Below are 64,916 nucleotides of genomic sequence, written 5' to 3'. Positions count from 1 at the left end.
AAACCCTCTTAAGGAATACTAGCAATGGTTTAACCGAGTAGCCATGGATGCTCCCTCAATTACTCCAGAAGTGTAAGTTAGTATTTTTTTCCTCAAGGTTTGGTTGATGAATATTTAGGTCCCGGTAGGCCGGCTAGAGGGAGAAGAATAGCATGTAATTACAGTTAGCACATTCTCTTGCTATTTGAATTTATCAAGGACAAAAACACAGTTAAATGAAAATAAATAACATAAAAAGAAATTAATAGACTTGAAATATTTGTTTGGTTATAATTAGGGAGGTTGTTAAATCAAGATAGTTAAAAAGCTCCACTAGAAGATATCCTTTGAAGAAGGTGGACTATCCTTTTACAAACATTGAAAGCATAGACTTAAAAACATAAAAGAATTCGAGTACATAGTGTGTTGTGCTAAACTTCAAGGACCAGAGCTTTATTTATAGCTCACTGGTCAAAGTTAGCCATTGGCTCATGTGATACCTCCTTAGCGGCTGGATTTGGTTCGGGTGCCTGGACTCGGTCAACTTAATCTACTCCGAAACGGCTCTTCTTCAAAGATTATCGGCTCCCAGGTGCTTAGACCCAATCCAGACGTCTAGAGTCGACTAACGTGGATTCCATCCTAATCTCTTTAGCAACGACTTGCTGATGTGGCCCAGACAGCTCTGGGCGCTTGGACCTGGTCCGGGCGCCTGACATCCTCCACAAGCTTGTCTTTGATTAGGGGTGTCAAAAATGAACCCAACCCGACGACCCAACCCGAATCGACCTGAAAAAAATCAGGTTCGGGTTGGGCATTTTCGGGTTCCGGTTGGAGGGTTGGAGAGCAAAAAAATTTCGGGTTGGGTCGGGTCGGGTTCGGGTTGACCCGGGTTGACCTGGGTTGGCTTAAATATAGGGTTTTGTGGGTTTTTTGGGGTTAAATCAAATTTTATTTTAAAAATTTAGATGTTTTAATCTATATTAATATCATGTTTGTATGATAATGATGGAGTATGGAGATAAAAGTGAAGAATTATAGGGAAAATAGCCCAAAAAAGTCATTTTGAATCGGATTTTCGGGTTATATGGGTCGGGTTCGGGTTGATCGGGTTGGTCGGGTTCGGGTTCGGGTTGAGGTGTTTTGGGTTGAATTCGGGTTCGGGTTCGGGTTGGGTTAAAAAAAAAAAAAAAAACTCAACCCGACCCGACCCACCCGAATTGACACCCCTATCTTTGATAATGGTCTACACTTTTAAGGTCGACAACTAAAAGAATGGTGTGAAAGATTTGAAATACAACAAACATTCACTTCAGTAACCTACCCACATAGCAATGGCCAAACTAAGATGGTTAATTAAGAAATAGTTCGAGAACTTAAGATTAAACTGGATCATTTTAAATGCAGCTAGGTAGATGAATTGCTAAACACCCTTTATGCTTACCAAACCACGCCACGAGAAAACACCTAAATGACTTCTTTTCATCTCATTTATGGAGGAGATTATGGAGGAGAGGCAATTGTCCTAATAGAGATCGGAAAAGAGTCAATATGAAATGTCATTATGGATAAGATAATTCTGAACAACAACTCCTAGATCTTGATTTAATCGTTGAGACCCGAGAAGGAGTGACTTCTCAGCTCAAAGCATACCAACAACAGATGTCCATCAGGTATAACAAGCGAGTCATTTCTCATACTTTTTAAGTTAGAGATCTAATTTACTAAAAGGTTAAACCGATGGAAAACATAAGCAAATTAGAGCAATAGTGGGGAGGACCCTTTCGGATAACTAGCAAGAAGAGCTCAAGGTCTTTTTACCTAGAAGGTGCAGATTGTAAAAAAGCTTGATCGACCATGGTGCGTCAACCACCTTAAACCTTACTTTACTTAAAAAAATATTTTGCAACTTTAAGATTATCTCTCTAAGACTTATTTATGTTTAGTACATCTCTCATTAAATAAATGACTACTTCTCTTTTAGAACTCGTATATTGCTCTAACTTCCACCGGATTTGGACATAGTTGGGGTCGATATCATCCAGGCTGCAATAGCGGACTCCCTTCGTACAAGGATCGAGCAAGCTAAGGATCTTATCATCTTGTCCTTGTTAGGGCTCAAAATCCCCTAAACTTGGATATAGTCGGGATCGAGATCCTCCAAGCTGTGATAGCAGATTCTCTTTCACACAAGGGTCGAGCGAATATTGTATCTCCTTATCTTTTTTAGGGCATAAACTCCCCCGGACTTGAATGTAGTCAGGGTCGAGATTCTCTAAGTTATGGTAGCAGACTCCCCTTCTCACGAGGGTTGAGGGAGTGTCATATCGCCTTATCCTTTTTAGGACCCAAACTCCCCTGGACTTGGACGTAGTCGAGGTCTACATCCTCCAGGTTGTGGTAGCAAACTCCCCTTCGTACATAGGTTGCACAAGTACTGTATCGTCTTATCATTTTCAAGGCTCAAACTCCCCCAAACTTGAACATAGTTAGGATCAAGATCTTCTAGGCTGGCATAGTTGACTCCCCTTTGTACAATGGTCGAGTGAGTATCATATCGCCTTGTCTATTTGAAGGCCCAAACCCCCCATACTTAGACGTAGTCAGGGTCGAGATCCTCCAAACTATAGTAACGGACTCTCCTTTAAACAAGGGTTGAATGAGTATTGTATCACCTTATATTTTTCAAGGCCCAAACTTTCTCGGACTTGGTCGTAGTCACGGTCGAGATCCTCCATGCTACGGTAGTGGACTCCCCTTCGTACAAGGGTCGAATGAGTACCATATCATCTTATTCTTTTTAGGGCCAAAACTGTTGGAACCCCAAGTTATTTTGATGTGATCAAACAAGCTAAGTTAGGTCCTGCGTTTGTTTAACCCTTGTGTCTAAGTGTGCAGGAGTTTAGGAACACAGGAAGTCGAGCGGAAGACGCGGCTAACGAGAAGGAAGGCACGGGGAGAGAGCCGACGGGCTCGGTGCGTCCGAGGGACGAGGTGACCGCGGAAGAGTACACCGGCGGACGAGAAGAACGTGCGCGGCGTTCGAGGGACGAGAACCCGGGAAGGAAGGCTGCTCGAGGAGAAGGCCGGAACATGGGTTCGGGTGAGCCCTATTCCGGAAGGTCGAGATCACCCAAGCAAACGGAGCCGGAGCGAACAGACCCGGACCGAGATGAGCTAGATGGAGACGAGCTGAACCGAAGTTGAAAAGTCAACTTATGTTGACCTTAGGGCTCCGGGCGCCCGGAACCGACCGGGGCTCCGGGCGCCCGGAATCGACCGGGGCTCCGGGCGCCCGGAACCGACCGGGGCGCCCGGAACCCTTCCGGGCGCCCGGAATCAACTTTTCAACAGGATCGAGTTTTGACTCGATCCGACCGTTGGGGGATAAAATTTATCCCCCCCAGGGCGCCCGGAACCCTTCCAGGCGCCCGGACCAAGACTATAAATATAGCCTTGGTCCAGAAGCTTAATTGTAACTACTTATAATCCAGTGCTTTCATTTGTGTTATTTCTTTCTGTGTTTTCAACGCTGTAAGAGGCTACTCCGCCCAGAGGAGAATCAATTAGTGCGCCTTCTTTGCCTTGGATTAGCAATTCTCTGATTGCAAACCAAGTAATTCCTCTGTGTCTACTTTCTGTTTTAATTAGTCTCTGCCTTTTTAATTACAAGTTCTTTTAAGTTAGTTGAATATCCGAGAAGGGTTTTTTTTTGTAGGGCAATTCACCCCTCCCCTCTTGCCGGCCTCCAAAGGGACCTACAAGTGGTATCAGAGCCAGGCGCTTCAGGAGGACTAACCGCCGATCGAAGCAACAAGATGGCCGGACTAAGCATCGTTCCACCAAAATTCGAGGGGAACTTTGTAGACTGGAAGCGTCGTATGGAGGTATTCCTAAAAACATATTTTGAAATTCGGTTTATTATGAAATATGGTTTTGTAGCTCCAATAGATAAAGATGGAAAAGAAAAAGAAGAGAGCGATTGGACAAAGAAGGAGCAGAATGAGTCGGTAGTAAACAGTCGTGCGGAACATCACCTGCTGAGCGTGTTACTGCCTCAAGAGGTCAATCGCATTGGAAACTATGCATCTGCTAAAGAACTTTGGGAGAAGTTCTTGGAACTCCACGAAGGAACGTCTGAAGCAAAGCTCGCTAGAAGGGACATCCTCCGCAACAAACTGATGAACATCCGTCTGGAGAAAGGTGAGAAAGTAGCCGGTCTACATGCAAAGGTGAAAGAACTAGTTACTGGTCTCGAAAACCTTGGTGAAACGGTAACAAACCGGGACACTATACGCTACGCGCTCAACGCGTTTCCAAGAACTCCGGAGTGGATATCAATCGTCGATGCTTACTACATCTCAAAAGACCTGGAGGTAAGTACTTTAGAAGAGTTGTTTTCTACCCTTGAATTACACGAAGCTAGATGTGCAGAGATATCAAAGGACACAACCCAGACTATGGCGCTGAACGCAACCAATAAGGATGAACCCGAGTCAGACTCTGAAGGCGATCAAGAAGCGTACATGGTAAGAAACTTTAAAAAGTTTTTTAGATCTAATAAATTTAAAATGCAGAATAAAAAGAATAAAAAAGGTAGAAAAAAGGTGCGGTGCTACCAGTGTCAGAAGGAGGGACACCTAAGGGAAGACTGCCCAGAACTCAAGAAAGTCAAAATGAAGACACCCAAGAAACACAACCTAAAAGCAACTTGGGATGACATTTCTTCATCTGAATCAGAAGCTCAAGAATATGCGGAGATTGCACTGATGGCAAGCCACGAAGGACAAAGTACATCAGAACCCAGCATCGATGAAGGGGGAGCGACCTCAGATGGAAGTAGTGAAGCAGGGGGAGATTCAGGCTTCAAGTCTGATATGGTAAGTGAGGTATGCCTCTTACCCCCTGATGAACTTTACTTTGGTATCAAAGCTATGACTAAATCCATGTATAAATTAGAAAATAAAAATGCCAAATTAGAAAATGAAATTTTAGAAACAAAGAGAATTTTGGTAAAATCATGTCTTATAGAGGATTTTGAAAAATTAAAAATTGAAAATAAAAAACTAAAAGAAGAAATAGAAAGATTGAAAAAATCTAATGGTTCAAATATTTATACTTTTAGAAATTATAGAGGTTTAAATTGGTATTATATATTTCATCAAAGTCAAACTAGAAATATATCAAAAATCTATATACCTAGGAAATACTTGGTTAATCCTGTAGGTAGGAACCTCTATTGGGTTCCAAAAACCTATTTAATTTAAAATTAAAATCAGACTTAGCATTTTCAGCAAGGAAATTAGACAACTAATTTCTTTATGAGGCTTTGTCTAAGGAAGTGGTTGTTGTTCCAATAACCAAGAAGGCCTAGTGTCTCGTCACGACCTAGGAGCTAAGTATCGAAATAAAGAGGTTAATTGACTAACTGAAAAAGCATTAATTTAAATTACTTAATGCTTTAAAAGAGTTATTCAATTTATGTTAGAAAAATAAAAAATTTTAATTTTTTTTTAACTTAGAAATTTTTTTTATCTTAGAAATTTTTATTTAAATTAACTTAGAATTTTTTAAATTAGAAAATTTTGTTTGAATGTTGAGATAAGTTTCAAAACTTAAAATATTTTTTAACACTTATGACTGTTTTATCTGAAAAATGTTTTACTTAAATGTTTCTCTTTCGAAAGAAAAATTCTGAAGAGTGTCTTTACATGTTTTATATTAACCCCAATTTTTATGTGATCAAAGGGGGAGAAGTATGTTAAGTCTAGGGGGAGGTACTATAATTTTTCAATTGAAAAATATTTGGACTTATTGGAATATAAATCGTTTTTATTGCATATGGTTACCCTAACTTAACTTGGGTTGCTCACATCAAAAAGGGGGAGATTGTTGGAACCCCAAGGTGTTTTGATGTGATCAAACAAGCTAAGTTAGGTCCTGCGTTTGTTTAACCCTTGTGTCTAAGTGTGCAGGAGCTTAGGAACACAGGAAGTCAAGCGGAAGACGCGGCTAACGAGAAGGACGGCACGGGGAGAGAGCCGACGGGCTTGGTGCGTCCGAGGGACGAGGTGACTGCGGAAGAGTACACCGGTGGACGAGAAGAACGTGCGCGGCGTTCGAGGGACGAGAAACCGGGAAGGAAGGCTGCTCGAGGAGAAGGCCGGAACATGGGTTCGGGTGAGCCCTATTCCAGAAAGCCGAGATCACCCAAGCAAACGGAGCCGGAGCGAACAGACCCGGACCGAGATGAGCTGGATCGAGACGAGTTGAACCGGAGTCGAAAAGTCAACTTATGTTGACCTTAGGGCTCCGGGCGCCCGGAACCGACCGGGGCGCCCGGAACCCTTCCGGGCACCCAGAATCGACTTTTCAACAGGATTGAGTTTTGACTCGATCCGACCGTTGGGGGATAAAATTTATCCCCCCCCTAGGGCGCCCGGAACCCTTCCAGGCGCCCGGACCAAGACTATAAATATAGCCTTGGTCCAGAAGCTTAATTGTAACTACTTGTAATCCAGTGCTTTCATTTGTGTTATTTCTTTCTGTGTTTTCAACGCTGTAAGAGGCTACTCCGCCCAGAGGAGAATCAATTAGTGCGCCTTCTTTGCCTTGGATTAGCAATTCTCTGATTGCAAACCAAGTAATTCCTCTGTGTCTACTTTCTGTTTTAATTAGTCTCTGCCTTTTTAATTACAAGTTCTTTTAAGTTAGTTGAATATCCGAGAAGGGTTTTTTTTTGTAGGGCAATTCACCCCTCCCCTCTTGCCGACCTCCAAATGGACCTACAAAAACTCCCTCAGACTTGGACATAGTCGGATCGAGATAATCCAGGATGCAGTAGTGGACTCCCCTTTATACAAGGGTTGAGTGAATATTATATCATTTTATTCTTTTTAGAACCAAAATTTCCCTGGAATTAGCTGTAGTCAGGGTCAAGATCCTCTAGACTGCAGTAGCGGATTCCTTTTTATACAAAGGTCGAGTGAGTACTATATCATCTTATCATTTTTAGACCCAAACTCTTTCGGACTTAGACGTAGTCAGGGTCGAGACCCTCCAGACTATGATAGCGAACTTCCCTTCGTATAAGGGTTGAGCTAGTACATCACCTCACATTCCATCGGATTCCTCCGAATTTGAATGTAGTCAGGGCAAGATCCTCACCTCCATAATCATAGCAGAGAACATCACAATGTCAAAACTTCCGTTAATATGAAAAAGACTTACACAAAGGAAGATACATTTTGAAGTTTAAAAGTAAGTAGTATTTTCATCAAGGATACTCTCATTAATCTTCAAAATATCAATGACTAGGAGTGGGAAGTCAACCGGGAGCTTTCCGTTCTTTAGTCTCTACTAGTTACTTCAAGATGTCATTGATGTCATGCCACACTATTCAAATGAATCAGGTGCTGATTATATCATAAAATTCCTTCGACTGAAGGAATTTTTTTTTTCTGATGGCACAACGCTCATCTTCTCCTACCCGGTGCTCCTTAAGCTCAAGCATCTGGCCCTCCAATTGACCCTTCTAGGTTTCCAGCTCCTCTATAGAAGTTTGCAACTCTATTAGGGAGACCTCCTAGCTCCACACCTCAGCTCGGGCATCTTCAATAATGATAAGGGCAGCCTCTAGGTCGAAGGATGGGTTTGCGCTAAATCTTTTTGACGAATTAGTCTCCCCTCGAGTAACTCCCAGCTCCACCTTTACAATTCCCAACTTTTGTCAATTGACATCCAAAATATCCTAAATAATTGCTTCTTTAGCTACAGAAACTTCCAATTTCATTTGGTGATCAACTGCAGCAGTCGTTAGCGTATCTATTTCCACCTACAGCTAACTCACGTTATGTGCCAGGCTGATTCTCTCAGCTATCACTTGAGTTATTTCCCTTCTTAGATGGGTGATCATCACCTAATCAGGAGTAGGGTTAGATTGTAGTTGCTTTAAGCAATCAATCTCCGAATGTGCAACGATTATCTCCTATTGAGCAACAGTCAAATCTCTTGGAAATGAGTTGCAACTAGTTGAGCCTCTAATTCGGTTATGCGGGCCTTCAAATCTCGACAATCTTGATGGATCTCAGGATATCGCTCATTGAATACCATCAGCTAGGATATGTGATTGGCCCTATCACGTAAAAGTTATTCTGCTAAGGTTCGGATGAGCATATCTTTGGCCATTGCTTTTCCATCCTTCTAAGCAAGAGCTGTTGACCGCAAATAAAAAGGTCAATCCTGTGCTCTACTTGGACTAGGTCTTCGACAATCGTCATACGAGGAATATCTTCATCTGGCAAAACCTTGGGGACATGTGAAGAGCTCACTCCCACGAGAGGAGTTCTTGCTTCAACAAAATGATGGGAAGTTGGAGTCCTGGGAGAAGGAGAGAGGTACACCAAAGGGAGGTTGGTGGAGATACGGTGACCTCCTGATCTAGTGTGTATAGGTGATCTAATAGAGATTTGTACAGAAGCGGAGGGGCCTGCTTGTTCAGTCGAGGGACCAGACGGACAGTGTCTTTTTCTTAAAATTCTAAGGGGAGCCTTTGATTCCACGGATGAAGTTGGTATCGGTGAATCAAGTCGACTAGCACGAGATCTCGGTTCTCTTATTAGGCTTGGCGCTTCTACTACAAATTGAGAAGTCCCCTCCATTGGGGCTATATCTGGAGCTGGTGACACTCTTTTCCTAGGGGTCACGTCAGTGAGGAGAACGATTTTTATTCGGCGCATTTCTAGTTCTACCGTCGTAAGCTTCATCACTTTGTTTAGAGATGCTCCTATCATCATGTCAGCTGCAAAAGGTAACATACCTTCACCTTCAGTTAGATATCAAAACCTGTGAGAATAAGAATTCTTACCAAATTAAACAATAAGAGGAGCTGGTCTAGGGCTAAACCTAAACATGTATAGTAATCCTTCTTCATGTAGGATATCGTTGTTGAATTATGAATCGAGTAGTTTCTGGGATGCACTATAGTAGCCTCGCTCCAGGTGGTAATTTTTCAAAGTTGAAGGAGGAGGTAATTCCGGCTACCAATGAATTAACCAAGAGATGGATCTAGGAGGTTTAACAAAGAAAAATTAGGGTTTCCATCCCTTATGAGATGAAGAGAGTCCTTGATCAAATTAATCCCAGAACAGGAAGAAAAGAAGAAGATTCCGTCCTCCATCTTCTTTGGGTAAAAGAAAAAATGTAAAAAACGAGGAGATAATGGAATATGATGCAAGTGAAATAGAATCATGATCTCAATCAAAATATGGAAGGAATTAGAACCTACCTGTGATAATGAGATGTGAAAATATCACAACACTTCTATGAAGAAAATAGGGATAGGAAAACCTAGATTGCTCAGCATATGACTTCAGAAGGAGGTTACAAAACCTCGAGGAGGACGGGATGGCCGATCATTGCCATTCTGAAGCCTTAGTAGATAATCGGCTGGGACTCCATAAGCCATCCTCAGCTAGGGATGTAAATGAGCTGAACCAAGCCGAACAGTATTCGAAGGTGGGTACTACCAAGGGGTTGATGAAAAGAACGGTTCTAAAAGTGAACTAAAATTACTTTCTAGGTAAAGAAGATGAAGAAGTGTCGATGAGAGAAACAGCAAGGGCATACAAGTCCATTCTTATATATCTGACTTATTATAGCCTAACTCATTCAAGAGGAATAGCTGGATTTCTACTATTAAAAGGTAGGATCGATTTTCTACTGTAGGATTGAGCACATAGAATAAATAAAAACTCAAGATAATTATTTCCTATTAAAAGATGTTTAGTGTTCTTGGTCATGAGTCCCATCACATTATTATGATATAGCCTCGGAGGTACGTTATTGCATTATGGCTTCAGGAATCAAGGCAAATTACGTAGATAGCGTGCTTAAAAGGAGTCATTATATTAAAGGACATGATTACTAAGGTATGCAAGCATTTAATACATAATTTCTTCATAAATATACAATAGATTTTGCTACAGGGCTTAAGCATTAGAGGCAAAGGGGGTTATTCTTGTTACACTATAGTATAGTCAATCGGACTTTCGTCTCTTTTGACTAGACTTGAAAAGGAGACTTGTAATCCAAGAAGTGATTAGTAGTCGACACGTAAATAAGAGAGGGTTGCTAAAAACTGCTGAAGTGGTTCCAAACAGAAAATTTTCGGACCTCCTAACTCCAAGCCTTCTCGGGCCTCTTGGCTCCACAACCTTCTCAGGCCTCCTATCTCCACAGTCTCCCGCCCAAGGCTAGATCTCCTGGTCCACAAAAAAGTGGATCTGGGGATGAACCACTTACAATTACGGTTGGATATGGCTGCGATTTGATCGCAATTGGTTGTGATCCCTCTTTGAGTTCACTGTTCCCCCGAATTATAATTTGGGTCGGGGCGAATGACTAGAGGCTGCCACCCGCTCGGTGCTCGGCAACCTGGCCACTTGCCCACCCCCAACGGTCTTCTATTGGCCTCTAGCCACCCGCCCCGACCCAAGCTATAACCTGGGGGGACGATGAACCCAGGGAAGAATCGCAACCAATTGCAGCCGGAGAGCGACCACGACCTAGCCACAATTACAAGTGATTTATCCCCTGATCCACTTTTTTGTGGACCAGAGGATCTGGTCTCCTCTCGACCACTCGAACTTCCCGACTTTATAATCTCCTAGCCTCTCAACGCTCCCGGTTCCACAACCTCTCGGCCACTCAAGTCTCCCGGCTCTATAGTATTGGCCTCTCGAGCCTCTCGACCACTCAGGCCTCCAGGCTGCATAGTCTCTTGGTTCTCTTGGCTCCTAAACAATGCAAGATGAAGGACCATTTCAAAAAAAAAAAATATATATCATTGCATTAATCTTGGATTATTATGGGGAGAAGGCAGCGAGGGGAATAAATCCTATATTATTTAAAGAATTAATAACGATGGCGTAAGGTCGGAATAGAAGGAAAATATATATTAATCCCGATTATTATAGGAAAAAGTCCGCGGGGAGAATAATTTTACATTATTTAAGAAATTAAATAATGACGGCATGAGGATCGGAATAGAAGGAAAAAAATTACTTTCTCTCTATAAAAGGTAGTACCTTTTTCGGCATCGAAGATAGTATACTCACACCTATGTACATTAAAATCCCATGGCTCATTTTTTTTTTCCTCCTCTTTTAACTTGAACGTCGTAGTGGCTACGCCAGAACTATCAATCAACTATCTTCTCAATCAACTATCTTCTCTTTCTTGTTTGTCTCTGTGGAGGCTCCCAATCCCAACCATCATCATCCTTGTTGTCATTCGGCGATTGATGATTAAATTGATAACAGAGTCAATTCACCAATAATTAGCGATGTTCACGGGCATATGACTAATAATTATCTAATTTAGAAATAAACATCCCGAATACAGACAACTTTTAATCAAAATTTGAGAGTTTTAAATACGCACAGTCTTGAAAGTAAATCAATCTTCAAAGAATATTAAATTAAATGATTCATTTAGAGATAAACATAGCCAATTGAACTAATCAAATCATAATTAAACCACACTTTCCCCAACCGATGAAGCAATCGATGAATGATTTCCCTTTTAAACTTCACTTTTCTTTTGCCTCATGAATCCTTAATCATTTTAATTGCTTCAAAATCACTAAACTATTCGAGTCCCCGACCATCACATTATTTTAACCTTGATTTTGGTTGAGACGTGGCTTTCAAGAAATAAACATAAATAAAATATGGAGCAGTGAACCTAGCTACAAACATTGTCATTTTCCAACATGATCAAGAAAACTACATGATGACGATACGGCACAAAGAAAATTGATAGACTTAACTTAAGTACTTAGTGGATAAGAACACTTTTGATCCATGTGGGTCATGCACAAATCTTGTCAAGTTCTCACGATAAGGACACGAGTAGCAATTGCCCCCACTCGAGTGTGTGGTCCTAGCTAGTGCAATGGATAAAGAGAGTGCTTTGTTGCTTTCCTCATCACTTAATGGAATAACGATCCTTAATTATTTGATCATACCAAACACAAATGCTTAGTAGCTCCACCTTTGTGTCGGCATCCCTAATCATTATTAATTTGATTGGTTAATTTGATTTAATTTGATCTATATTAGAGAGTGCTTTGTTTCACAATGCTGTTTAATTGTAAGTATCATTAAATATATTTCTCGTCCAGTCTATTTTCAGGTGAGGGACGAATAATTAAATTATAAAAATAAAAATAACATAATTTTCGCACGGCTTTTAAGGGGAATTGTTAGCGGTTGAATGGTGGGAAAGGGGGCGATAAGGCCGCCGACAGCGACGCGCTCGAAATCTAGCCGGGAAAGCGACGCCAGCGCGCGCGCTGCATTGCTATTGGCTCCGCCCTTGACTCTCCAACCGCTATTTAATATCTTTTTCCACGGCTAAGTAGCGGGCCCCACGCCCACCGAATGCTCCGCGGCCCCACCGACCAGATCCCTCCCCTCTTTCCGACGGATGCGATGATGCACGCGGGCGACGTGTGTCGATCGCGTAGGCGATGGGGGGAGGCGGAGTGGGCGTCGGCCGCTGGAGGGGATCCGATCGCGGAGCGGGAGGCGGGAGCGAGCGATACGTGCCCCGGTGTGGGTCCGAGTTGGGCGAGGGCAGGTGGCGCATGGCCCATCGGGGGGGGCCCCACTGGAAGACGACGCGGGCGCGGGTGGGCCCCTCCTCCGTCGCGTACGTACCGTTTGGTGGCCTGTGAGTACGAGGCTCCCCTCCCCTCGGGCAGGGCAGGGCTCTCTCTCTTTCGCTCTCGTCTTCGATTGTCTGTTGGATCGCCTCCTGATGCTTTCAGAGTTCACGACCAATGGATTTTGTTGCAGAAAAATAGGAAATAGGAAATAGGAAATAGGAAGGAAATAGGAAATAGGAAATAGGAAATAGGAAATAGGACGAGGGAGAGAGAGAGATGGGGTTGTGCGAGAGAGAATATAGAGCCGATGATGCTTGTACGTAAGAGCTACAGTCAGTGGAGCGGCACCGTATGGAAGGGGACCAGTAGAAGAGAGACAGCGAGGGCAATCACGTGGAGGTGGGCCGGGAACTAGCTGGTTCATATCTCGCCTTTTTGAAGACTAATTATTTGGTGGGGACTCTGCTGTCACTGCGCTTGGTCGGTAAGGAATAAAATTTGAAGGATCGGGTTATTGTTTTTTTTTTAAATTTTTTTTACCAAATAAGATTAATATCCTAAGCCATATATAATTAAATGTCTTTAATTTGGATCGAAGGTTCTTTGTTAGGTGCAGTTACGTTGCTGGTAATATAATTAAACAAGTACAAGTCTAATCTAATTGAGCACATTTATCACAAGCCTAGCCTAGCTAGCTAGCTAGAGATCGAGTTAAAGGAGAGTAAAAAGGAGAGCTAGCTAGGGTGAGAAGAAGACAAAGCTAAGCAGAGGTAGGAAACTGATCAAAAGGTTTAATTGGTGATCGATGAACACATGCGATATTGCAAGGGGGGGCAGTGCAATGAAGGTGCAAGTTGGAAAGCACTATGTTCATGTTGTGTGGCTGCTGAAGGGCGAGGAGAAATATCTGTGCCCATAAGATTGCGTCTTAAGTTCAACTTCTTAATTAATTTTATATATATATTGTCATGCAAAGGAAGGACATATCGTTTAAACACACACAGACCTTCTTGCCAGCCAAGAGAAAGGCCCCACACTTGTCTTAATTCATTATATAATTTTCAGCCTTATAAATGGAATCGATATTGACATCGATCGAGCACATTAGTCATAGTTACCTTGTTCAATCATTGACAGAGAAAAATAACGACTGCTATGCAACTAACTAAATTAATCCTCCTACTCCAAGAACAGCTCGAGAAACACCTTTCTTTCCATCTTTATCTAACTACTAATACTCTATTCAGATGCATATGAAATTTGATCGGGATGCATGGGGAGATCTTTGCTCACATGACGTAGCTATTTTTTGTTTCCTTTCCTTTTGGTCCTGACATGAATATATATTATATAAGTGTGTTTGTGTATATATATATATATCTATATACATGGACTCTGAACTCAAAGATTGAGCATTCTATCTATGTCTTTGGTCCCTTTCTTGAAAGAAAGAAAAGTGACCAGCAACTTCAATAATAATTAAAGAATATATATAGAATGATAGGACACGGTCGAGAAGGAAGAAAACTATTGACGTTAGTGTTAGTCTGTTATTATTCAGTTTGGCCAAAAGCTAGCTCTTGCATGCTTGATATAATATTACTTACTTCATTAGGCTGTTAAATTGCTTCATTTATTGGAGAAAGTGGAAGAATATTCTGGCTTTAATTTGCTGGTTCAATAGTGGTCGCTGGTTGGCTGGCTTGGCTTTCAATTGCTTTATCTTCAGCCCCAGGCATATGTCCAACCACATTATACAAAAGAATATGAGAATTATTAGGAAGAGATGAGGGCCAGAATATAAAGCAATTGAAAAACTAAGTAGAGACAAAGGAGATGATGAAGAAATGGTTAATTAACTTCACTCACCTTCGAGTGATTAAAGAGCGAAGTCGACGTTTCCTCGTTCTCAAGGTAATAACTAATAAATACTATAATTAAGTGTGTATATATATTTATTTATAGCTATTTTTTAATCCCTTGCTACGGCTAATGACGAGGAAAAGAGTACAGTGCGTCAAATCACTCATCGGTACCAAAAAGTTCTGGTATTGTCATTTTAAATAAGTATATATATATATATATAGATAAAAAGGAGGAAAATTGAAGGGCGTGATGAACGAGTTATGAGGATGGATAATGCTATAGGTAGTGAAAGGTGGTATCTCCATCTTCCCTTTATTAATGTATTTATTTATTTAATGTTTGTTTGTTTTTTTCTTTCCTCCTTTTACATTTCTTTCCTGTGGTCATTGAAGCTGCGGGAATAAGACTTTCACTATAAATATATTTCCTGTTTTATTATTTTATTTGCTATACCTCTCATCTCTCTCTTCTGAGTAGGAGATGTTTGATGTAGGAGCTGAGGTCTTTCTGAAAGTTCCATTCTTATATCATCCTCATCTATCAGGTATATATATTTTGCCTAAAAATATTCATTTAATTGTCTCAGTAAATTAAGTTTTGTCTCTCTCTGAATCTTTCCTCTTCTTTCCATCCAAAATTTTGGCCTTGAAGCTGCATGCCATGTTCTTGTAGAATATATGACTTCTTTATGAATGAATTATACATCCTCTTCTTCTAATCTTAATCTGATCGATGATCGGTTGATATGTAGCAATTTCTTTATCAAAGTTTTTTAGTATTCATGGTGGAAAGATATATTGTTAGGTAATTGGATGCATGAGCTTATAGTTTTTTTATGCTGAGATTAATTTTTCTGTTTATGATTTATTCACTGATCATCCAGTCTCTTTTCTTAATTTTTATTTCAGGAGCATCTCGAGAGGAGAAGCATCCCGTACGATCTTGTTTGCTGCATCGCCATATCTGATCAAAAGATCGAAGCTTGGTTTTTATTTCTCCTTGATTTAGAGATTTAGAGAGAGAGAGAGAGAAAAAAAAATCATTTTCTTTTATGGCTACTTATTTCCACGGAGCGCCGGAGATGACGCCGGACGGCGGCCTGCAGACGCTGTATCTCATGAATCCGAGCTACGTCGGTGGCTACGCCGACGTGGTGGCCTCGCCGGCGAGCATGGTCCTACTGAACTCCACCATCAACAACAATTCAGTGAACTCTATCAACCTGCAACAGCAGCAGCAGCAGCACTTCGTCGGCATCCCGCTTCATCAGCCCTCAGCTCCGGCGAGCCAGCACGAATCCAACCGCAGTGGGCAGATCCATGAAGACGTGTCGTCGGCAGTCCAGGGCCTGCTGCCCCGACTACAGCATAGCTTTTGGGGAGCGGCCCCGACGACGTCGACCCGCGACCCGGCTGTCGGCGCAGCCCGGAAAGGGCTGTCTCTCAGCCTCTCCCCGCACGAGATGGCTCCGACGGAGATGCCTCCGGAGAGAGCCGACGAGGCGAAGATCAACGGCGTATCGGGCTTGCTGACGGGGTTCAAGTACTTGAAGGCCGCTCAGCAGCTTCTCGACGAGGTGGTGAACGTCGGGAAGGAGATCAAAGATGAGTCCACAAAGAAGGCTACTTCCAAGAATCCCGCCGCCGCCGCCGACAGCAACATCAAAAGTACGGACGCCGGCGGAGAGGATAACGACGTCGCCAAGCGAGCTGCGGATCTCACTTCCGCCGAGAAGCAAGAGCTCCAAATGAAGAAGGCTAAGCTCATTAACATGCTCGAGGAGGTAATTAATTAACGATATCTTTCTTCACTCATTCAGAACTAAATATTCGGTCAATTTGAAAACAGAGGTCTCATCGATTCGATCGTTTCTTGGGCTGCAGGTGGAACAGAGGTACAGGCAGTACCGGCACCAAATGCACGCCGTGGTATCCTCCTTCGAGTCCGTCGCCGGCAACGGATCGGCGAGGACGTACACGTCTCTGGCTCTCCGGACGATATCGAAGCAATTCCGGTGCCTCCGGGACACCATCGCCTGCCAAATCCAGGCCACGAGCCGGAGCTTGGGGGAGGAAGAGGCGAAGTCGGTCGGATCCAGGCTCCGGTTCATCGACCACCATTTGAAGCAGCAGCGCGCGCTGCAGCAGCTGGGGATGATCCAGCACAACGCCTGGAGGCCACAAAGAGGCCTCCCCGAACGCTCTGTTTCCATCCTCCGCGCTTGGCTCTTCGAGCACTTCCTCCACCCGTAAGCTCCTTCTCTCAGATTAATTAATATATTAATTAATTAATTTGCCATAATTTTGTCTATTTATGGATGCAGATATCCGAAGGATTCGGACAAGCTCATGCTCGCTAAACAGACCGGACTCACAAGGAGCCAGGTTGTTGTTGTCGCAGTTAGTTAACTAATTTATCGATGTGGGATTTTAATTAAATTCGACTGGCACTGCAGGTCTCGAATTGGTTCATCAACGCGAGAGTGCGACTGTGGAAGCCGATGGTGGAGGAAATGTACATGGACGAGGTTAAAGACCAAGAACAAAACACGTCGGAGGACATGGCGAGCAAGAGCGACGCTCGTGGAAGCTCCACGTCCAAGTCCAACGCGCTAGTACAGAAGCAAGAAAACAGCGCGCCAGTTCAGCCTTCCTACTACGAGCAGGACGACGAGATGGCGCTGCCGTCGGCGGCGGCAATCAAGAAGGCGAGGAGAAGCGAGGAGGAGTTCGTCGCCGGCCCGACGACGACGACGACGAGCAACCAGGAGTTGCTTATGAAGCTCATGGATGGAAGGCCGAGAGTCGGGGATCAGCAACAGGGCTTCAACCCCTCCTTGATCCCGGGGCATGGCAGCTACGGAGGCTACTCGATTGAGCAATTGGCTCCGAGGTTCTCGGGCAATGGGGTGTCCCTCACGCTGGGCCTGCAACACAACGGGAACCACTCCCTTTCCGTGGTGCATCCATCAAGCTTCCTCACCAGTCAAGGCAGCGACTACAGCACAGCAGTGGCACATCCATCGCATGCAACGGCATTCATGGCTGATAGAGGCCTTCTGCTCAATTACTACCACACCTCGTAGGTTAATTAAATATCTTCCTATATTGGATTTCGATCGATATATCAGTAATCAACTATATATATAGATATATATATATGGCTGAGTACTAGTACGTAGTAGTAGTAGTAGTGTATATAATACACAGTATTATACGTGCTGTAGACTAGAATTATATTATCGGGTCTATATATATATTATATAGCGTTTGGTGCAAGAAGCTAGCTTATGTCTATCAAATTTAGAGATCAATGTGCAATTTACACTCTCATTTGAGGCTTAATTATGATGCAAACATGCATATGGATTTGTGTATTATTTGAATTGCTTAATCGTATGCAATAGATATCGTAGCATAAATGAATCAAGATCGGGTTGATATATATAATATAATATACTGGTAGGGGAATGCCATGGTTTGAATGCGAGAGGTTGCATGATAGTTATAGATGATTGAATAAGGGGCAAAGTTCTGCAATAATTCAGATGGAAAGTTATGGATGTGGGCAGCATGGGGACATGGCTACAGAGCAGGCCAGTAGGGCCTTTTTGATTGATCCGGAAAGGGGGAAAAGGTGAGAGTTTGGCGAGTTGCTAGATTTGGAGTCAGGGAAGATTATTGCATGCTGTGGTGAAAGTTAGGATTGTGAATAAAATCAAACATTTTTGGTGAGTTTGGTGTTTCTACTCAGTAAAAGTTTATTTATTTGAATAAATGATTAATTAACAAATTTAAATATATATGGGTTCAATTTGTTAATAATGTTTATGAATACATTAAGGATTATGAATGGTCAAAATCCCTTATGTTGGATTTGATATTAAGAAAGTCGATTGATGTGATGGTCAAAATCAAGAAGGGGTCAACTCTCGGGTAATATTAATATCATACCGAAATAAGTTTAATGTTGCCGCCAAATGCTCTAGTTGATCGGACCAAAAGATCGATCGGATACGCTAGACACATCGCTCGATTGGACCGAACTCTATATTCAAATTTAGTGGCCAAATGCAAAATAAACTCCTGATATATAGTCCGACTAGACATATTGTCTTAACAAATTTTGAATCCTCAACATAAACCCGGTTGGCTCAAAGGTCAACCGGACCTTAGGGACTCAGCTCCCCACTTCTCCAAATCTAAGACTCTCAGTTTATATCTGCCCCGCCCCAGCGTCAGTCAGACTTACGTGGCTCAGCTCTCGCTTATGGGCATTACCCTGAGTTTACATCCACCCGGCCCCAGTGGACAGCTGGGGCTAGTTCCCCACATAAGCATGACTCGCAATATAGTCATACTCTCTCTAAAAGATAGCATTGTTAGAGAATCGTAACAATATGTTAGGAAATATGTCATTACTCTGACATATGCATGCAATAGATCATTCCTCCGCCTATAGGAAGACTATCATACATACTCCACCACCCGATATACTCTAACATCAAACATCCTATGCCACCTCACTATGCGGAAGTTATGAGAGATAGTATAAAAGGGAGTCCTCTCCATTTGCGAGGTACGCGCATGAATGCGTATGCATCCGCACACTCATGTATTTACATTGTTGTTCTACTGCTCATCGTCTTCTCCATTTCGCTCGGCTACAGTCCTGACTTGAGCGCCGAAGTGCTTGCGCCAGAAACTCCTTCCCTGGCCCAATGACTAACCTTGCATTCTCTCCATTTCTGATTTTGTTGAGCAAGTTCGCTCGATATCACTTTACTTCAGCTCACAGTCTTCACATGGTCAACGTCTACGCCACCTCAATGCTGCCCATAGCCGGTGCATCATCTCCTCACTTTCAGACAAGATCAATAAATAATATTCATGAAAAAAGTTTATAACCTATTTTATCAATAAAATTCTCATCAATAATAGAGTGAATAAATAAAGAAAATTTTAAAATGAATAAATTAGCTTATATTATCAGACTTAATAACTAATTGAATAAATTTAAAATTATAAAAAATTTAAACAATTAAATAAATATGAATTAAAAGTTCGATGGCATCTTTAAAAAAAATCTAAGTTAAATTTGAACAATTATATTAATAACTTTTCTATTCATTTTGGACTCAAATTTGACTTGTTTTAATTATTTTATTAAACAAGTTTGAACACTATAACTCATTTACAATCCTACTGAAAGTGAAAGTGAAAGTTAAGGTCAGAGAAAAGATGGAAGGGTGCGTGCAAGGGTCTACCATTGGCGGGCACATGCTCGATTGTGGGGGTTTAGGGTTTAGGGCGATCACTTGCCTTCTAGGAAGCTATTTCCTTCTCCAATAAAGAATAATGATGTGATAAAGCTAACTAAGATACGGTCAAGATTTCTGTTTAGTTTATGAAAAATCAAGATGTAGAAAGAATTATTATGGAAAAGAAAGACAGAATATGAGCTCTTATTAAGTTATGCTCTTAATTATTTTTGTTAAACCCTTATCACCTTAGGGATTTAGATTAATAAACTTTTATGTTGCTCGCACTAAACATGGTGTTACAACTTTGCCTCCCTAGCTTTATCAATGTGGATAGATAGAAAGAAGACTCGTCTATATATATATATATATAAAATCGGATCGCTGCTAACATATCGAGTCATTCACTTGTGAGTCATCTATGTCAATACCATTAAGTTTCATCAACCTCTATCTCGAATCAATCATTATAAAGAAATATATATGCGTCTACATAAATAGAATCGATGTTGTTTTTGACATTAATTTGCTAGTCAATTGCATGCATCTTCTCAAAGTTTTTTTTAGTTAACTTAATTTAATTTAATTTAAAGAGCGTTTAAATGAGTCCAAGTTTGTATCTATTGTGAAAGAAACTCCCTTTTGCATCTCTTACTGCAGTCGTGATGCCTTCTTTGCAGAAAGAGATCGAACGAGAGAAGAGCCGATCTCTTGGCATATATTCATATAGGATATATGGAAATACTGTCTATATATTCAGATAAGATATAAAGAAATCTTGTGCGTACTCATCGTATCTTACTCAATCTTTTAAAGTTTATATATATATATATATATATTCTTGGGTGAACCTCACAGGTTCGGACATGCACCCGGATGTTATCCCAATGCTCCGATTCTCAAAAGTGAATAGGGATGCTTGGGCAGACATCCGAACGCTCAGACTTGTGAGAGTCACCTAGGAATATGCAGGATATCATCTCTCTATATAATAGAATAATACCTTGTATAATTTATTCTACACAACTGTGGGCAACATCCAACTAAGCCTTTACTTTTTTTAAAAAAAAATTTCTCTCCTATTTATACGTAATTCTTTTATCTCTCCTGTATGTAAATATGTCTTCTATATATAAAGTGCACTAAGATGGTGTTGGTTTCTATAAACCAGCACCAGCGTTGGTGTTGATTTATACAAAATAACATCAACCAATATCATGTTACTGCTGGTCTTTAAAGACCAATATAGTTGGTGTTGGTTTCAAATCAGCGCTAGTACTAATCTTGAAGACCAGCACCAACTGGTACTGGTCTTGAAGAACATCACCAAATGGTGTTGGTCTTTCAAAGATCGACAGCTGGTGCTGATCTTCAGGATCAGCTGGTTATGGTCTTGAAAGACCCTGGTGTTAATTTTTAAAGACCAACGCCAATGTGATGCTGGCTAGTGCTGGTCTTTAAAGACTAACATGGTGCATACTGATGCTAGTTTCAAACCAGCGTTGGTGTTGGTCTTTAAAGATCAACATCAGCGTGATGCTGATTTTCTATGCGTGGGCAACACGTGTGCCCCCGCGATGCTCACGCACATCGCCCACATAGTCCGTGCAGACTAACAAATGCTTATATATACCCTACACACTCTTGGACGACCCTCACAGGTCTGGGCACCCGGAAAAGTGAATTAGAGCACTCAGGCTGGCACCCGAACCTATGAGGGTCACCCAGAAAGGTGCAGGCTAAAAATTTTATATATATAAAGAGAGAGAGGATAGCCTGCACATCCTTATCTTGCACACTCATAGATGACCCTCACAAGAGTGCGTCTGGACCTGTGAGGGCCGTCCATAAATATTTAGCCTGCACATTCATTCTGTGCACACTCTTGCACGACCCTCATAGGTCCAAGTGCTCAAAGTTCGTCCCAAGCGTCTCGATTCACTTTTGAAAATCGAGATGCCCGGGATGACATCTGGGGGTCTGGACATGTGAAGGGAAGTGCATCGAACTAGTGTGCAAACTATCAAACTAGTGTGCAAATTGTCCGAAAGCGTGAAGTTGGAAAGCAGGGGAGGTGGCGGTTCTGCTGACTGGACGAAGACCTCGCTCCTCTCTGCAAAATAAAATCAAACCAGGGAAAAGGTCCTTGGCGTTGACCCTCCGACACTCAAGTTAGAAACAGAAGAAAAGAAAGTGAAAGCACTAGGGGCCGAGATCAATCTTTCCTTTTTTTCATACCTATCACACTCTTTTATACATTGATCCTGTCCGGAATCTAAGTCAGACGGACCGCCAGGTGAGGTGGATGGAATGTTGACCAAGTCGCGATGTCCCGGAAGGGGGGATGTGCTGAGATGGCTCCTGTGTTGACCAAGTCTTCAGAAGTCCTCTGATCAACGCTACCTGCAGCCAGCGACCGGGTCCCCCCCGGTCCCTGGTACCCCGAGGCTCGAGGCGGATCCAACGAACATATAAATAACAAACTAATACTGAAATACTAAAATAAATGGAGAGTGAGTACAGAGAACGTACCCTGGCCCAGGGGGCACCCTCAGATGGGACGCTGCTCGAGTTGTCGGGACCCGGAAGAGTAGACGACGCCCGATCAAGATAGAGAACTGGATCTGACGACGTAGAGCCGGACGCAGCACGGAGCCGGATGTGACCTCAGCACGCAAGCCAATCTGTGAGATCGGCACGTAGGCCCGGATGGAACATCGACACACAAGCCGGGATAAAACATCGGCATGCAGGCCAGGATAAAACATCGACGCGCAGGCCGGGATAGAACATCGGTACGCAGGCCGGGATAAAACATCGGCACCCAGGCCGGGATAGAATAATAACTGCACGAAGGCCAAAACATGAAGCACAAGCCAGATCAGTGAAAGACAACATACAAGCCAAATGGGCACGAAGGCCGGAACACAATGGAAGTGGAGACAGTCATGTCGGTGATAGCAGGGCCTATGATCGCGAGGGCTTAGAGGCCAGATCAGTGCCGAGGGCTGTGAAGCGGTACTAGGGTTACTGTCGGAGCCACGGTGGATGGCTGGAGTGCAGCGGGGACGGAGGGAGAGCGAAGGCACGTGACGGTCGTGGCCGGTCATGGTCGACGGCGTTAGCGGGAGGGAGAAGCAAGGCTGGCAGCAGCGTGGAGAAGAGAAAGGGGAGGAGGTTACGAAGTCAAGAGAGGAATTGGTGTCGGTGTTCGCGACGGGGGTCGTGATGCGCACAAGGGGGCAGAGAGGAGGCATCAACGGGGAAGTGAGCGTGAGAGGGAGGAGGCGGTGGCCGGAAGCGACGAGGGCGGCATGGCCAAACCCCTGGAAGCAACGGAGAAGGACCTGCGGAAGACCTCTTGTGCACAAGGCGGGGAGAAGAGGGAGAGCAGAGGGAGAGAAGCGGTGCCGAGTCCGTTCGATGGCGCGCATTGCGAGGAGGAGAAGAAGAGGAGCAGTAGCTGGTCCGGCGGCGACGTCGTGAGGAGGAGAAGGATAGCAGAACAACGGCCGGCTCCGGTGAGGAGTTGAGCACGAGGGAGAGAAGTTGACTCCCTCCTTCTTTGGCGGCGGAAGTAGGAAGAAAAATGAAGGAGAAAACTGATCACCCCCACCCCCCCTTCTTTTTCTGCATGCTATAGTGCCTCCTCTTTTTTTCCCTAAAGACCTAACTAACAAAAAGACTCAAATGCCCTCCTTCCTCCCCCTAATTTCTTCTCTACCCCTTAACTTATATCCACATCATACATGTTTTAGTGACCCTTCATATGCCCAGTTTAATGATATTAATTGCAGACAGAAGACATTTTTGTCTTGACTTCTCCGCATTCAATGATAGATGAGTGTTTTCTTTTGTTTTCTCTTTCCCTTATTAAGTATCCCTTTTGAGACAAATCATTTGCAATTTGCACATAAGTGGTTCACAAAAGTGATTGGCACAGAAGGTGGATAGTCTTTGGGAAGCGTCAGGTATGAGCATGCACACTACGAGCTATGGAATTCTACTATGGTGAAGGCAATAACTAACTGCTAATAACAATATTGGGTCACAGAAAAAAAGTAGAGAATGTAGATCATAGAAAGGCTCACCTATGGTACATCATAACCAGGAAATTTTAGTTGCCTGATATTATAAGGTATGTTGGACAAAGTATTGTACGTAACAAAAATATTGAGAACTGAAAAGCTAAAATTTAAATATTGGTCTTTCTTCAGAGTCAATGAACAACCATATAGAAGCATCCCACCATGCTGATAGAGTTAAGCTAGGTTGGGCAAAACACAATAATTAGAATCAAGAAGCATGAATGGAATAAATATTCACAGAAAATTAAGATATTAGACGTAACAATTACTAATAACAACTTACCACACTGTCAACTGACACACCTATGACTTCAGTATTTATCTTTTCAAATTCCGAGTGGCGGTCGCTGAAAGCAGTAATTTCTGTTGCATCAGAAAGAAATTCAGTCCCATTGATCCTGTTACAATGTAAAGTGTCAACTCAGAAATAACTTTGAACTTACCTGTAGGGCAGACAAATGTGAAGTCCAGTGGGTAGAAAAACAGAATCACATACTTATTCCCAATATAATCAGAAAGTTTGACCTGCCAAAGGAGTCTATGAGAAAGACCAACAGTTGTCGTCATATAACGCAAAAAGAGATAGTTGATGACAGATATACTCAAATAGATACCAAAGACTACAGATAAACATGAAATGATGAGAGACGGGTTTATAGTAATGGGTGCTTCAAGTGTAATCCTCAAAGTTCATTGCTCAAAGTCAGTTTTTGTGAATTAAAGAGAATATTCTTATTTGGACAGCCTTGGGAATAAAATTGTTTAATCGAAAGGAAAAGAAGAGAGAAAAATATTTTAGTTACATTCTCTTCTATTCTTCTTGTGTCCTTTAGATGGAAATTTAAGGAAGAAATAATAATAATCACTTGTTTGTATTTATTAGATGCTTAAACTTTATTTCTGTCTATCTCCGCCCAATTCGAGTGGAAATAAAATAAAGGAAAAATACAGATTCAAATTCCTTCTCTATTTCTTTCTAAGTAAATTAGAGAATTAACAATTTTATTTCTTAGGAATAAGCAAAATCATGTGAGACTAATGACTTTTTGACGATTTAATTCTTAAGAATCATTACTTCCAGAACAGATATTTTAGATTTTTCATGAAATTAGACAGAACAGATCTAGGCTTTGTATTGCACTATGAAGATCCAGCTTATAATCTGGATACTGCTGGTATTGTTTTCAGTCTAGACTCTAGATCTTCATATAAATGACTAGATAAAAGGATTATTATATAAAATGAAATCCTACTCAACAACATGGATATAACAAACAATAAAACTTAATGTACAGCTCAATGACAGAATAAAAGCCAATTAACCATCCACAAATAGTTAGTATACATCAGTATTATCATTTTTATTTGATTCTGTAACAAATTTGGGGCATTTATGGAATGAGATGGATGTATTGTCCAAATGATTATTAACAAACACAAGTTACACAATACAGCGAACTAGCGAAGCATTTGGATAGAGTTTGCGAAAAAATGCCACAAATGGGATCAGTAAATTCTATTAACTTTGGATTCCCTAATTTATAAGATTGCAACAGCATTCATCAGTCATCACTTGCTACTTCCTGGCACTACCAACGAGGAAACTAAAAACCGAACCTACATTAATGAACTCCTGATCGAAAACAGCTTCGGCCTCAAAGTCCGGTGCTGTATTCCCAACTAGAGGCTGGTAGCTCTGCAGAACATCAATTTCACTTTTAATCAAGAGATAAACACCCAAAATAATTCGAAGAAAAAACATCTGAAAGAAGGAAGAAGTATATAAATGGAAGGTATTTCGGTAGAAGTATCCAATGTCCAATATACACATACAAACTGTTTATTGCCTAGAAACTTCATTTTTTTTAAATCGACGAGAACGACCAAGATTACAAGGTATACGATTACCTCGGCCGAGGCCTTGACAACGAAACTTCTTGGGGAAGATCTTGGGGCGGAGAACATCCGGGCAGGACAAGGTTGGAAGCTCCGCCTCAGACCGTGGAAGCCCTTCGGAATTGCTTGTACTCTCGGTGAAGAGCCGGATGCAGGCGCCAAGAAGGCCATCGGTGCTGTGAGCTTCGACGCGACGACGGAAGGAACGGAGCAAGCCATGGCGGCGGCGCCCACACGCTGTCTCGCTCCCTTGCTTCGCTCCTGTGAGAGCAGATGAAGGATAAGAGGCAATCCCAAATCGGTTCGGTCCGTTTTATAGTGGGAACCGGATCCAATGGATCTCCGGACCGACCGGAGATCAAGGATTTCGAACCTTGGGAACTCGTTCATCAATCACGGACGCCAATCTTAAAGTTTATGCACACCGGCGACGCCGGTCCACACTGCACTCATGATTCATCCAGGCCGTCCGTCCATTCACATCGGACCGTCAGCCATGTAGCGGTGGCTGCCAGCCTCTTAAAGTGAAAAATATCGAGTTGACTAACAACGCATAATCGAAATTACAGAGGAGATTTCATCTAGATCGTCCATTGTTGGAAGTACGGTGAGATGAGGCCCCACGAGACGAGGCGATAAAACTGTAAAAACAAAATCATTAATTAATTAATAAAAGAGGAGTAAATAAATAGAGACGATCTCATGCCTTCCCTCCCTCCACACCGTCTCGTTCCACGCTGCACTATAATTTCCCTCCCTCCCGATTCTTTTAACCCACAACCCCCGCGCAAGCCCTCTTTGATCCGGCGACCCAGATCTCCGAAAGGACCCCCGATTCCGGTCGCCTCTCCGGCTGCCGTCTTCCGCCGCTACTGGATCCGCTCTTCCTCCCGGAATCCCAACAGGTACAAGGGCTTTTTTCCGTCAGGATTATTCCTCGATAACGACGACCTCTTTTGGGCTCGAGATCGGGGAATTCGAGCGGGTTCCTTTACGCCCTTCGGAGCTTTATATAGTAGGCGGGCGATGTCCGGCAGTCGAACTTCTGGGGACCGCCTGGCGCAGCCGTGCGGGCAGATCCCGCAACCGCTGAAGCATCAGCACCTACTGTTGTCCTCGCCGAGGCCGTCCTCGCGGGCGGATAACCACTGCTTTACTGTCGCTGATGGACAGGCATCAGGCGCCGAGGTGGCTGATTCCTTGATCGTTAACTCGCCTGTGAGCTCTAACCTCGCTGCTTGCTTTGGTTTTTTCAATTACAGTGGGAGATTTGATCTGATAGTTGCGAATCTTCCGGATGTTCTGTGTTTCTTGGTGTTGTGCGAGTTGGGTTTATAGTTTAACCATGTTAGGTGGATTTCTATTTTTTTATGGAAGTCGTAGATATCACATTCGGGCACTAAATTACTAGTGGAAGAACTAGGTTAGGCATGGATGGGAGGGATATGCCGTTTAAACTGGTGTTCCTGTGTATTCATGCTTATCTTTAGGATCCGTGGTATTCCCAATTTTGGATGTGTTACGTACTATCTTTGATACGCATATTTTTTTTTCCTGGCTTATTTTTAATAGAACTAAAGTCGTAATTTGGTTGAGTTTGTAAAGGTTGAAGCTGCCAAGGAAAACAACAGGAAATATCAATGTTTCCCTCAATTCCCAACGAATGGCAAAGTGAATGTGTCTCAAGACCTTTCACAAAATTATGATAAATTGTCAGGGGTTGAACTGGACCGATAGGGAATTTCTCTGATTCCTAAACCAGCTCTTATTGAGTGCTTATTGGGTCATGATGAAATGTAGAAGTATATATTACTCGTTTTGCTAAATATTTGTCATATATGTGTTTGTAGACTTGCGCTCCATATTGGCTCATGGCTTTCGTAATATAGTTGAATTGAGAGCATTAAGTTAGTTAATCATCAAACATGGATCTACAATGACAGTATACGAAAGCTGGACATAAAAATGAGTCAAAAAATCTTAACAACAACATGCATATACATGAATACTGTGTAGTCATTAACAACTCGTCTTGTGGAGATTGCCTTATGTACAAAGTTTAGCAACATATGGGCAATCAGATGTTTAAAGTAAAATATCTTAAATATGACCGTAGGTGCTAAAATTACAAATAACATGTAAAGTTGTTTCTGGCTTTTCATGATTTTGCAATTTATTATTTTGATTCTTTATGCTGCCTTTTTCTATCTCAGTTTGGTCAAGAGATTGAAAATCTGCATATCTTTTGTCAGTCAGTTGAGATATGGATCCAACTTTAAGCACCCTCATGATCTACCTATCATAATTGAATTTGTTTTGTCAGCATTTGTACTTTTTCATGAATGTGATGTTACTTGACAACTATGAATGATCACATGAATAATATTCACAAACTGATTGTTTATGAACTATTTTCAAGGTAAAAATCTTAGTACTCTTAAATGTTACATGGTTTATGTTGGATAAATTGCTGCCTCCTAAAACCAGTTCTAGTTAAGTTAGGAAAGGGCAAATTATGCCCTAACTAATTTCTAATGGTTAGTGCATGATTTTCGGAAGTTAAATGTGGAAGTGTTTTTGCTATTGTATCAAGTCAAAGTTTTATTAGTCTTTATAGCCTGATTTTAATTATCTGATTTTGAAGAGTTTTAATAAGCTCATATATGGGAAAGGAAAGTTATTAACTATTAGGAGATATTAGTAGAATCATTTATCTCGATTGAATTTTTGTATGATTAGATTTATAAAAGAAAAGGAAATCTCTCTGATTAAGCATGGATATGTTTGGAAGATCTTGAGGTTGTCTAGATTTTGATAATTGCTTTATGCAGTAAAGTTAGGTATTTTTAAAAACCTAACTTTTGCTTTGTTAGAATGCTTTAGCATGAAATATTCTTGAAAAGTAAAACTTGCCATAGCATTAGGTATTCTCCAAAACAGGGATGAGAAAAGAATCTACTGATTCAAGACAAGGTTGAAGTGAACTTGTTGATTTTATTGCATAAGTAAATAACGTGAAGCATGACATGTAGTTACTTAATTGCTAATTTTTTTTCTCTTTTAAATAAACATTTAATGCATTCTCTCTATGCTGCGTTAACCCAATCACTTGCAATATAATTTCATTACCTGATTAGTAAATATTCCTTATGAGTTGATAGCAATAATTCAACTGAAGTGATATACCATATCTTAGTTAAAGCGAAAGCCTGAACAAGGAGATAACGAGGCTTCTAAGTTGAGTGAGTGGAAGACTACTTCTGGCTCTCCTGAAGTAGTGATCAATCCTCTTGTTAAAATGACCAAGAAAACATATAGCAGATCCAAGGTATCCAAGAGCAGTAAGTCAGATATCAAAGACTCTCTGCCAAATGCAGGTGTGTATTGTCATCCTTCCAATACTAAAACAATGTTAATCTTCCAGTTGAAAAGTAGATTATTGTACGCATCTACACAGCAAACTGTAACTAGCTAAAAGGTTGATGGATTTTTCTCAGTATTCTGGACAGTGAACTGTAATAATGTTTTTTTTTTCAATTGGAAGTCTCAACTCATTAACTAGATTTTGTTTCCAGCAGGTTCACCTTCATGCAATGCTCTCTCTCTTGTTGGTACTTGCCGTTATGATAGCTCTTTAGGTGATTGATTTATCTCACTTTCATAAGAAAAAAATTCAAGTTTTCTTTATCACTGAGAATTCTTTTTCATCATCATCTAACTTCACTATCAGGACTCTTGACCAAACGATTTATCAATCTACTTAAACATGCACAAGATGGCACTCTTGACTTGAATAAAGCTGCAGAAACACTTGAGGTGAAGTAAATGTTGTCTAATTTGAATAATTCTTCTTCTTTTATACATAATTAGAATTTTACATGTAGGTGCAAAAGAGGCGGATTTATGACATTACTAATGTGCTTGAAGGGATAGGATTGATAGAAAAGAATCTCAAAAACAAGATTCATTGGACGTAAATTATATTTTCCTCTATAATCTTAATATTTTCTGTGCTCAAAATATTTGTTATTTCAATATGAAGAAATTTTCATTAGATGCATTACAGGGGCTTAGATGATGCAATGCCAGGAGAGGTTGAAAATGATATGCCAATGCTGCAGGTATGACTCATTGCTTTCTTGGCAGAATCAAATAAACCCATTTTAAATCTTCATGTTTCGAGTAAGTTGCTGTTAAATTTTTCGCTGATGCACAAGATCATCAAAGTTTGCCTAATATTTTCATCCCTTCAGACAGAAGTTGAAAACCTAGTCTCGCAAGAACGTCAGTTGGATGAGTGCATCAGGTTTGGTTCCATTACTAAATGTAGCTTCTATCTACTGATGCCTAACATGCTACAATATGCATAGTATGCTGAAACGTTCTAGTTTTTATAGCAAAATGCAAGAAAGCATGAGTGTGTTCACTGAAGAAGAAAGTAATCAAAAGTATGCTATTTTTTTCTTGCATTTGCCCACATATGTTGCTACATTTACAAATTAAAATAATGTTCTGTTGCTTGTAAAATTTCAGGCTGCTTTACCTGACCGAAGATGACATCAAAAGACTACCCTGCTTTCAGGTTTTCTTACATGTTTCCCTTGTTTATTTGAAAATAAAAATTAAATTTTGGCTGTTAGTAATCGCTGAAGATTATCCTTGATATTCATGCTTTGTAGAATCAGACACTTATAGCTATAAAAGCACCTCATGGTACCACCCTGGAGGTTCCAGATCCTGATGAGGTAAAAAGAGTCAGTGAGCCAATATTATTTATTTATTTATTGATCCAGATGTTAACCAGAAGTTCTCCTTCTACATGAAGGCTTTTGAATATCCACATCAGAGATACCGAATTGTCGTACGAAGCACAATGGGTCCTATTGATATTTACCTTGTAAGGTAGTCATTCCTTTTTATAAGCATAGTATTTGTAAACCAGCATTTTAATTAGATTTTATTTGTCTTATACTAATTCCTCTTCTCTATTCCTTTTTATTGCTAGTAAATTTGAAAAGAATTTTGAGGAGATGAATGGTGTTGAGACCCCTTCAAGAACCGATCATGTGACAAATTCACAATCGCTTGAGACCTCCATCTTGGCAGTTGCAACAGATGAGAGCAGAGATAAGAAATTGGAATTTAAAAATCAAGATAGTCAGGGATGCCTTGATGCAAGTTCTGCAGAGGATAATGGCTCTGGTATGACAAAGATTGTAGCTTCTGAAATTGATGTAAGTCCTGCATCTGACCCTGCAGATTTCAAACTGTCGTACCTATGATTACTCTGGGAATTTTAGTCAATTTCAGTTAGGATTTCTCCCATGATAGTGACATAGTTCAGACAGAAGAGCATTCTAGTTTCAACTTTTTATCCGACAAAATGCTTAGATGTTTGGCTATCACAGTTTAACTATCAGAAGATTAATTTCTTGTCATTGTTAAACTACAGAAAATTTATATAACTTTCTTTTGACATGCTTATCCTTAGCAAGACACTTTTACCAAGCATATTTGTTTTAATCATACAGATGTATGTATTTAGTGTTAGATAGTCGGGGTTTATGTTATAGCCATGCATAGTTTTATTGCTCGTAAATTTGAAGTTGGCAGTAGAAGACAGTTTTATCGGATTCACTCTCATTGTCTTCTGCACACAAAAGTACGTATTTGAGTTAAAGACCATTTTCTTTTGCAGACTGATGCTGACTACTGGCTTCAATCAGATTTTGGAGCTAGTATTACAGATTTATGGAACACACCACGTATCCTTCCCGATATTTGCTTATATCAATTTCCGTGTGTACTATTACTTCCAATACTGCTTGAGATCCTTAACTGGTACAGACGAATCATATTGGAACGGGTTTAGTACAGATGACTTCATTACAGGCAGTACTACCCCACCGGAGCATCAAACTCCATGTGTAGCTATTGACCCTCCGACACATTCTCCACTCAGATAAATATGTAGAGACAGGTAAAAAGGGATATAAGACGTCATTTTGTGGGGATGAAAGAAGATTACGCCCATCAGAATTCAGGCTATGAAGCAATTGATGAATCAAATAACAAACTGATGAGCTCGTTGCAATGGCAGCACTCTCAGCTGCCATAAATGACCTTCACAGCCCGTATGTGGGTTAACTTTTACATCTAACCGCATCATTCCTTAATGGAATATCCAATCTCTATCATTTCTATTTTCATCCGACTAGTCTGACCTGTATCTAGTTAGATGCATGCATGTTAATAGTTTGTGTTCTGTCCAATCGATTACAGAGAAGGCAAATTGGTGAGCAGTTTTCCAGAAATCCCTGTCCAATCATTTGAAAGCTGGCTGGGCGTCTGATGTGCATTCGTCAGAAATCCCTATGAGCTTGCTTTTGACAATCTTCAGTCCCAATTGAGTTTTAGAAATTGTCAAAAGCTATATTATCTTCTTTAGTTGTACCAATGTATCATAAGCTAGTATTTTATTCTTGTACTGAAGCTGTCACACGGGACTGATAAATCTTTGTTTAAGATAAGAAGCTTTAAATTGGAATAATCTTCTATCGAATGATCCACTTGACCCGTCTCATCCGTGGCAATCCCAATCTAAGGGGAAAAAACAAAGAACGCAAGATGCAACTAGTAGCTGTGTCTAGCTATGCATGATCATGGATTTCACCTCTCCAATAAAATACCGTTTCTTTCCTCGGATAAAAAGATATAGCTAGTTGGCCGTTAAATTCCAATTGTCAGCGTCTTAATACTACTGCTAATAATAATAACGACAATAACGAATCTATTATAATTAATTATATTATTATAACAAGAAAGGTCAAATTGGTTCTGCTCGCCAACACTGACCCAAACCCGGGTCAATGCTTCTTCCTCATCCTCATCCCAAAGACAGCAACAGCAAGTGGGCCACAACGACGCCGCCCCCTCATTTCCTGGGTCTCTTTCTAAGTTCTAACCACCCCCAAAATCCATCTCACATTACGTTGACTTCAAAAGATAAACTCGATTTGCAAATCTACTAATTATAGTAAATATTTGCAATATCATTTAATTATAGAATTACTAAAATTGGCCCTTAACTTCCTTTAATGGATTAATTAAATCTTATCCCGCGTCTATAAAATTGTTGGTCTCATCCCTCCTCTCCTCCATCGTCCTTCGCTACGATGTTCAACGACGCCAACGACGCTATGATCAAGAAGCCCCCGCTGGGTCCGTCGGAGAGCCTCCTAATCCGTCGGCGAGGTAAAGCCGTCCCGGCGCCGCTCGACCTCGCGCCCGTCGTCGGCGCCCAGGAGAGGGAGTACACCAGCCTCCGCGACGTCATCGTTGGCGGTCCGCCGCAGTCTGCCTCCGTGCTCGCCTCTCCCGTCGCCACGCCCGGCGCTGGCGAGATCCGGATGAAGAACCGCCTCGTCCAGCAGGCAGCGCAGGCGTACCTTCAGCCGACTCCTACGGCCGCCAGCCAGCGTCCCCGCCGTGGACTCCTCCTCTCCTCCGACGGAGAATCCTGCGGCGAGCACCTACGCCACTGCCTCCGGTTCTTCGCCGGCATCTGCCGGTCGGTCTGGCAATTCTTTTGCCCGTTTGAATCCAGTAGATTTCTCCTCATTCATATCAGATGCTGATAAATTCAACTAAAACAAAAGACCGGCCTCAACTTAAAATTTTTTTTTTGGCTAATGTATCTTCATATACATGTTTTTATATATTTCCACCAATTAATAGGCCTTTCTGAGTATGTAGCAAAACTCACGCTGCAACTAGACCTGACCCAGGCCGGGTCTCGAGTCCAAACCGGATCCCGCCCAGATTGGTAATCGGGTCAATAGGACAGAACGGTAACCAGCTTGGCTGACTGTTAAACCCGGAACTTTTTGTTTTTATTTTGTTTTGTGAATGTTCGGTTCTGACCGTTGGATGAAATTTTTTTTTTTTTAATGATTGAGATTAATTAATTAATTTTTTATTAATGATTATAATTTAATATCGATTATTCTTCTAATCATTATCTTTTGCATCATCATTCTCTACTCTATCTATCCAACTCCGAAACCTCGATAACTTTTAATTTTAATTCTCCAATAATAATATAAATTTATTATCTTGGTCTCATAAAAGCAAAAATAAAATAAAATTAGTAATATTCAATTTACAGATAATGAGTCAAGCAGATTTCGATATCCGAGACAATAAAAAAAATACCAATGGCGATACTAATAACATTCGGGATACTTATTTTTTAAAATCATATATTTTTATTAAATATTTTAAAAAATCAATCTTTCAAATAAATAGTGTAAAATACGTAAAGCCTCTTACAAATTGAAATTTAGCTAGATCTATCTTTTTTTAAAAAAATATTATTCTTTTAATTATGAGTTTAAATGCACATTTGAATAAATATGTTCCTCGGGTAACACTTTCTCTTACAATTAAACAAAAAAATAATTAAATAATTTAATAAATTAACTAATAAATTTTTTATATTATAATATTTAGAATAATTGGCAAACACATTCATAAATAAATGTGACTTGTCATTCGTGCCTTTTCAAAAATTCAAACAACTTTTTATTAACCTGAAAATTATAATATGACGGAAATTAAAGATTAAATTTTTTTCTTATTAATTAGTGTAAAATAACGATCACTTAATAATTATAGAGGAAAAATTAAACGATCAGTTATAATTTTTTATTGTAACATAATGACTTGGAATTAATTTCGATTGTTATATTAACGACCCATAAATTATATGACTGTAAATTAATTTTATTAATTTCAATCGTTATATACAGTCGATAAATAATATAATTGTAAATTAATGATGATGAATTTTAGAATCTGTGGTTAAGTTTTCTTCAATAATATTATTTTTTAATAATAATAATAATAATAATAATAATAATAATAATATACCATGCATAAATTTGACAATATATTAAATGAAATACAAGTGCAGAATTTTATATTATGTTACAACTTATATTTGTGATGCACATTACATCATTGACATTATCTTAAATACTAAATAATTAAATGTTGATATTTGGAATACCCTACAGGTAAAAAGAAATTATTGAGATAAAAAGTTAGGGAACAAAAGCTTACCAACAAGAAGATGATTCATAAAATAATTCAACAAATAAAATATACAAATCTTTTATATTTAGAAGGATTTGGTGGACAAGGTAAAGATTAAATTATTTAGGATAAGATTAAAAAATTTGTACTATTATTTATAATTTGATTAATGGCTAAATTTATTTGGATTATGTGAATATTTATTTATCTTAATAATAATAATAATATCATGTAATTATTAATTTTGTACCTTAAAATTTAAATTTTTGTTATCAATAATTTGATTTTATTTTAATGTAGAAATTATTTTATAACATTAATCCAAAATTAGAAGTTAGGGCGAAGTTAAAGTTATCTTTGATATTTTAACATGCTTACAAACCATAGTCATTTAAGGGGAAAATAATTATGGGGAAAATAGATTCTAATTTTAGTACAATATATATTTCAAATAATAAGTTTATATAAATTGAGATAGAGTTTAGTGAGATGTCAATGCATTGTGATCAAATATGACACAGACTTAATTAACCTTTTGTTTGTTATACAATACTGCCAATTAGAGACTGGCCGGTTGCTCAACCGAATTTCAGTCTTTAAATGGATTTAATGACCGATTTAGAGATAGAAATCTTTAGTCTATAATTTTGGTTGCTATTTTAGTGATCGATTTCAAAATCCGTCACTAAACTTAGAGATTGATTTCGAAATCGATGTTTTATTTTTAATTTTGAGTTAACTCAAGTATTTGGTTCTTGTAAATAAATGTCAGCAGCTACCTCTTAAATTAAATCTATTATATGTAAGTTATCATCATATTAGAAAATTTACAATAGATATACTTCCATGAAAAAAAAACTTCTATTTTCAAAGTATGAGATTTCACAAAATAAAATTGACTAAATTCATGATTCACCGCCACTTCATTATTACGTTGGAGGCATATGGAATATTATATAATATCCAAAAGACTGTTGAGTTTACAGCAAAATAGAAATACAAAGCTGATTTCAAGTATAAAATTTTTATTCGATGTAATTGATTATATGAATCTGTATAGATTTTATTTCATATTATATTATTATTTATATTTGGTCTTACATTTAAAAATAGATGTCATATTGCACTTCATGACAAGAGTCAAAGTAACATACCTTTTTCCTCATCTTTTTCAAATGTTGAAAGAGCACTAATTGTATGGACATTACCCATCATTTCACTAACTTTTGTTGCAGTTTTAGCAAAATAAAACCACAAGACTTAGCATCACGGATGTTAGAATGTCTCTTGTTAGAATAAATAGAGCACAAACTTTGCAAATTGTGCACGATTATCATAATGTCTTTCTTTGACCTGGCCTCCTCTCTAAAAGCTATAGAAAATGGAATTCAGAAGACACATTTAACTGTCTTAATATTGCACTTGTCAAACTGAGTAAAAATTTTGTGAAGCACATGCAACATGCATCTTGAGACACCATCACTTGAACTATTAACATTATTACAAACAAACTTCACCTAAATGACTAAGGTGTTGAAGTCGAGGTTTACAATTCTGTTTCAGTATGAGTTTTGATATCTGATTCTGTCTAGAAACGGTAAAGACAGTTAATTAGGGATATGGCTCCGTAGTTGACCATATGGAAACTCCGCTCTACTCTATAAAATTAATAACATTAGTACTGAGCCAGGGAAGAGGTCTTCAGTATTAGTCCTCCGATGATCAAGTTAGTTACAAGAATAGTAGTAAGGTGACAAAGAGAACTGTAGCAACAACAGGAGCGTAATCACAAAGAACGCATACCTCCGTCGATGGATAGACTTTCCTTTATATAGTAATCCTGTAGTAGACGTGCACACTTCTCAATGCACGTGTACGTTTTCCCAACATCTTATGAAAAGAAAAGTTAGAAAAGTGTCTCTGACACTTTTCCTTAACAGGGTATGTAAATCTTTGACATGACAGTGGAAGCTTCCACCGTACAATTTGACGATGGACCATGCCTTATTGTCAACAGTACTAACTCCTAGAAGATATGATGAGCTACGCAAGGGATTCCACTATTTGGCAGAGCGGGGGAACCGCTCGGCCAGGATTCCCCGCCCCCGGTCGCTCAATGTTGTTCTTCTTCATAGTCGCTCGGCTTAGTAGGTCATTCCTCGCTCGGTCGGACAGGCGATTTGGTCGGACTATCCTTCATTTGATCACAGTTGTGAGCATCTGATATCTTCTCTATAGTCGTCCCGACTGGACGAGCAATATGCTCAGATGAGCCTTTGAGCCGAGCCGACCTGAAAGGCTCGGCCCATTGCCACCCGCTCGGCCAACTTTGGCGACCCGACAATTTTTTGCCTTTAACCGCTTTGACTTTAACCTCAATGTCGACTGTTACGTTGTTCTTGCTTTTGACTCATATTTAGTAGGCTCTCTTTACTACCGTATCAATATCCACTCGGAATGATACAGTGGAGGCATGCTGAACTGGGCTCAGTTCAGCATGAGTTAGATCGTGATAACAGTTGTGCATCCGAGTCGATGAATTTATGATCGAATTTGAATCTATTTGGTTATAATTAAGACCTGATTATACCCCTAACGGGAGGAATTGGGATTACTAACTAGATTAAATGGGAATTAACTCTTGATGATTATTCTTTCATACATTGTTCTCTGTCTGCTCGGAGTTATTTTGTACTCATGCCCCTTTTTCCTTTGGCCTCCAGGTGCCCTCCGGATGCATAAGCCAAAGGCGGTTCCTTGATGGTTGCTAGAGATCCCTGCTCCGAAGATGTCTCGTTGGTGGTCTTTTGTACTAATTTGTAGTTTACAATGTTCCTATCCGAAGATGTCTCGTTGGTGGTCTTTTGTACTAATTTGTAGTTTACAATGTTCCTATCTGTTGTGAATGTTGCATGGATGTTCCTATCTGTTATAGTAAGGCCCTCATCTCCTTTTCCAAGAGCAAGCTGAGCCTTTATATACCTGCATTTAGAGAGAAAAAGATAATCAATGGAGTATATATCTTTGCTATAGCAACTGTTACATCTTAATTTGGAACACCAATAGTACCTTTCATCAGATGCCTGCTGAGCAGCTATATACTTATTCTCTAGCCGTTTCTGTTATGCTAATATTACCTTGAACATCGAAAAAGTGAAAAATACTTGAAAGGGAAAATAGTGAATCTAACCTATGAACCATGTATGAATGTTCTTGCAGCCAGATGTAGATATGGTGCAGGGACCATACCAACTACCAAGAGAAGGTAAAAATGCTTAGTGGGCTACTCGCCATCATATACAGCTAAGGCTCACCAATGTGCACAAACCTAGGAGGCACGTGCGAGTACCACAACTCACAAGAGTCGTGCCAAAAGGCGATTCGCTCACCCCCAGTATCTCCGTCAATTCGTTCCAGGATCAACACGAAAGAGGTAAATCGTGATAACTAGAGAAGCTAGTGCGCAGTGGAAAGAGATACACAGGGACCAAGAAATTACGCCTTGACTATCTCAAGGTTTGAACTCACGCTCTCAAGTGTCAAACTTCTACGCACTAACTACTCTAGCTAAGTCCGTGGGAGCACAGCTCACAAGACTCGTGAAATATGGCTTGGTGCATGCTGAAAGAGTATAATTTTAGTTACTAAATTGCAATGGAAGACCTAAAACATGCAAGTGTTCCCACTCTTAATAAACATATACTCCTACATAATATTATTGATAGGAATCATTTTTACATAATCTGAGCTCTCCTAGGATAGAGATGTGCTGATTGTTTCCCCTAATTTTCCATTAGATGATATAGAATTTGTGCATCATTATCCATAAATGTAAAAAATGACTTGCAGACAAGCATTCAGATAAGAAGGCAAACCTAGCATACACTTTGTATGTGAGGGCACTGATGTGGCGATGGAGGGAGGTTAATTTGACACGAAGTCAACTGTCAGGGTGGAGGTCAAAATTAAAATGGTCAATACTGAGTGTCAAAGGGTCAAACGGAGAACAATTGTAATGATCAATTAGGTCAGTCAGGGCCCTACCGGTGAGAGACATGTCCGAGCAGACCACTCGTCCAGCTCGGAATGATATGTAAGACAACTGGCACTCAATACGGAATAGTAGGATGTCGAGGGAGACCAGATAACTTGTTCGAATGGGGAAGACATGTGCTACACAACCATTGCACAGAAGAGCAACTAAGGTCGACAGAACGGAGAGCTCCTGGCCGAACGACTATCTCGTTCGGCCAAGCAGCGGGACCTGGCCATGGACGGAGCGGAGTCCCGACCGATCAACTATCCCGCTTGGCCAAGCAACAGGGCCACCGTAGTATCTCTCCATATTCTTTTGGGAGGTAGTGCCGTTGACACGAGATATGGTCGACAAACGGATTGTACGGCGAAAACGTCTACTGTCTTGTTAGGGACATACATGTCTTGTTAAGATATATTGTCAGCGGTACTTTCCGGACAAGTCCTTTCATAGGACATATCGGAGAGCGTGCTCATACCTTGAAAAGTGTGCACGTAGTCCACCAGGGCTCTATATAAAGGAGGTCCATCATTGACGGAGGTACACATTATCTACTATTTACGTATAGTTCTATAGTTGCTCTATTTTTCTCCATATTCCGGTGAATAAATTAAGTGTTGGAGGGCTAACGCCAGAAACCCCTTCTATGACTTAACACTAATATTATTTATTTTATAAAATAGAGCAAGATCTTCGGTCAGTGAAACCGTCACATCTTCAATTTTCTATATTCCTGCTTTCGGACAGCATGATGCACCATACGCAGAAGAGAAGAGATACTTCAAATAAAAAACAATCTGGGATACCAGTGCTATAGCTTGTCACATCTTTGTCAAATCATCATTCATTTCAACAACAGTTTGGTCCAAAAGCTAAGCTTTTCTAGATCTTCCATATAGAACTCAAAACAGCATTTACTGAAAGGTTTTGACAAAAATTAATCAGATCGAAATAGCATTTGCATAGGGCTTAATTTCTCATCAGTTGAGGGAATAAATTAAATAAAGCAGATCAAAATCAAGCAACTCATTCGTTTTATTGTCGGAGCAAGCAATTTGTCGATTGCGACACAGTCAATATATAATGGATGCAGTGGAGGTCTAGTGAACTATGCATTTAAGTTTAATGTTTATCCGAGAGAATGAAGGCATAACCAATATTGAAGCAAACAGCCCCGGTCTACGTTGGCTAAGATGAATGCAATCGAGCCAAGAATTAATGGACAATTAGAAATCCCGGTGAAAGTATACTGCTGGATGAGAATGGAAATTAGATGGTTTGTCAACTCTAAAAGCATGAGAGCGAGCATACATCCAACCATGATCAGGACAATTATTGTCTTTCGTACGTACTTTAGCCATTATTAGTTAGTAGTCATCCATAATTTATCTTTTTTCTATTGATTTAGGAACGGATTGACAAGAATATTAAAATGAACAAATCATCTTTTGTTATATGAGTAGAACATCCTGAGATACCCATCATTCTCACCCGTAGGTGCGGTGCCTAGTCATGCTTGAAGTTCTGTCAGAAAATTCTCAGCCTTCTGGCCGGGCTTTCTTGTTGCCTGTTGTCTCACGCGAGCTAGCTCCACTAGCTAGTATAGAAGAATTAGCCCATGGAACTAATTAAAAAAGAGGTTCAATTAGAAGGCATAGTAATTAATATAATGAGTGCGATCTTATATGTCTAGGGTTAGGGTTGGTTAATCATCTTAAAGTAGCACTTTAAATTAATGGAATGAACGAAATATATGCATACATGATAGAGGTGCAAAAAATTGGCCCTTTGAACTTACCGTGCACCGGCAAAGAGTCTTGAGTCTAATGTCAAGGGGTCAAATTACTTGCAAAAATATGAAAAGAGTCAAAGTCGATGCCAACCATAAAACATGTTACTGGTTAAGTTTATTAACTGTTCAAATCATCATTGATGTTATAAATATAGTTTACAAGACGAAATAAAATGACAGAGGAAAATAAGAGATCGTAAATTATAAAAACAAAATCCTAAATTTTAAATTAACAAAAACTAAGAAAAGTATTAACACTATTTAATTTTAATGAATTTTTAATGAGTTATAATTCTAAATAACTTAAGTTTGCAATAAATTATAATTAAAAATGATGTCTTTCTAAAACAAATAGGCTTTTTCAAAAAGTTGCAATTTCAAATATTTATTTTATTCTTACAGAAATTATGCTTATAGCTATTCAAGAATATCTGGTACCAACCCCGTTGATTCACTAATTCAGAGATATTGAATTTTTAAATTGAAAAAAATATTTTTGAAAGTATCTATGAAGTATATGTGGATTTATAGAGTAATTCGTGATCATAATTTTTAGTACGTCCAGTGGCGGATCCAGACAAAAATTTAAAGGGGTGCTAGATATAAATTTTAAACGGTGTAGCTCCTAAAAGCTACGCAGTTAGGCACATACCTTTTGCCTTCACCAACTCCTTCAACCTCCCTAACATCTCGTATATATCTGCTCTGTAGCATGGTGCGATTAATCATGTGAAAACAAACATCTTGTTTGATGCTGCATCCAGTCTCCTTCCTCACCCCATTGAATTGCATCAGTCTCCTGATCTCTTTAGCTTCTTCCAACATTCCATGGGATGCATACATGTTTGAAAACAATACATAGTTGTCGGAGTTATGGGGTTCGATCCTGAAGAGCTTTTGTGCCACTTTGCTGTCGAGTTCTAAGTTCCTAAACTTCCTACAAGCTGCAATCAAAGCACCCCACACAGATGAATCAGGCTGTATTGGCATTGCATCAATGGATTGCATTGCTTCATCCAAGTGGCCAGCTCATCCAAGCAAGTCTACCATGCAAGCATAGTACTTGAATCCCTGATCAACAAGCTCATTGTGGCTGCAAGCTGACAGAACAATAACAAATGTGATGTAGTCTAGGTCGATCCCCAAATCCACCATTTCATCAAACAATTTGATCACTTTGGATCCATGCCAATGTTGTTGGAAAGCAGTTATCATGGATGTCCAAGCGACCATATTTAACTGGTCCTTTGCCCCATTGAAGGTCTGATATGCATCTTCCTACCGCATTTTGCATACATGGTGATCGCGCACGCGGTTTTCACTGTCAAGGAATGGACTGCAACACCCTAACCCCATGAAGCTAGCATGGCCAAAGCTTAGAGTAAGATAGAAAAGGAGGTTTCATCTGGGAAAACTCCCTCTTCCACTATATCTAGTATGGCCAAAGCTTGGTGTCTGGGAAAACTCCCTCTCCCATTATATGTAGGAAACAACCACAAGCATCTTCGGGGCAATCACTTTCGATCCAACCCATCATCATAACATTCCAAGTCACAACATCTCTGTCGGAGCATATGTCGAACACCTTTGCAGCTTCATCCAAGCACCCACATTTGCAATACATGTCAATGAGCGAGTTCCTCACATAGGCCAAAGACGACTCAAGCTTAACCGCCAGTTCGTGCACCGCTCTCCCGAATATGATGCTGCACGCATTTGAGTACACACTCAACATGTTGGACAAGCTCAACTGATTTGGGTCAAGGACCCATCATCGTTCAACAACAAGCAAAAAGCCTCCATAGCGTCGTAGTATAGCTTGATGTGGACGAGCCCCACAATCAACGCATTCCAAGAGACAAGGTTCCTCATAGCCATTTCGTCGAACACCTTTCAGAAAATCCATGACCTGGCCGTATTTCACGTACATGTTGGTCAAGGCATTGGCGACATAGACAGGGACTCGATGCTGTGCCGGAGAGCGAGGCCGTGGATCTGGCGGCCGAAGCGGCCTACGCTAACACCGGCATAAGCGGGAAGGATGGTAGAGAAGGTGTGGGAGTTGGGAGCGAGGTTGGCAGAGGCGTGGAGCTGAGCGAAGAGGGAGAGGGCATCTAGCCATCGAGGGGTCGGCAAGAGCGGGAGATGTGGGCGATGGCGGATGTCTAGGCGATGATGCTGGAGTGGCGGCGGATATCGGCGAAGATGAGGAGGGCACGGTGGAGCTTTCCGGAGTTGGTGTAGAGGTCAATGAGTTGGGCGTGGAAGCGGTGGTCGTCTTCTTCGCTGTAATATGTAGTTTACTAGTGGAATTTTCTGGAGCAAGGGGGTGCTTGCGCACACCCTCGCGCCCCCTTGGCTCCGCCACTGAGTACGTCGAACATAAAATTTATGATCGGTAGTAAAACATCGATTTTCCTGTTGAGACACAATTTTATCTTTAAGGATTTCTCTAGGTATCTTCTTACGAAGTTTCATTATAACATCTATAATAACCTCTAGTTTAGATGGGCAGCCCGACAAATAGACAACGACATGAATTAACTTATCGACTTCACGAACAATACTATAAGAATTAATACTGAACATACCTCATGTAATAGTACACTACTTTTAAGCCTAGCTCCCTAACAAATAGTAAGCTCGTCGTCCTTACCTTTTTGTGGGGTGGTGAACGTCTCTCTTTTCTGACCACCTCTTTTCTCCCTCCCTGTTCTTATTCTCAAGCATGAATCGTTTCGAGCAGACAAGTAAAACAAAAAGAAATCGACGCTCTAATCAACAATGCACAAGATATGCTAGTTGGCTTTGCCTTTTTGCAGGATGGCGGTGACCGGGTGAATACAAATTTGATTAAACTAAACATACTAGTCGAATTTTAAAATTTAGTTGGACTTATTCTAAATTTTATTTTTTCCCTTAAAAAAATTGATTAATTCGATTAATTTGGTTCAAGTTCGATTTTAAATTTTTTTATCCTTCGAATAAATTAAATAAATCAAATTTTTGGATCAAATTTAATTTTTAAACCCTATTTTTAAAGACTGAAATTGAATTTTATTAAACAAAACTGATTATTTAGACCCTAATTAGATAATTCGGTTAATCCAATTTTTATCCGAATTAATTGATATTTTATTAATTTAGTTTATTCGGTTATTTTTAAAATTTTGATCGATTTAGTTAATTTGAAAAAAAAAAATTGATTATCAATTCTGTTCAATTTTAACCAAATAACTTATCCTTATTTTGTCGGGGAGTAGAACAACATTTGATATACTAACAGAAACAACATATTTAAACAAGTTAGACAAAATTATTTACGGTGTAAGATGAAAAAGTGTAATGTCACCTAATAATTGTCAAAGTTATCAATGAGATTTGGTCCCAATACATGTATTACACATAAAAAAATGTAATGCCACAATACTACTGATAGTTTTCCTTACCGATCCTTCCCCCAAAAAACCTAATTAAAGTTCTAGAGGCGAGAGTCTCATGCATTGCATGTCATGTCAAATTTTCTATTTGAATTACTTTGTTTGTGTTTGGATGAATGTTTCTTTAATGTTAGATCTTTGACTTCTGATTGAAGATTATTAACTAATATGTTTGAGCTTGTATAAGTTTGATAGGCTTTTTATCATTTTATAGGATTTCATAATTAATTATCAATAATTTATCTATCTATATCAACTTGCATAATATTCTTTGTTGGCAAAATAACTTAACTTATAGTTTCTTGATGATAGTTTCACTAAAGTGGTCATTGTTTATATTTTATTGAAAATAATATTATATTTAACTAGCCGTCTTTCACTTCTAGCTTCTTCTTTCTTTTCCCATTTTGCTTAAACTTTAATAATTTAGTTTTTAATCTCGTATATTCTTATTATTTCCGGATTATATATTGGAGCAAAGAATAACAATACTAGTGTCAGATGTCCAGTGACCAATGAAAGAATTCAGAAATATCATTTTCCTTCAATTAAATATAAGGGTTACATTGATTTATAATGCATTGTCATAGTAAAAGAGTATCTAAGTAATGGCCGACACCATTTTGCTCTTTTCTCATTTAATTTTCATCTTGTTTAAGTTGTTATTGACATAGAATATACAACATGAAATTTGGCAATGATCCAAGATTTTAAACTTGTATAAGCTCTTTCAAAATATTATTATTGTCAGAATTTGATATTTTATATCAAACAAGTAATAATCCTTTGTTCTCTTATTTGATGGTATTTTTGTTTATTGATTTTTCTATGTGGTACTAGGGAAAAGTTGAGATTATTGAAAAAAATTTCCATACAAAAAATGTACAGGCCAAATTTAATTTTGGTTGGTAAAATCCTATAATTATTGATTGAAATTTATTTTGGCCCACATTTCTAAATTTTTACTAATCAAAGTTAAATTTGACTAGTAATATGTAATTTTTTACTGGCTAAAGTTAGATTTAACTGATAATATTTAATTTTTAACTGATCAAAATTAAAATTAATCGGTAATATTTAATTTTTTGCTAATAGTTAAATTTGACTTATAATATTTAATTTTTTACTAAATAAAGTTAGATTTAGTTGATAATTTTATTGATTAGAATTGGTTGATAATATATAATGTATTGCTAGTTAAAATTAGATTTTACTTGGAATATTTAATTTAATAATTACATGTCAATTTTAATATTATTTAATTAATATAAAATATTTATTAATGAAACAAAATATTATTTAAATAAATTATGAAATTTGTCAATTTTTTTTTAAAAAATTAACGATTAATGTGTATATTTTACTTTATTTTATTTTTACCATTTATGAGTTAAATTTAATTTTATTAGTTATTTTTAAATATGTATTAATCAAATAATTTATTTTTTAACAAATTAATAACATTTTTTTTTTTCGTTTTGAAAAAGCTCAGCTTGAGGTTCTTTTATTTATATCTATTAGCAGCTCTTGTTTTTTTACATTTTTATTTTCGTGTCTAACTGAGACTTCAACCATCGATTGGTCTCACTGTTAGCTCTATTTTTCCTCTGTTCAAGAGACGCCGAGAAGCCGAAAACAATAAATGTCAAATTGTGATATATCAATATTAAATGTGCTTTTTGAGTACATTTATATTTTCTACGCTGTGTTCTAAGCTCAAACTAGTGAAGTGTCAACTTTTACTAAGCGGTGCACTAATTGTGGGAATTACATGTGTAGGAAACATACTACATGTTATATGGGTACCCATTTAGGCGTCCCTTCTATAATGTTCATGTTATCCTAAGTTGCGTCTACTGTTTAAATCCTCTACTAGCACTTAGTCTAGTTTTAAGCCGATTGGCGCCCTTATTACTGCTTGCTAAGGAATAGTCTTGCATCCTCTAGCTTCATTCAATTCCTCATTCCAACCTACCATTTGTATGGCTTTAGAGCTGATGTATTACAATATTGATGCATACCTTCAAATATTTGATTTTAGCTAGCTTCTTAGCATATATGCAGCATGATCTTCTCTCTCTAGCATGACCATCATTCTTTAGCAATTTTATTCTTGCCATAGGTCTCTTGCATTGGTAAAATGCACTGGATAAGTCTATTAATCTCTCGGTCACTTTCCTCTATGTTTTGCATACTTGAATTCCCTTTGAATTATTTTACCAGGAGTATGCTCACTAAAATCAGTAGTAGTTCCACAACATTTATTGATAATCTCTCTCTCTTTGGTGAATTAAGGATTGACATAGGGTATGAGTTTCAAGCACTGTACTAGTTGGTTGCACCTTCATCTCTATGTCTATTTTGTCCAAGTCCTCTCCACTTTAGATCCTAGCTATTGAGTATGAAAAAATAATCTTTAGTGTGAGGCTTGTCAATTAGGATAGATATACGGTACTTGTCGCTTAACATTCCATCACAATCATACTTTTTGCACTTTTTCCTTTGGTCCCTTTTGATATAGAATATAAGTTGTGTTAATTAAAAACTTATAAATATTTTATTTTATTTGTTGATGATAAAGTGATATGACTTTTCTTAATAGAGCTTTCCAAAAAGGTTCTTGTTGAGTTGGAAAAGAAAAACTCAACTCATTTTGAGTGATGATTCTTAAGAATATTGTCTCATGCCTCTTAGTTTTTCCTCTATAGCCAAGGTACCCTATATCAGTTATCTTGTACTCTTATACTTTTGCTTGACCTATACCTCACATCAGTTTCCGTCTCACAACAAGAGGTTTTTGTTTGGATTTGGTAGTCAATATATGGAGCCTCTCTTTTAAGATATACTTCTCAATAATAGCGTAAACTATATGATTAAGCAAGCATTTTGACGTCGACTTCCGATTTCATTTGATGTCAGGTTATATCTATGTGCTCAATAGGCCGGGAATTCATGGAAGAGTACTGTATTTGCATGAGAGGAGACATACATATGCTTTTCCAACCGTCAACAGAAAATGATCTAAATACTTTTGACACCTCGCTTAGATCTTTTTTCAGTTATTTAACCTATACTTTTATTTGCCATTGTTGGATAATTTATTACTTTCTATACAATTCATATTTTTATAGGTTATTTAAATATTTATTAAAATTTTATTGATTATTATTTTATAGAAATGATTGATAATTTAATAAAAATATATATTGATGAGTAATTTAAAAAAAAATTAATGATGAAATATATATTTGGTTTATATTTTTAAAAATTTACTGTCCATTTTATTTTAAAAAAATATGAGCCAAATATATATTTGGATGAGATTTTAGAAGTTACCATTTATTTTAAAAATTTACCTTATTTTTAGAAATGTATCGGGCATTTATTTAAAAAATTATTGAACAAATATATATTTGGACAATATAATTTAGAAATTATTTGCAATTTTATTTGCCGATAATAGTTTAAAAAATATTGTCCAAAATAATAACTAGCGAATAAAATTTATCCACCATGAATTATTGGCCAGTTTCGAGAAAATTTTTTAGCCGGTAATATAAATTACGGGCCAAAAAATGAGACTATCGGTCATTTTTATTTGCCGATAATCCATTTTTTCCCATAGTGGTCCTTATCATATTTTTTTTTTTTTTTCAGTTTTTTTCATCGGTAGATTCTGAATATTGGCATATATACATGTTCAGTTATTATTTTATATTTTTAGGATGTATTTGGTTTAAGTTATGATGAATAATTTTAATTATGTGATTACTTGTTTTAAGATGATAATTCAATTTTTTTTCTTGTGTTGCTCAGATTTTTAAATGAAATTAGTAAAATCAGCTGGTTACGCAAGAGAAGTTTGGTAGGTATTTTAATACTAAAATCTTGATTAAATAAATTCTATTAATTTATTTATAGATTTTAATTTTTAAATTTAAATTACTAGGTCCATGGAACTATGCTGGGTCAGTATGGCATGAATGACTTGGTTCAACAAATTCATATTCAAACTTCTGGCTCTTACCTTCCCTGTGACCCCATTACCTGAATTAATTAACTCGCAAGCAGAAGCGAATTGGCCAAGGGGCAGTTCCTTCGATCGCGGAGGGGCTTAATAACAGAGGTCAGTTGGGCCCACATGGGCCTGGCCCATTTTGCTAAAATATACGAATTTGCCTTTAAGAATTACGATACCCGTCTTGATCCCAAGAGAAACAAAGGCGGCGGGTCCCACCGCCGGACCAGGTGACTAGTGAGTGGTTCTTAAGGACAACGCTGACTGACCTTCTCCAGGCTGGAGTCGTTCTTCCTCCTCTTCCTCCTCCGTCCATCTGGTTCTCTTCCCCTCGATCTCGCTTTCGCCACCAGATCCGCGCGCTGATAGATTGTTGGGTTCCGAGACTGGTTGCCTGAAGGTGTTGTGTTCCGCAAAGCAACAGGTGATGCCCTCTTCCCTCGCTTTATAATGCTCGCTTTTTGTTCTCTTCTCCTCATTGAATTAGGGATCTTCCTCGGTTCCGATTCACTGCTTTCATAAACGCGCGATTAAGTATGTGGCATTGTATTTATCAATGTATGTTGATGTTCCTTCAAATTGTGATGTCGAGTTGCCCGCTTTTGGTTAGCTATTAACCTGCCCATTGAATCGCTACATAAGTGAATCTAAGAAAATTTGTCCTGAAGTTGTAATGAGCAACCCAATGCAGACAATACTTAGCTACTACTTGATACATATTATCAAAGTCAATTACCAACAACACCGGTAAATTGTAAGTGGTGGAACTCAGTCAATGAATTTCTTGTCTAATTGCCCAATGCCTTTACCAATCATGGTATATGATGTTCACAAAAATATTTGCACAGGCGTTGTCTTCAAAATAGATGGGTCATCATAACCATTTTCCTTATTATTTCTTTTTCTTTTTTCCTATTCTGTTGCTCTTATTCGGTTGAGCTGTGTTGAAGTTTCAACCTTTGAGCTTTGTGAAAGAAAGCCGACTGTTAGTCACCATCCTGTCTTGTCTTATTATTAAAATCAATTACCAAATATTGGTAAGTTATACGTGGTGGGATTTGACTAGTGAACTCATATCTAATTGTCCAATGGCTTGGCCAATCGTGCCATAGACCATTCACCAAAAGCTGATATAGGGCTTTTAAAATAAATTCCTTTTTCTTTATTGGTTTCTCATTTACGGCCATATTGCTGCCCCTATTCAAAGACTAGTAATTTCATCATTTAGAGTCAGCACTCGTTGAAAATCTAGGGAATTTTCAATCATTTACCTATTTTTTGATTTAATGTTTTCCAGTTCTCCTGGTTTCGAGCAATTCTTTCTATTCTACCACTTTCATTCTTAGACTTAAAAGAGATGTAGCAAGATCCCTGTGCTGTTTCACATTGAAATAGGTAAAATTGTATAGCTGAACTGTATATCTTTATTGTTCATTTTTTATACCTTGGGCACCATATTCATTTGTTTTGGCACACCTTTTTAGTTAAAGGATTTCAGATATGCATACTTATCTGAAGATATATTTTAGGTTTAAAGTTATCAGAAGATTGCTACAGATATGGAGGTGAGAATCATGCTACTGATGCAATTCTAGCCAAGGCAGGTGGTTTGTATGGTGGTGCGATAAGAAATGTAGAGAAAGAGCTTGAAGATTTCAGTTCCTTTCTGACTTCACAGGCTAACATCGCTATTTGTTTGGATCTTCTTGGCATGAATAGAGAATTTGGTATGTTCCAATTATCTATCCATCAAGTTTTTTTTGTCTGCCACATTTTTTGGCTATCAAGTATACAATTTATTGTATGCTGTGAGGCTGACTACCAAGAAATAGCATGCTTAGAATTACTTAACCAATGTTGTTTAATTCTCATAGTATCTATCATTTTCACTTGAGGCTCATGAGCTATCTTTTTTATCTCTGCCTTGTAAATTAGCACTGTTCCCTTAAATATGGCATGGAAAAAGTTATTCTGACAAATTAGTGAACTAAGGCTTAAGCCTAAAGTCAGCTTTTTGGTAAAATTTTGTGTACAGATAGAAAATTCAATTTGTTTTCCTTTTTGATCTCTCAATGCCCTTTATTCTTTATTTTCCATAGAATAAATCATTAATTTCATGCTGTAAAGGCTGGCATTATATGACGCCACATAATGTTTTTTGCTTTATTGATTTTTTTTTGTGTGTGTGTGTTAAAAACCATTGAGCCAATGACGATGCTATGCATACTAGAAATTAATGACTACCATTATGCATGAAACAGAGTTTTCTCATCTTTGAGACTGTTTAACTATTAATTCATATATCTCACATGATGCTAATCTAAAGTTTTCCTTAGTTTATCGTATTTTTTAAGCTACAAATGTAAACCTTCCGTACCTTAAATGTCGAGTGAAAAATCCAATTTTCTTATAAAACGGCTGTTTCAGGTTGTAGAACCATTGAGAGCAATGGCAACTGGTGTGCCACTTGAGGATGCTCGTGGCCTTGCCCAACATTATAGTCGCATGAGACGAGGCTGAGAGCTGGGTAATTGATTCTACAAACAAGTAAAAAGGGTCTTCTTGATATTGTTTTTGTATAACACATCTAAATAGATGCATCAGGTTTTTCATGTTTTTGTAGTTTTTCTTTGATTACTGAAGCATAAACAGGCGGCAGAAATTTCAATAAGGCAATTACAGGTGACAGAATCTCCTAGTCCAGAAAACACCTCAAAGCTTCAAGCCTCTCAGGCCAAAATGCTTGAAATAAAAGAAAGTATGGCAATGTTGGGAAAAGAAGCTGCTGCTGAGTCACAACAGCAAAGGCAGACTTTTCAACGTATAGTTGACATGGTATGTCTTGGTGTTCAGTGTTGACAAATTACATAAAGTTAACAGATTTGTGTATTCTTCACTTTGTTCTACTACTGAAGATAGAGGCTGAAAAATCTCTTCATTTAAGAGTAGCTGCTATACTTGATGTTCTTGAAGCTGAGGTATTTACTTTGCTGGTGTATTATGAATAATTCTTCATCATTTGAAAATCTGATTAGAGTTGGTACTGTTGATTTTTCTACAGATTGTCACTGAAAAACAGCAAAAGGTGTCTGCACCACCGCCTCTTCTTTCTCACAATCGCTCTGAAAAGCCATATACTTTCTCGCTGAGGTACCTTAAATTTGTTTGAAACTTTTGCAACCTGAGTTTATGCTAATACATACTTGTATATATTTCCAGGCTATGCATCACTTCAATGCTGCTTCTGAAAAGGAATTAAGTTTGGTGGTTGGAGACTATGTTGTCATACAAAAGGTTGGCTTTATGAATGAATTTGTTTTAGTTCATTTTGTTTATTTTTTAATTTGGAACCCATGTTCGGAGCCGCCCTAAGGATGGAGCACTATGTGTGTGGGGTTGATCTCTTTGGACGAGCCGGGCAGTTTGAGGAAGCAATGAAGTTGGTCGAGTCAATGCCATTTGAGCATGACAAGATGGCTTGGTTGACACTGCTAGGCGTGTGTAGAGTACGCAGTGATTCGAAATTGTCGAGTCGTGTGGCTGAGCACTTGCTTGTGTTGGAGTCTAAACATCACTCGACGTATGTGCTCCTATCGCATATGTATTCAGGGGTGGGGATGTGGGATGATAGGGCTACAATGCAGATAACAATGAGGAGTAGTGGGTTGAGTAAAGTCCCAGGTTGGAGCTGGGTGGAGATCAGGAACCAGGTGCAATAAGTCGCATCCTTGAGTCGAAGAGATATACGAGATGCTAGAAGTTTTAACATACATGCTCACGGCCATTTCTGCATAAGATACTGAAGTTTTTTGGATTCAAATCCATATGTACAAGCATGGAATTGAGGAACAAAGGATTTGTCAAATGTACTTGGAATAACATGAGCATACAAAATGGTTAAGGATTATTTGATCCTCTCTATCACACGAGAAATTGTGTCGAAAAGCCATCTGTTGAACATGTAGAGAGCGAAAACATCCTCGTACGGAATCTCAACTTACTGCAGAAATGAATGCAGTTCCCTCAAGAAGAAGCAGAAACTCTTGTGCATCCCTTCTTCGACTGTAATTCTTGTTCATTCATATCGTTCGTTCAGAAAAAGGAATAAGGTTATGGACATTGAACCAATTGTCTTTCTTTGGAAAGAGCAGCGATCATATACCTTTGCACAAGTGTATTCGGATAGGAAGTGATCAAAGGGATTGATTTAGATCAAGTTCTCAGAGGTGGCCATTGAACACCGACATGGAAAAAAGGGCATGCTTTCATCGTTGAATGGAATGCTTCTATTGTTCAACTGAGACGATCAAACATATATAAGAAGAATAGAGAGAGAACAATAAATAATACGAGAGTAATAAAGTTTATTATTAATTGATATTTGTCTTTAAAGATAATATAATATATAATATTTAAAAAATATCTGATCAATTGAACAATTAATAAATAATAGAATTATTCTAAGAATAATTTTGAGAATTATTCTAATAATTATAATAAAATTATTAGAATAATTTAAATACTAATAATTTGATTTGATTTGGTGATTTAATCCAATCAATTCTGATAATTCTCTTTTATTTCTTTTACCTCCGACAAATTTAACAGGAGATCTTTGATGTTGAGTTTGCTTGTTAACTTGTTGAAACGTTGTCTGGATAATGGTTTAGTAAAGATATCAGCGATTTGATCTTCAGCAGAAATATAAGAGACAGATAACCGTTGAATTGTCACACGTTTACGAACAAAATGAAAATCAATTTCCATATATTTTGTATGAGTATAAAAGATTGGATTTGCTTTGAGATATGTTGCTCCAATATTGTTGTACTAAATTTTTGGTGCAATATTTGATGCAAGATGAAGTTCAGAGAGAAGTTATTGAAGTCAAATAATTTCTGATGTTGTATTCGCTATACCTTTATATTCTGTCTCAGTACTTGAACGAGATATTGTATGTTGTTTTTTCGAATTTCATGAGATAAGATTTCGTCCAAGAAATATTGCATATCTACTAGTAGCGCGTCTATCTTCAGGAGAATTTGCTCAATCCGCATCACTATATGCATGTAAATCTCGAGACGACTGACGATATAAAAGAAGTTCATGTAGAATAGTACCTTTGTGATATCGAAGTATTTTTTTTACATTATCCCAATTTTATTCAGTTGGAGCATGCATGAATTGACAAACACGATATACCGCAAAAGTAATATCAGGGTATGTGATAGTGACATATTGTAAGGCTTCAACAATTCTTTGATAAATCTGTGGATCAGACAGAGCAAGAGAGGATGAAGTTGGAGAACCAAGAAAAACACATTGTAGTGAACGAGAGTCAAGTTTGTGTTTAGAATAGGAGCATAACTATGGGTAATATGCGCAACCAAAAATTCGAAAGAAAGTGTAATCAAGGGTTTGATTATAAAGTTTTTCAAAATGACACTAATGATTGAGTAATGGAGTAGGAAGTCGATTTATGAGATATACTGCAGTGCTAACAGTTTCATCCCAAAATTTACGCAGAACTGATGGATGATGAAGAAGAGCTAAGGCAGTTTCAACTATATGTCTATGTTTTCTTTCAGCAGAGTCATTTTATTCTGGAGTGTGAGAACAAGATACTCGATGAACAATTCCACAAGAGACAAAATGACGATGGAGAGCTTGATATTCGCCTTCCCAATTAGAATGAAAAGAGAATATTTTACGATTAAAATATCGTTCAACTTAAATTTTAAAATTATAGAATATATCAAATAAATCAGATTTCTTTCTCATAGGATAGAGCCAAGTATATTTATTAAAATGATCAATGAAGGTAACATAATATTGGAAACCTTGATTAGACAAAATAGGTGCAGGATCTCAAACATCAGAATGAATTATTTCAAGTGGAAAATTAGAAACATGATCAGATGAAGAGAAAGATAGTTTATGACTTTTAGATTCTATGCAGACTCTACATGAATGAGATGGAGAGGAGGTAATGGAAGTAGGTAAATCATACCTATTGATGATTGACTGAACAATACGAAGGAAAGGATGACCAAGTCGAGCATGCCAAGTTGATTTATTTGTGCATTCACAACAAAAGTTTTGATTGAAGAACATTGAAGATATTAGAGGTCATTTTTAATTCTCCCATAAAACACAATAGCATTTGTTCCTCTATCCTTTTATAAGATAATGATTATGATGAAACTAAAAAATGACATTGTTATTAAGACAAAACTGACGTGTAAAAAATAAATTTTTAGTAATAGATGGAACATGAAAGACATTGCGCATGTAAAAAGTTCGATTAGATAAATGAACATATGTGTTTCCAAGATTAGTAATTTGTAAACCTGAATCATCGCATACTTGAATCGTATCTAAGCCATAATATGACATTGTGTCTGTAAGGATATTATAATCTGATGTGATATGATGAATTGCTCCAGTGTCAATATACCAATCAGTAGATAAAAATTCTGGGGTTTTACCACAAGTAGGCATAGATGAGAGGACTTTAGGATATACTTGTGAAATAGATGGTTGTTTTGAGGCTGTAGGATCACCAATGAAATTTGAGTCAAATGGCCTAGGACATTGAATATCAAAATGTCCAATTCTGAGACAAATTTTATATTTTCCCCGAGACCAATCAAGTTTTTTAGGGCATATATTTCTAGTATGACCAACAATGTGACAAATCTGACATCGATCTGGACTTTGCTTTTAGCCTCTTTGATGTCGTTGAGTATTTGACATCTAAAGTAAAAATAACTTGTCGGACGGTAGCTGTTGGACGACGTCACAAGAAAGAGCTTCTATCTTGTGGATGACGGTCGTGGAGAAAAACCACAGAGACAGAATTGTTAAGGGAACTTTTTTTTGTTGAAGAGAAACACAGAGATTAAGGAAGAGGAAAGAGAAACAAAGGGGTTGGCGGCGAAAGAAAACAGAGGAAAATAAGAAAATTAAAATACGTAGGAAAGAAGAAGAGGTTTGAGGAAAAAAAATAAAAAATAAAAAATAAAAATGGTTCGTCATTTATTAGATCTCCACCTCAAGAAGTTGACAGAAGATATGATTAAGATACCATGTAAAAAGAAGAATACGGAGAGAGCAAAAAATAATGTTGATTGATATTTGTCTTAAGGATAATACAATATATAATGTTCAAAAAGTACTTGGTCAATTGACCAATTAATAAATAATAGAATTATTCTTAGAATAATTCAAATACTAATTTGATTTATTTTGATGATTTAATTAGTCAATTTTATTAATTCTTTTTATCTCTTTTAATTATCTTCAGCCATGCTAAAGTGATTAACAATAAAGTAATTGTCGGAATAGTTTGACCATTAAAAAGATAATATTTGTTTTATTTATTTTGTACCTTATTTTTTTCATATATAAAAATTATTTTCTTATCTTAATCCAGAATTAGTGGCTAAGTTGAAGTTAAACTTTTATATTTTTAAAATTTTATTTTATAAAGGGTTACTTTGGACTTTTGATGAAGGGAATCTTGACGTTTACTGGGGAAAATTTTAAATTTCTTGTTTTTATAAATTTTTTAAAAATATAAAATTCCATTCAATTGATTTGATTCCAAATCAAAATAAAATTTTGATCTTATCTAATTTAATCATTAATGGAATAAAAGTTCCATTCAACATCTTTAAAATGTATACCTTTTATAAGATTTTAAAATGTTCAAAAAAAAATTAATGCACCTAAAATCATTAACATCTTCATTTGCCAATAAAAATGTATATATAACAAATAATGAATTGATAATTAAATATGAAACATATATTTTCCTTTCCCTGTTATTATTGTTAGTAAAACAAATCCAACAAAATAAATTTAAAAAAATTGCCAATTTTGTTTCGCTTTTAATCTGAACATATACAAATTGCTAAAATCCAAATTAAACCATTACTTTCTTTAAATAAATAAATATACAAATTAGTATGCTAATTATTATAATTGCTTCAAGCTTAAGTCATATGGAAGTCAACAACAGTGATGGGGAAGGAGGATTTCTATTTTATTTAAGTTAATTATAATTTAGGTCATATTATAGTATCGAATTGCATTTAATATTATCAATTTTAACTTTATATGTATTTTATTTATATTTAAAAATTTCAATCTGTATTAGTTTTCTTATTTTTTATTAATTTGTTGTGTACCTTAAAATATAATCCTTTAGTATTAATAGAATTTTATTTCTATATAGAAGTTTTACTTTCTAAGAAAATTATTATTTTTACTTCAATCGAAAATTATTTTTAAAATTTAATTTAGAAAGGGAATATGGAAAAAAAAGGAAATTGTGACATTTATGGGGACAAAAAGTAAATACGGAAAAGACAAAGTCTATCAATGTTTTTAAGAATAAAAATTTCCATTTAAAATCCAAAGAATATATATATATACATGTTTATCCATGACTGATCTCCTCATGGATACCGATATCATTGCCATCGAGAAAGAGGAAAGGGAGGAAGATGCATGTGATCAATACTTCCTTCCCTACGATCTCTTGCTCGAGATCTTCTCCTACCTTCCGGCCAAGATGATCCTGCAACTCCAACTCCTCTCCAGGCCTTTCCGACGCCTCGCCGCCGACCGCCGCTTCCGCCTGCTGCAATCTCAACGCCACCTCGCCGCCTCCGGCGTCTTCATCGTCGCTCCCTTCTCCCAGCAATTGGACTTCTTCCCACTAGACAACGCAGCGGGCTTGCCACCGTCCTCGATCGCGTACCTCAAGGAAGTCGGCGAAGCCGCCTTCCTCCTCGCTTCCTCTCGCGGCCTCCTCTTCTACCGTTACTACGGCAGCGCTAACTTCTTGGTCGTGAACCCCGCCTGCAACGAAAGGAGGATGCTCCCTGCCCCGCTGGAAGAATGCTCCTCGCTGCCGCTGTACAGTGGCTTGGCCGTGAAGTTCCTCGACGACGACGACGACCACCTCAAGTGCAAATATCAACTCGTGTACCTACTGCCCATAAGTTCGACAGTATCGTCCACCCTGTACCAGCTCTGCCTCTACGACTCGGCCGCCGGAGACTGGATCGTCGACGACCGGCAGGTCGACTTGGGATCGCCCTCCCTGAATCTGAAAAATCTAGTGTTGTTTGAGGGCTCCGTCTTCGTCTCCTCCAGCTCTGCATCTCGCGTCGCGGCCATCGACACCTCCACGAGGCTCGTCAACTTCTTGCCGGCGCCTGACTCGGTCTCGCAGGGGGACGTGATCAACGTGGCGGTTTGGGAGGAGGCGGGAAATAGACCATGGTTGTGCCTGGTGCATTACGATAGACGCTCTTGCAAATTTACATTGTGGAGGTGGTCGAAGGGATCGATGTGGGTTAAGTTCAATGAGGTGGTAGTCGATCGCCGGCGACATGGAAAAGCAATAAAGTATTTCATTCTTCAGGACGGTGGAGCGATGAACGGAATGCTTCTATATTTCGACGCCCGCAATAGTGCATATGCTTACTCCTTCAAGTGGCAGCAGTTTACCAAGTTGAGTACGAAGAATATGAGAGAATACTACAGCAGATTCATAACCTACACAAATTCTCTTCGCCCATGCTAATGCATACTAAATTGATTAGGATGCATGGAAGTAATTAATTATCAATTTGCTAGCTCTTTCATTATATGTTCATATTATTATATTGTTAGTTCCCTTATATTACATTCATCTATATGTACATTGTTAAATCACATAAAATTCATTCATGCACAAAATTAGTTATGATGATTGTTATTGACTAACTTGTCTAATTGGTCAATACATTAATATTTTTAGAGAGAATTGTATGACTTTAAAGGAAAATAGATATTGCCTATTGTTATGTTCGAGTTGGGTCAGAAGTCAGCTTTTTATCCCAGCGGTGACCTACTTGTTGACTTGAAAATACCATGGATGGTCAAAAACGTTTTAATGGGTTGGTGGCTCAAACACAGATCATATATTAGTGCAACCGTCACCCAAGTGATTAGGTTTGATTGTGGATTTTGATATTTTTACAAGGGATTTAAATTAGTCTTGCATTGTAGTTAGATATGTGTCTAAGTGTAAGAGACATATAAGACACAAATAGAGGTTAGAGAACTCAAGTTTGATGAGGTCGAGTGATGATATGGATCACGGCACGGCCAAGTTGATGTGCTTCATGGCTTGGCTCGAGGTTTGTGTTACATATGGATGGCTTGGCATGTCTATGGAGATTTGGTAAAGTTGAATAAGGCAACTGATGCAGTGATAGAGGGAGGTCTATTTGGTACAGGATTAACTGTCAAGGTGGAAGTCAAGGTCAAGGTGGTTAACACCCAGGTAGCTAAGGGTCGAACGGAGGACAATTGTAATAGCCAGTCGGGTCAGTGACGGCCAGACCGACGGGAGATATGTCCGAGCAGACCACCCGCCTAACTCGGGATGATACGTAAGGCAACCGACGCTCAGTACAGAGTAGTAGGACGCCAAAGGAGACCGGATATCTTGTATGAACGGAGGAGTACACGGAAGAGCAACCGAGGTCGACAGAGCGGAGGTGTCCCGAATCCCGACCGAGTGACTACCACGCTCGGTCAAGTAACGGGACCACTGCAGTATCTCTTGACATCCTTTTGGGAGATGACGTCGTTGACATGAGGCATGGTTGACAGGTAGATCGTACGGCGGAAGCTTTTACTGTCTTGTCAAGGATATGCATGCTCTGTTAAGGTATGATATCAGAGGTATTTTTTTATAGGTCCTTTTATAGGATGCATTGGAAAACGCACTCATGGCTCGAGAAGCCTGTACGTCGTCTACCAGGGCTCTATATAAAGGGGTCCATCACCGATGGAGGTACGTGCGATTACTGTTTGACGTTAGTTCTACTGTTGCTCCACTTCTACAAGTTCCGGTGACTGACTTGAGCGTCAGAGGGTCAACGCCGAGGACCCCTTTCCTGGCTCGGCACTAACGTTACTTGTTTTGCAGAGTGGAGTGAGGTCTATAGTCGGTCAGCGAAGCTACCACATCCCCATCTTTCCTCCTTCTCGCTTTCGGTCAGGATCAACAACCAAAGGGCATTGATCCTGTTCGAAAGCGGGGAAAATGGCAACCTGGGGATGTTGCTGGAAGGTTGACGAGGTGAAAACTCCAAGTAGTCTTACAACACAAGAGGTGTTAGTGCCAAGACGGGAAGGGGTTCTCAGTGTTGGCCATCAGACACTTAAGTCAGTTTCTAGCGGTGTAAAGAATAGTAAGAATGTTGTAGCAAAGAGTGTGTAGAAAAATAAAGTTGCACATACCTCCGCATATAAATGAGAACCCTCTTTTATAGTATCATGGTAGTGTTTGCGCATGTATCTCAAAGCATGCACACATTTTCCAATGCATCGTATGAAAAGATAGGTCAAAAAATGTTCCTGACACACTTCCATAAGCAAACATGCAAATCTCTGATGTGACATGCTGGAAGCTTCTAAAGTATGATTTACTTACAAGACATGCTCTGTTGTTAGTGGCGCAAGCATCTAAAAGGGTACGATGAGATATGCAGGTGGGTCCCTTTGCAGGCCGAATGGTGGTCGCTCGGCCAGGATCTCCCGGCTCAATCGTACTGTATAAAGCAATCTCCCTTCACTTATCTTTCCTTGGTCGGAGGACTACCTCTCCCCCGAAGGATCATGCCGCCTGCTCGGCCGGGCTGGCGACCGGGGGATGTACTATATGTTTGTTTCTTAATCTTACGTTATCAACTTGGCCTTGCTCGCCCTATCAGACATGTCATCCGTTCGACCATGACAGGTCCGTTCGACCGATCTCGCTTGATCTGTGGATGTTGTCTCTTTGTCTTCCTTGACTTTGACATCCACATCAGTTGGTCTTCCTTGCATTGACCTATCTTTGGTGGGGCCCCTCTTCATCACCGTATCGTAAACCTTCCTCTCAAGTCTAATCGAAGGAGGTTGCAAGTCTGATTGACTGGACAGTTAGTATGTTCTGGGCCTCCTTTATCCCGATCATACACATTAGGGTTTAGAGATACCGCTCGGCTATGATATTCATTGCACAAGGGTTTATAGCCACCGCTCTACTGTGATGTTCGTTGTGCTAGAGTTTATAGCCGTCACTTGACTTTGATATTTGTCGTACATGGGTTTATAGCTGCCGCTCAGCTCTATTGTGGATAACACTTAGCCATTTTTCTAATTTTCCCTCGATCTCTACTTTGACTGCTCCTTACGTAGTGCATTTTAATTGCCGCTAACGTCACCATAATTTCTTACAAATCATTTAAATCCCTAGCTATTAATGTAAAGTACGTTTCGTCATGCCCTTTAATCATGTGCTTTCTCTCCTCATTAATGTCACCTGTGATCGAATGTCATGCGACTCTTTTTCCTACCACCACATGCATGATATGGCAGGCGCTTGTTAGGTTTGTTGTGATGGCTGCCTTTTCAAATTCCATGATCGCGATGAAGTTTCATTTTCCAAAGCCCTCGATTGGGCGGCCTGGATAAATCGCCTGTAGGATTTTTAAGCCCTTAAATTTTTCCTTCACCCTATCGCATTCCTCGTCTTCGTCTTCCGCATCTCCTTGCTCTTCTTTCTCTGTTTGTTGCTGGCGATCTCTCCTTTTCTAGTAAATTCTTTCTCCTTTCTTCCTTTAAATCTTTAATTTCTATCCTCTACTCCATTGTGTGCTCTCCTTCCCCACCCCGGTTGCCCCCGAGCTGTTGTATACTTTTATCGAATCCAAATTTAATGGTGATGAGGTCAACCAAATGAAACTGACCTATCATTTTCCTGACGATTATCAAATTGTCATTCTCTCCGCTTATGATCGCCCTCACACGCTTCCAGATGGCTTTCTCCCTTCGTTAAAAATCAGTTTTACGTCGGCCTACACTTTTCTATCCATCCCTTTTTCTTTGAAATTTGTACATACTTTCACATTCTCATGCATCAGTTAGTGTCCAATTCCTTCAGACTACTGTGTGGGGTTATTGTATTATTCCGTCTGTATAGGATTCTCCTTATGTCTTGCGTTTTCCACTACTTGTATTACCAGAAGCTATCCGAGCTGGGTACCTTCCTTTTCCAAGCCCTAGTGGGCACTCTTTACTTTGACAAAATGCCCTCATCAAATAAACACTAGAAAGAGCATTATTTCTATATTTGCTTACCCGCTCGACCCGCTTTCCTGACCGGTTGGTAGATAGAATTGTCAAAGCCTCCTCCGCTCAGGCGATACCAAGGCTAGTCGGCTTACCTCCAAGCAGGTATGAGTTTGACCGGTCAGAAGTATCATATACAACGACTTCTCTTGGAGAGTGTCTTATATGTGTTCGGGCTAAGCCCAATCAGAGCATGCAGATATGTTCAACTCTAGATCGGAGACAAGCTACTGTTTTAGGAAAAAAGGAATATCGAAGCATAGGATTACGAGTAGTTATAGTCAACAGCTAATGGTTCAGTATACCAACACACTTAGAGATTTTATTGTTGATTATTATTTCTAGTTAGTGGATTTAATTGTAAGTTGTGCATATGAATACAAATTAAATCTATTAAAATGATCTAATTTAAACTTATTGGATTTCGGGTTATCGGAAGTGGGTTGAATGTGTAGAATCCTTTACCCCAATCTGTTATCATCTATGAACTGATAATGGATTGGTTGCTTATATAAGGAGAGGTCTCTAAGGGTTTAGGGGATTATATCTTGTCCTAGTTTCTTATTCCCATTGACAAAAAAATTTCGACGTCGTCACCCCTAAGTCCCTTGGAAGATCTTCTCAGTTTGCTTCTGCTTCCTCTTCTTCCTCAAGATCTACCAAAAGACGCTAAAAGACAAAGAGAATAATTCTTCAATCAGGTTCCTTGTTATTTTTATTTATGCTTATATATTATGTCATGTTTTTGATAAAATTAGATTATGTCTTGTGTTTTCTCGATATGAGTTCTTATTTCATTCATAGAATTCATGTGGTTAGGAGAAAACTCAAATTCTATTAATTGGTATCAGAGTCACAGGTTCTATTTCACCGTTTTCATTAGTAATAAAGTTTAAGTTTTTCATCGATTTGTTATTTATATACTAGATCAAGTTTTTCTAGTATAATATAAATTTTTTATCGTAAAAAATCATATAAGAAAAAACTAGTATAAGTTTTTTTTTTTTTTTGAGTATTTTGTGTTTTTGTGAAGAACACGAAGAATGACGGAAAATGTCAATGTTTTACTTAATTTTAAGTCAAAATTGTGATGGTTCAATCGATTACTTTGATTGGGTAATCGATTGACAAGACTAAAATAGTGAATAGAAATTGTAAAATACTGAAAAATGACGAATTACCATAAGAGAATTTTCTGGGAATTTTTTGGAGGTTGTATGGCTCGGGTTAAGGGGATCAAAATTTGGCATCGGGAAAGCCTGTTTAGGCTACCCCATTTAAGCGAGGAAAAGTTTTAATTTTCTTTTTCTCTTTTATTTTATTTTTGTTTTTCCGTTTCTTTTCTCTTCATCGTTTTCTTTCCTCGACCCGCGCCACCCGCCTCAACCATCGTCGTTTCTTCTTCTTCCCAAAACTGACGCGCCGCCTTGCCTCTTCCATTCCTCGCTCGTGCATAAAATAGAGGCCAAGGAAACGACCTTTCTTCCCTCTCCTCAGCCCGAGCGATCCTTTGCCCTAGGTGTTGACGCCGCCGACGCCCTCTCCGATCTCCTCTGTGCCAGCCACCGAGACTCCTCAGTCGAGCTCCCACCGTGCCCTAGCCTTTCGTGGCATCGCCTCACCGATCCTCATCTTCCTCGTGTCGTCGGTGCCCTAGGTTCTTCGCTGGCGCATCTCTGCTGGGGTTGCTTCCGGCCAGGAACAAGGAATCAGGTCCTAGTGTCTTTCCCGTGCCCTAGTTTGCGATCCTCCTCAGTCGCCGCCCCTTTGACCCGATGCCCTAGTACCATTGTTGTCCTCTGCCGATTCACCACCACAGGTGCAAGTGGAGTTTGCCTGAGAGAAGGCTGCGAATCTGGATTTTGGGTGAAGCTTGCAAGGTATTGGATTAGCAGGATTTGATTTCATGACCTGTACTGGAATTGTAATCTATATGATGGATATTTGACCTATACAGCAGGGTTTGGGAATTTTAGTGTGGATTTGGAGGTTAGCGGCTCCACCCAGCTCCGGGCATCATTCTGGCAGCAACTACTCCGGCTGTGATTCAACAAAGGAGGGCAAATTAGGTAAGTTTAGAGGTGATTTCATTTATATATTGGAGTTGATTTGGAAGGGTTAGGGATAATGGAACTAACTCTAATTAAATTGTGAATTATATTTAATTAGGGATTTAAATAATAGATTTAATCTAAGTCTCAGATTTGACTCGAGTTATGTAGCTAACCGAGATTTAATAAATAAATTAGGGTTCTTGGTAAATAAGGATTTTAGTTTAGCTATTTTGTTTAAAATAAAAACTTAGCTAAACTATACGATTTATTACAGGATTTGGATTCGGGACGAGCACAACGACATAGAGGTTGATTAGCTCGATCTACATTGAAGGCAGATACCTTGATCTATCTATTTTGATACGTCTTGTTGATATGTTTAGTAGATTTTAACAAGCAGTAATAATTATGATTATATCTGCATCGGCATGTTACTACTTATTTCCGAACATGTATTGTTTGTTACCTGTTTAATATTTATATTATAGAGGTAGTGACATGTCATGCTCTATGATATACTGGACTGGTTAAATGCCCTACTTGACATGTGTACCTAGATCATATTATTTGATCCATATATCTTGGTACACATTATATAGAGAGGGATAGGATTAGGATATTTCCTGGCTTAGTGACATGCACCATCTTGCATGATTGCATGCTGAGCGGTTGACAACTCCATTATTGTTGAGCGCATCGCCAGTTACATGGATCTGCACACACAACCACTCATGGGTTAGTAGTTTTTATTCAGGCATGGTGTGTTGCAGAAGGTTGCTCTATTTGGCTCCGTTGGTCCGCTCATGGGCAGTGTGACGCAGCGTGGTAGTTGGCAGGGATCCCTCCCCGTCATCGCGTACCGGGAGATGAGGGCATTGCGCTCCCTCACTGTGTTTAAGGTAGGAGGATATGTGTACTTCAACAGTATCTCGTCCACTCGGTCACTCATCGAGAGCAGTGACGACAGAGTGTACGGTTGTCACAATCCTACCCACTCGGTCTCACCATCGTGTGTGAAATGGCTAACTAACGTCAAGTGTGACCAGGATATGTTATTGACATCATATGCATTATTTGCATTTATTGCTTATGGTTGCTGTAAATATGTTGCATATTAGATGGATACATTTGATTGACATGCATACATGTTTATGATACTCTTCGGTTTGACGACCTTGCTTTTCCTTATATCCAGGTCCTAGTTAGTACAGTTACTCCTTACCTTACAGTTTTGCATTTTATATCCAGGAGACTGTACGCATATTTATTACTACTGGTTATTATTTAATATGCATGTCAACTAGGTATTCACTGAGTGTTGGACTCACTCCCCGTTATTACTATTTTCAGGTTGAGGCTGTTCAGGAGGTTCCAGTCGCTAGTCCCCCCACCACTACGTGTCGCGACGAGTTCGCACATTTCAGTTTTTCTTATTATGTTAGACTATATTTTCAGACTTATAACTTTTGACATTTGGATCTTGTATGGTTTTGTTATTTGGCGATGGATTTTCATTTGGATGTATGCTAGAGTTTTGTG

The 64,916-nt window shown here is 38.9% G+C and overlaps 4 protein-coding genes across 7 annotated transcripts; 2 read left to right on the top strand and 2 right to left on the bottom strand.

Moving 5' to 3' along the window:
- Positions 1-14,914: 14,914 nt before the first annotated feature.
- LOC122004879 (BEL1-like homeodomain protein 1) lies at positions 14,915-17,894 on the top strand. Of its 2 annotated transcripts, none has more exons than XM_042559713.1 (5): positions 14,915-15,059; positions 15,424-16,298; positions 16,399-16,763; positions 16,839-16,899; positions 16,971-17,894. In XM_042559713.1, exons 2-5 carry the CDS (start codon positions 15,567-15,569, stop codon positions 17,598-17,600), a joined length of 1,788 nt encoding a protein of 595 aa, XP_042415647.1. In that variant the 5' UTR covers positions 14,915-15,059; positions 15,424-15,566; the 3' UTR covers positions 17,601-17,894. The 2 variants fall into 2 exon arrangements, with proteins under 2 accessions (XP_042415647.1, XP_042415648.1); XM_042559714.1 differs by having other exon boundaries at positions 14,975-15,319.
- A 5,794-nt stretch (positions 17,895-23,688) lies between these two features.
- LOC122004880 (2-Cys peroxiredoxin BAS1, chloroplastic-like) lies at positions 23,689-26,057 on the bottom strand. The gene is made up of 4 exons (XM_042559715.1): positions 25,772-26,057; positions 25,485-25,559; positions 24,307-24,388; positions 23,689-24,226 (listed from the first exon to the last, which is right to left on the bottom strand). Exons 1-4 carry the CDS (start codon positions 25,976-25,978, stop codon positions 24,132-24,134), a joined length of 459 nt encoding a protein of 152 aa, XP_042415649.1. The 5' UTR covers positions 25,979-26,057; the 3' UTR covers positions 23,689-24,131.
- A 427-nt stretch (positions 26,058-26,484) lies between these two features.
- Positions 26,485-32,328, top strand: LOC122004878 (transcription factor E2FB-like). 3 transcript variants are annotated; one of them, XR_006118288.1, is made up of 15 exons: positions 26,485-26,977; positions 28,956-29,136; positions 29,335-29,397; positions 29,490-29,575; positions 29,644-29,732; positions 29,826-29,880; positions 30,013-30,065; positions 30,157-30,207; positions 30,293-30,341; positions 30,439-30,504; positions 30,585-30,661; positions 30,765-30,993; positions 31,458-31,524; positions 31,607-31,893; positions 32,042-32,328. XR_006118288.1 is itself a non-coding variant. In XM_042559711.1 (14 exons), exons 1-14 carry the CDS (start codon positions 26,786-26,788, stop codon positions 31,723-31,725), a joined length of 1,374 nt encoding a protein of 457 aa, XP_042415645.1. In that variant the 5' UTR covers positions 26,485-26,785; the 3' UTR covers positions 31,726-32,328. The 3 variants fall into 3 exon arrangements, 2 of the variants coding, with proteins under 2 accessions (XP_042415645.1, XP_042415644.1); XM_042559711.1 differs by having other exon boundaries at positions 29,338-29,397; positions 31,607-32,328; XM_042559710.1 differs by having other exon boundaries at positions 31,607-32,328.
- Positions 32,329-39,787: 7,459 nt separating this feature from the next.
- On the bottom strand, positions 39,788-43,167 carry LOC122004877 (pentatricopeptide repeat-containing protein At2g13600-like). Its single transcript, XM_042559709.1, has 2 exons — positions 41,336-43,167; positions 39,788-40,515 (listed from the first exon to the last, which is right to left on the bottom strand). The coding sequence occupies exons 1-2, from the start codon at positions 41,689-41,691 to the stop codon at positions 40,503-40,505; spliced, it is 369 nt and encodes a 122-aa protein (XP_042415643.1). The 5' UTR covers positions 41,692-43,167; the 3' UTR covers positions 39,788-40,502.
- Between the last annotated feature and the right edge of the window lie 21,749 nt (positions 43,168-64,916).

This window comes from Zingiber officinale, chromosome 7B (assembly GCF_018446385.1).
Source record: "Zingiber officinale cultivar Zhangliang chromosome 7B, Zo_v1.1, whole genome shotgun sequence".
Classification (NCBI taxonomy): domain Eukaryota; kingdom Viridiplantae; phylum Streptophyta; class Magnoliopsida; order Zingiberales; family Zingiberaceae; genus Zingiber; species Zingiber officinale.
Note: the sequence above shows the minus strand (reverse complement) of the source record. Positions and strands in the feature narration are given on the sequence as shown.

Bases quoted from the DNA above. Each gene is read 5' to 3' on its own strand.
- LOC122004879 (XM_042559713.1), top strand. From the start codon at position 15,567: ATGGCTACTTATTTCCACGGAGCGCCGGAGATGACGCCGGACGGCGGC. The intron at 16,299-16,398 runs GTAATTAATTAA...CTTGGGCTGCAG, and splicing joins TCATTAACATGCTCGAGGAG to GTGGAACAGAGGTACAGGCA. The intron at 16,900-16,970 runs GTTGTTGTTGTC...CTGGCACTGCAG, and splicing joins CCGGACTCACAAGGAGCCAG to GTCTCGAATTGGTTCATCAA.
- LOC122004880 (XM_042559715.1), bottom strand. From the start codon at position 25,978: ATGGCTTGCTCCGTTCCTTCCGTCGTCGCGTCGAAGCTCACAGCACCG. The intron at 25,560-25,771 runs GTAATCGTATAC...GATGTTCTGCAG, and splicing joins TTGTCAAGGCCTCGGCCGAG to AGCTACCAGCCTCTAGTTGG. The intron at 24,227-24,306 runs GTAAGTTCAAAG...CTGATGCAACAG, and splicing joins CACATTTGTCTGCCCTACAG to AAATTACTGCTTTCAGCGAC.
- LOC122004878 (XM_042559710.1), top strand. From the start codon at position 26,786: ATGTCCGGCAGTCGAACTTCTGGGGACCGCCTGGCGCAGCCGTGCGGG. The intron at 26,978-28,955 runs GTGAGCTCTAAC...ACCATATCTTAG, and splicing joins CCTTGATCGTTAACTCGCCT to TTAAAGCGAAAGCCTGAACA. The intron at 31,525-31,606 runs GTATCCTTCCCG...TAACTGGTACAG, and splicing joins AGATTTATGGAACACACCAC to ACGAATCATATTGGAACGGG.
- LOC122004877 (XM_042559709.1), bottom strand. From the start codon at position 41,691: ATGCAATCCATTGATGCAATGCCAATACAGCCTGATTCATCTGTGTGG.